We start from the raw sequence: 72,089 nt of genomic DNA, 5'->3' as shown, positions 1-72,089 counted from the left end.
GCTCTCTGTACCCAGATCCCAATGGGAGAAAGCCAGTCTTCAGGAGTGCTGACACACAGGCATACAAGAGGGTCAAGTCACTGTCAGAGACAGCAAGGCCAGCTAACACCAGAGAAAAGCAGATGGCAAGAGGCAAGGACAAGAACCTAAGAAACAGAAACCAAGGCCACTTGGCATCATCAGAATCCAGTTCCCCCACCACAGCAATTCCAGGATACACCAACACACTGGAAAAGCAAGATTTTGATTTAAAATCACAACTCATGATGATGTAAGAGTTTTTTCAGAAGGACATAAATAACTCCCAGAATGAAATTCAGGACAGCACAGGTAAATAGATAGAAGCCCTTAAAGAGGAAACACAAAAATCCCTTAAAGAATTACAGGAAAACACAACCAAACAGGTGAAGAAAGTGATCAAAACAAACTAGGATCTAAAAATGGAAATAGAAACAATAAAGAAAGGGAGACAACCCTGGAGAGAGAAAACCTAGGAAAGAGATCAGGAGTCATAGACACAAGCATCACCAACAGAATAAAAGAGATAGAAGAGAGAATCTCAGGGGCAGAAGATACCATAGAAAACATTGACACAACTGTCAAAAGAAAATGTAAAATGCAAAAAGCTCCTAGTCCAAAACATCCAGGAAATCCAGGACACAATGAGAAGAGCAAACCTAAGGATAATAGGTATAGTAGAGAATGAAGACTCACAACTTAAAGGACCAATAAATATCTTCACCAAAAAACTTCCCTAACCTAAAAATAGAAAAAAAAAGGAAGAAAGAAACTTCCCTAACCTAAAGAAAGAGATGGGCATAAACATACAAGAAGTCTACAGACTTCAAATAGATTGGACCAGAAAAGAAATTAGTCAAATAGTAGACAAATCACCAAATGCACAAAACCAAGAAAGAATATTAAAAGCAGTAAGAGATAAAGGTCAAGTAACATTTAATGAATTACAATTAATTGAATTACACCAGGCTGCTCACCAGAGATTACAAAAGCCAGAAGATCCTGGGCAGATATCATATAGACCATAAGAGAACACAGGTGTCAGCCCAGGCTACTATATCCAGCAAAACTCTCAATTAACATAGATAGAGAAACCAAGAAAGTCTATGACAAAACCAAATTTATACACTATCTTTCCACAAATTCAGCCCTACATAGGATTCTGGATGGAAAACTCCAACACAAGGAGGGAAACTGCACCATAGAAAAAAAGCAAGAAAGTAATCTAATTTCACCTATCCCAAAAGAAAATAGACACACAAACATAATTCCACCTCTAAGAACAAAAAAAAGGAAACAACAATCACTATTCTTTAATATCTCTTAACATCAATGTATTAAATTCCCCAATAAAAGACATAGACTAACAGACTGTATACATGAAGAGAACTCAGCACTTTGCTGCATACAGGAAACGCACCTCAATGACAAAGACAGATATTACCTCAGAGTAAAAGGCTGAAAAACAATTTTCCAAATAAATGGTCTCAAGAAACAAGCTGGAGTAGCCATACTAATATCGAATAAAATCGATATTAGATATTAGATTAACGACTTTCAAACAAAAGTTATCAAAAAAAGATAAAGAAGGACACTTCATACTTATCAAAGGAAAAATCCACCAAGATGAACTCTCAAACCTGAATATCTATGCTCCAAATGCAAGGGCACCTATATTCATAAAAGAAACCTGACTAAAGCTCAAAGCACACACTGCACCTCACACAATAGTAGTTGGAGATTTAAACACTCCACTCTCATCAATGGACAGATCATAGAAACAGAAACTAAACAGAGACACAGAGAAACTAACAGAAATTACGAACCAAATGGATTTAGCGTATATGTATAGAACCTTTTATCCTAAAGCAAAAGAATATACCTTCTTCTCAGCACCTCATGGCACCTTCTCCAAAACTGACCATATAATCAGTCAAAAAACAGGCCTCAAGACATACAAGAAAAGTGAAATAGTCCCATGCAACCCTTCAGATCACCACAGACCAAGGCTGGTCTTCAATAACAACAAAATAACAGGAAGCCCACTTACACATGGAAGCTAAACAACGCTCTACTTAATGATAACTTGGACAAGGAAGAAATAAAGAAAGAAATTAAAGTCTTTGTGGAACTTAATGAAAACAAAGGCACAACATACCCAAACTTATGGGACACAATGAAAGCAATGCTAAGAGGAAAACTCATAGCTCTGAGTGCCTCCGAAAAGAAACTGGCATACACTAGCAGCTTAACAGCACACCTAAAAGCTCTAGAACAAAAAGAAGCAAATACACCCAAGAGGAGTAGATGACAGGAAATAATCAAACTCAGGGCTGAAATCAACCAAGTAGAAACAAAACGAACTATTAAAAAAAAAATCAACAAAACCAGGAGCTGGTTCTTTGACAAAATCAACAAGATAGATAAACCCTTAGCCAGACTAACCAGAGGGCACAGAAAGTGTGTCCAAATTAACAAAATCAGAAATGAGAAAGGAGACATAATAGCAGAATCTGAGGAAATTCTAAAATTATCAGATCCTATTACAAAAGCTCATGTTCAACAAAACTGGAAAATCTGGATGAAATGGACAATTTTCTAGACAGATACCAGGTACCAAAGTTAAATCAGGATCAGATAAACCATTTAAACAGTCCCATAACTCCTAAAGAAATAAAAGTCTCCCAATCAAAATACGTCCCAGGACCAGATGGGTTTAGTGCAGAATTCTATCAGACCTGCATAGAAGACCTAATACCATATTCTCCAAATTATTCCACAAAATAGAATCAGAAGGAACACTACCCAATTCCTTCTATGAAGCCACAATTACAAACCACAAAAGACCCAACAAATAAAGACAACTTCAGATCAATTTGCCTTATGAATATCGATGCAAAAATACTCAATAAAATTCAAGAACACATCAAAAGATTATCCATCATGATCAAGTAGTCTTCATCCCAGGAATGCAGGGATGGTACAGTATACAGAAATCAACCAACTTAATCCATTATAAACAAACCCAAAGGGGGGAAAACACATGATCATTTCATTAGATGCTGAGAAATCATTTGACAAAATTCAACACCACTTCATGTTAAAAGCCTTGGAAAGATCAGAAATTCAAGGCCCATACCTAAACACAGTAAAGGCAATATAGAGCAAACCAGTAGCCAACATCAAGCTAAATCGAGAGAAACTTAAAGCAATCCCACTAAAATCAGGGACTAGACAAGGCTGCCCATTCTCTCTCTACCTATTCAATATAATACTCACATACCTAGCCAGAACAATCAGACAACAAAAGAAGGTCAAAGGGATAGAAATTGGAAAGAAAGAAGTCAAAATATCACTATTAGCAGATGATAAGATGGTATACTTAAGTGACCCCCAAAAATTCCACCAGAGAGTTCCTAAAGCTGATAAACAACATCAGCAAAATGGCTGGATATAAAATTAACTCAAACAAATCAGCAACCTTCCTCTACTCAAAGGATAAACGACTGAGAAGGAAATTATGGAAATGACACCCTTCACAATAGTCACAAATAATATAAAATACCTCAGTGTATTTCTAACCAAGCAAGTGAAAGATATGTATGACAAGAACTTCAAGTCTCTGAAAAAAGAAATTAAAAGTCTCAGAAGATTGAAAGATCTCTCATGCTCATGGATTGGCAGGTTTAATAATGTAAAAATGGCCACCTTGCCAAAAGCAATATACAGATTCAATGCAATCTCCACCAAAATTCCAACTCAATTCCTCATAGAGTTAGAAGGAACAATTTGAAAATTCATTTGGAATAACAAAAAACCTAGGATAGCAAAAACTATCCTCAATAATAAAAGATCTTCTGGGGGAATCATAATCCCTGACCTAAAGGTGTATTACAGAGCAATAGTGATATGGTATTTGCACAGAGACAGGCAGGTAGATCAGTGAAATAGAAGTGAAGACCCAGATATGAACCCACACACATATGGTCACTTGATCTTTGACAAAGGAGCTAAAACCATCTAGTGGAAAAAAAGATAGCATTTTCCACAAATAGTGATGGTTCAACTGTCAGTCAGCATGTAGAAGACTGCAAATCAACCCATTCTTATCACCCTGTATAAAGCTCAATTCCAAGTTGATGAAGGATATACACATAAAACTAGATACACTCAAACTAATAAAAAAAAAGTGGGGAAGAGCCTAGAACACATGGACACTGAGGAAAATTTCCTGAACAGAACACCAACGGCTTATGCTCTAAGATCAAATGGCACTTCATAAAATTACAAGGCTTCTATAAGTTAAAAGCCACTGTCATTAGCACAAAACAGCAATCAACAGATTAGGAAAAGATCTTTACCAACCCTATATCCAATAGAGGGTTAATATCCAATATATATAAAGAATATATTGTATATAAGAAATTAAGACTCCAGAGAATCAAATAACCCTATTAAAAATGGGGTACAGAGCTAAACAAAGAATTCTCAACTGAGGAATATCGAATGGCTGAAAAGCACCTAAAGAAATGTTCAACATCCCTAGTCATCAGGGAAATGCAAATCAAAACAACCCTTACACCAGTCAGAATGACAAAAATCAAAAACTCAGATGACAACAAATGCTGGTGAGGATGGGGAGAAATAGACACACTCCCCCATTGTTGGTGGGTTGGGGTACAATGACTCTGGAAATCAGTCTGGAGGTTCCTCAGAAAATTAGACATAGTACTACCTGAGGACCCAGCTATACCATTCCTGGGCATATACCCAAAAGATGCTCCAACATATAACAAAGACACATGCTCCACTATGTTCATAGCAGCTATTTATAATAGCCAGAAGCTGGAAAGAACCCAGATGTCCTTCAACAGAGGAATGGATACAGAAAATGTGGTGCATTTACACAATGGAGTACTACTCAGCTATTAAAAACAATGACTTCTTGAAATTCTTATGCAAATGGATGGAACTAGAAAATATCCTAAGTGAGGTAATCCAATCACAAAAAAACAAACAAAAACAAAACAAACAAACAAAAATAACCACACATGGTATGGTACTCACTGATAAGTGGATATTAGCACAAAAGCTTGGATTACTCAAGATTCAATTCATGGACCACATGGAGCTCAAGAAGAAGGATGACCAAAGTGTGGATTCTTCAGTCCTTCTTAGAAGGGGGAACAAAAATATTCGTAGGAGGAGTTTGAAGCAGAGACTGAAGGAAAGCCCATCCAGAGCCTGCCCCACCTGGGAATCCAGCCCGTATATATACAGCCACCAAACCCAGACAATATTGCAATGCCAAAAAGTACATGCTGACAGGAGCCTGATATGGCTGTCTCCTGAGACGCTATGCCAGAACATGACAAATACAGAGGTGGACTCTCATGGCCAATCTTTGAACTGATAATGGGATCCCAGTTGGAGGAATTAGAGAAAGAATTGAAGGAGCTGAAGGGGCTTGCAACCCCATAAGAACAATAATACCAACGAGCTAGAGTTCCCAGGGACTAAACCACCATCCAAAGAGTACACATGGACAGACCCATGGCTCCAGCTGCATATGTAGCAGAGGATGGCCTTGTTGGGCACCAATGGGAGAAGAAGCCCTTGGTTCTGCCAAGGCTCAACCCCACAGTGTAGGGGAATGTCAAGGTAAGGAGGCAGGAAAGGGTGAGTGGATGGGTGGGGGAACTCTGTCATAGAAGAAGGGGGATGGGGGATAGGATAGGGCATTTATAGATGGGAAACCTGGAAAGGGGATAACATTTGAAACATAAATTTAAAAATATCCAATTTAAAAAGAAGGAATGCCTGATTACTACATGATTCCAGCACCAGAACATTCTGTAAGAGGCAAAGGTGAAAACAGACCTGGTTTCCAGGAGAAAATGGGAAGGGATGAATAATGTCACAACGTAATTTTTTTCCCCAATTTTTATTTGAAAATTTCATAGAATATATTTCAGTGATATTCACCCTCCCTCACTCCTCCAATTCTTCCAATATCCACCCCATTTCCCTAATTACCCAACTTTCTATGCTGTGAATGACAATTTATGCTCCACAAATATTCTTTGATGTGTGACCCTCTGCTGGAGCCTATTCAATTCATAAAGAGATGCACTCTTAGAGAAAAGTGGCCCACCCTCTCTCAGTAGCTAACAATTGTCAATAGCTCTTGGCCGCAGTGGAACTCCACACCTGACTCCCATCTCCACCCTTGAATTTGGTCTGGGTTGGTTTTATGTAGGTGTTATACATGCTATCATCATATTTTTGGTCCTAGGTGCAGCTATCCTATGTACAGAAAGACACTGTTTCTCTGTAGTCATCCATTGTCTCTGACTCTTACGCTTTTCCTGCCCTCAATTCTGCAATGATAGTTGAGGCTTTAAGGACAGAGTACCCCAGATAGGTTTCATTCAGTGCTGAGAATCCTGTATTCCCTAATTCTCTTTAGCTTGGCCTCTTGTCAGTATCCATTTGTCACAGCCTACTGCAAATAGAAGTTTCTTTAATGAAGGATGAAAGATGCATTAACCTATGAATATAAAGTTAAGTCACGAGACATCAGCTGAATACTATAACCACGTAACAGAATAACAGTAGTAAGTCCTCTCCTAGGCCATGACCTGTCTAGCCCTAAGTTCTGGGCCTGTAAATGATTCCAGGCATAGATTTCTTCTCATGAAGTGGGGCTCAAATACAACAGAAAAGAAAACTGTATTTGTCTCTCCCAGAAGCTGTTAATTGCCCATAACTCCTGAGCTGGGGTGAGACTTTGTGTCCTCCTCTACTCGAAGTGTTGAAAGTTTGTCAGGCTTGTGTTTACACAGGGGTTGTGTCTGTTGTCACAACTGCTGTAAGCTCCTATGGGCTGTACAACTCCCAGATTTGTCCAGGAATTCTTTCCTAGTTGTTATTCACCACCCCTGGCTTTACAATTATTCAGAATGCATAGTTGTGAATGGCATCCATGTCATATACTGTCTTCATTAGGTTCAAAGGTCATCAAAGAGGATAGGGTAGAAAGTATGCCAAAGGAAAAAAAACTAAGCAAGGAAAAACATCCTATTATTAGTAGACATGGGAAAACATGTGAGGAAAGACAGTGCAGAGTCAACATTAACGAATGACTAGCTCCTTAGTGACAGCATAGTTACAGGTATGACTCACGTGGAAGATGTTACCATTGGGACACGAGAAAATGGGCATAGTCTACTTTCTTTATGATTTTTATGTAAACCTAAGGCTGAACTTAAAAGCAAGGCCATTTTTAAAGTAACGAATAATAGATATATGTGAATGACCGTAATCTGTGTCACTTTGGGGTGGGAGAACTAATAACTAGCCCCTTCCTTTTTCACTCTTCTTCAACAATCAGAGTATGGAGACATCTGCCTTGTTGTGTTTGTCAAGGTTCTTCAGACAGCTAGAGTCAGCAGGACTAGATATTAAGGGGAAATTGGCATATATGATCGCAGATGCTAGACAGGCCTGGGGAAGCCAGACAGAGTAACTGAAAAAATAAAGTGTCTTTTTCCTCTGGTCATCAACTTCGAGGTTCACATTGTCTTATTTCTTGTAAAGTAGTATACAAAATCATGAGTTTCAATAATTTGCACAAAAGAATGTGGAATGTGTTTTATTATATGTTTAAATATATTATATATACACATTTATGTGCATTTTAAAGTATTTACTATTTCTATATACCTGAAAATTGTATCTAAACACAATGGATAGAAGTTTATTCTTGGACTACATAAAGTTTCTAAATATGAAGAAAACATTGGCAAAATTTACATATTCTGATTTGGAACTACAAAATTGAAATGTTTTCCTTTATCTATTTTGTTTTATGTGCAACAATTATCTGTGGAGGAAAGACAAGACATGAAATACGCACTGAAAGAAAGGCAGCCCCTGAAGAACATATACTCACTCACAGAGAATAACATGAATGAAAAATACAAAGGAAAGAATCCCAATCTTGACTTAATTAATGTCACTATAAATAATGAAAGCAAGGAACGCTTTCAACTTTCATCCGTCGAATGGGCATAAGAGCGCTGTTCAAAGACACACAAACCAGGTAAAGACACTGCTGCTGCCAAGTGCTCTGCAATTGAGAAAATACCTATGCTTCTCAAGCGAAATAAAATACAGCTGTGTGAGTTGATGATGATGAAGATTAATGCTCTTGTTTGTGGGTCCTGTGTACACCTTAGTCATATAAGCAGTGTCATAGCAAAAAAAATAACAAAAACTCCACCTAAATCAGGAGCTTCCTATGCAAATACAGCGACTGATGGGAAGGACTCCCAATAAAATGCAAGCTAACAGTATGTTCTGAATCTATTACCTTTATTTCCTATAGTGGACTCACTATTCCTTCTTGCGGCTCAGAAGTGGGACGCTCTTCCCAAGCCATGGCATGAAGAGAATCTGCAGACTCACTAGTGAGACACGACCTAAGACTCATGCCGTGCCACTGGGAAGACACGATCCCAGCTACCTCTGCCAAAGGAAGGAGAAAGTACTTGGTCAAAGACTATAAAACAATTCTGAAAACATACATGAGAAATAAGTAAAAGCATATCTTTATGCTTCAATCTAAAATATTTTACCTGAGTTACTTTAACACATTCCTATTTTTCATTTTCTGAAAACTGACACTTTATTACTGTCCTAATGTTGACTAAGTGACTTGGTGGGACTGAGCATTCTGAAGGCACCAAGCCCTCTGCAGTGCTGCTGACGATGGGAAAACAACAGAGGTTGTCCTGGAGCTTGCCTGACGTTCGGTGGGGAAGGAATGTGAAATGTTATACTGTTCAATCAAGTAGGAATTTCTGGTTACTGCAACGCTACCATGCAGGTGTCTCATATTCGCCCATATCCAATAAGAGTAAGGTTTCCTGTTACTTCTTATAATGGGTGACCTTGGACCAGATCCTGCAGGGCATACGCATCTCCCTCATTAGAGCAAACACAGATGAACTCTTTGTTGCCAGCTAAGCTCCCCAAACCTTCAGAATAGCACACTGAAGTCAGCCATGATCAAGTAGGCAAAAGATGCTTTATTTGTTATGAAAACAGTGGCTAGAAAATCCCCCATCGCAACTAGTTCCTTTAGAATCCAAAACAAAGCCAAGTCATTTTCATTGTCTTCTCAAACAAGGTAAGAGTAACTCGGATCAGACTTAGATAACACATCAGTGGGCGGCTGAGTGCACAATTCACTTTAGGAAGAATTTCCATAAAATCACCAGCTTTAAAAACAACTTTGGGCTTGTGTCAGTGAAGAAACCAGAAATGGTGTGGCATTGTGGGTTGGAGGCACCAGGAAACACCCACAGCCAAAAAAAAAAAAAAAAACAAGAGAAGGATAGCCCTTAGCAGAAGACAGGAGGAAGATGGATTCCAAAGAGGTTTAACCAGAAGAAAAAAGGGAAGAAATTTCAATCCTGTGTTAGGTCAGCAAGTATCTCTTGATCTCCACTTAGAATAATGAAGTAATAATTCCTGATGTGGCATTGCAGTCTAGTGCACAGGTGGAGGAGAGACAGCAGCAATCTGGTTATGTATTTCTGCCACTGTTTGCTCCCCGAAGAACCATGTCTTTCTCTGGTATAGATTCTGAAGTGATGTAAAGGGAAACACTTTTTATTTCTACCTAAAGATAAAAACCAAGACAGCTTAACAAAATCCCATTGTGTATTTGTACCACATTTTCATTACCCACTGATGAGGTACCCTGAATCTAGAACTTGCCACAAGTTCTTGTTCATATGTATCCCAGCCTCAAATATTTAAATCTGTGTGTTTAAAAAGAAGCACCTGAAGCTAGGGAACCAGAAAGGGGTCTCAGGAGGAGGAGAAAGCACTTAAAGAAGTCAGGGGTGGTATGAATGAGGGGCAGGAAATAATGGGGGTGGGTAGAGCAAGTGAGATGAGAGGGAGGAGCAGAGGATGGGGTTGGGAGAGGGGTAGAATAAGAATGTGTCTGTCCAGCATGGCCTTGGTAGGGACAGGATAACACAGCTCTTGCCCCAAGACAGGGCCAGCAGGGGTGGGTCTCTAGGAGAGTTGAGGCTTGTTTGTATAATAATGTACCTATTTTACATTCCTCCTTCAAGGACTGCCCTCTCTGTTAATGTTAATGACTCCATGATATTCTCGGAGACAGCAGGAATCAGAAAGGCAAAAGTGTGGCTAAGGTCTCAGCGAAAATGGTAAAAGCTGAGACCTCAGGGCAGTCTTGAAGACTGTGGGAAAAAAAAACCTCTAAAAATATGGGTTCAAAAGATATAATTTCTCATAAAAACAAGGATGCAATATGGATTACATGAGGGGCTTTGAGAATCTAAAGAAACAAAAGCAGTTGTGCTGTGAGCCAACTTGTCAGAAAGATTCCTAGGAAGGAGGTGAAGAGGTTTAGAGAGTCGTGATTGCATGAGATCTCACTTAGCTAAATGTCTTTGTTTATGCTTACAAAGGCAGATAGATCCCTGAGTTCAGGGTTGGCCTGGGACAAAGCAAGGTTAGGCCCAGAAATGGTATAATTTCAGGATGGAGTTCCCACACAGCTAGTTTATCATCTATACTTACAAGAGGCAGGCAGATCTCTGAATTCTTTTGCAATGTTAAAGGAAAATATGTGCTTTCTGTCTCCTAAGAATCAGGGGGCTGGGGTTACAGGATACTGATTAATAAGCTAATCAAAAGGAAACGTGGAGTAAATGACTGGGCTTATGATGTGCAAGAGATGAGCTATCCAGAGAATTTTTTAGAATTGCAAGGGAGAACTGCTTGGAAAACTGGCATGAGCAGAAGAGAGGTGGGGATGGGGGTGGGTGGGAGAGGGAGGGGGAGGGGGAGGAGGAGAGGGAGGGGAGGGGGAGGGGGAGGGGGAGGGGGAGATCTCTAGAGAAAACAGAACTTAGAGAAAACTATCTTGAAAACTGTCTCCAGAGAAACATAAGTCATCAGCTTAGACCCATGATTTGACTTCAGGTGGTTTGTTTTGTAGCTCCCAGACACCCCTTTTCTCAGAATCCCTCTCTAAACTAAGGCTGGTCCTTGGCAAGAATGTTTGAAAAACTCATGCGGAATACAATTTTATAAGCATACATATTATATATGCATGTTTATAAATTGTGTGTGTGTGTGTCTGTGTGTGTGTGTGTGTGTGTGTGTGTGTGTGTGTGTAATGCTATAAAACAAAAAGCTCAGTGTCATGTGTAGAATATATTCCTCTTTGAGTTTTGGTTAGGGAGTCCCAGAAACCTTCAAAACAATAAAGGCTCTTGCCATTGTCTTTGGCTTCCCCACCAGAACTTGGTTGGTGGTCTATTGTTGAAAACACCACATACGTAGGTCACAGGAGATGGAGAAATCAAGCTCATACTGATCTGGAAGTTTCCTCCTTGCTAGATCACTTTCATTCATACTGCCAGAAGATGCTTTGCAGGCCTGGGTAAACAGATGAATGTTCCTAGAGCCTGGGCTAAGCTGGACTCCGGGCTGGGACCCACTTCCTCCTCAGAAAGTCCAAGGCGGTCTTCACCATTAATCGCATGAGCACTAAACAGCCATATGATGAAATGACTGCTGCAGACTCAGGAAGACATCTACACTGAGGATGGGACTTCAGGAGATAAGTCAGGAAAAACTGATGAGCTGGAATCGATTCCACTTTCATGACAGGCTGGTTGAGGGAGTTAAAGGAAAGCATTCTCTTTTCTTAACATGAATGACCTGAGTCTGTGTGTTTTTTCTTAAACCTTGCAGGCCTATGCCTCCTAGCTCTCAGTACCGTGTCAACGTGGGCACTGGACACTTCCCCCTGTCTCCTCTTCCACAGTCCATTAATTCCTGGACTTCTGAAGCAGTGTGAGCAGAACTATCCCTTTTCAGCAAGGCTGCATGAGGCTTGTCTTGGGCTTTCTATTGCTGCAATGAAACACCATGACCAAAACCAAGATGGGCAGGAAAGGGTTTATGTGGCTTCCACACCCATGTTTGGTTCAGCACTAAGGGAAGTCAGGACAGGAACTCAAACAGGGCAAGAACCTAGAGGCAGGAACTAACGCAGCGGCCGTGGGGGTATGCTTCTTACTGACTTGCTCCACATGGCCTACTCAGCCTGCTTTTGTTATTTTTTTAGAACCCAGGACTAATCAGCCCAGGACTGGCTCCACCTACAATGGACTGGGCTCTCCCTCATTAATCATAAATTGAGGAAATACCCTACAGGCTCACCTACAGCCTGATCCTATGGAAATATTTTCTCAATTAAGGCTCCCTTCTCCTCAGTGACTCTAACTTGTGTTAAGCTGACATAAAACTAACCAATACAAGATTGAATCCATAGGAATGGCTCACTTGGTCAAGGCCTTCTGATTTTCCAAAGCAAGGCTTTCCTACTTTGAAGCCACATAGAGCAGCCCTCTTCTATGACTTGCTCTCATTACAGAGTAAATTCTAGAGGAGGGAGGGGCCCACTGAAGGCTTGTTTCATGTTGACTTGCTGTCCTGGTTGGCTAACACAAGTATCCTAAAAGACCAATCCTTAACCTCATATGCTCATCACGATGAAAATATTCTACCCACGTGTGAATACTCTACTCAGGCCCTGAGATCACAGTGGTCTGGACCCTGGAGGGAAGGTACAGCATGTGCTTTCTGTTTTCAGAGTCAGAACACTCATGTATAGGCAGCTTTTTGGGAGTGTGTCAGCAAAGGCTCCAGCCCAGAGTTCTTGCCTCCATCTGTTCTAACGATTCTGTTGTGGGACAAATGTCAGTGGGAGTGTCCCTCAGACTCCTGCTGTGGGCCCTCTCTATGCAAGATGCCAACTGAGCCTTGCCAAGGTGTGTGCCCAGCACATGTGGCCACTGGCTTTGGATGGGAAAATATTCCCGATGTGTCAGAGTAATGACTTCAGTGTGTTCTCGGCAAGTTCACAGTGTGATCCCATGAAGGTACCTCTTCCCCCGGCATGATATGTTGTGCTTGGAGTTCTTCCCTGTCTCAATTTCAGTATCAGTCAGGGGGAAATAGCAAAACAGCATTCCTTCATGTAGATAACAGTAGGCAGCTGGCTACTCCTGGCTGGTAACATAATCCCACCAGTGTACTCTGGCAGCTGGGCTCACTTAAGGGCAAGGACAGACGTCCTGCTCAGAAACAAGCCTGATAGATACGATTCCAGTAGCATTCTTACTGTCAGCAGAAATAAGGCCCTGGAGAAGAAAGAGCAGCAGGGGTCTGTCTTTGGCGTGAGCCTGAGCATCATCGTCAGTCTGCTCTTGCCAGCTAGATGGCCTTATTTACTCAGTTACTCGGGTAGGAAGAGTGCAGAGCCTGCATGGGCCTGCTTCTTCCATAAATAAGCTGATCTCGCTGAGCCTTGATTTTGTCATCAGCAAAGCAGGGACAACACGTAGCTCCCAGGACCATGTAAGGACACTACACACAAAGATTGCAGCCCGGGACTGCTACAAAGTCTAGTTCAGCATCTGTATTAACTCTACTGTGTCCTAATTTAGCAGTGGCTGCTTGGGGTTGGTGTTTTTTACCCCCATCTCTGCTGATCTTCCTGCACAGTTAAGAGCTCTGGAGGTTGCTAGTTTCCATTACCCAGCCAGCATCAGGTGCTGCGCTCACTCTCCATTCTGCTTTCTGAAGTCCTTTATTTAACTCTTACCCAGTGCTGCCCATGGCAAGGGGGCTGCACAGGCAATGTTAGGCATCACATGGTTTATGCCCTGGCTCCAGAGCTGTGCTATGAACTCTGTAACTTAGGGTATTCTCCATATTAGCTCTCTGCAGGGCCAGAAGCAAACATTAATCTAATGTATGCAGCTGTGTATATAAAACCATGTACAAAGGTATGCTTTAGATAGGCCAACATATATAACATATTCTGATATCATATGTATAGCATATAGGATTATACACAATTCATTATGTAGCCAATATATAGTATTTTATTGAATTAACCTACCAAACTGTATAGTAGTCTATGTATTATGCTCTATAGAAAATATATACAAAATATATAAATATTTCATTGTTTTGCTTTCCTAAGTGATAAGGAGATAATGACTGCTTTGACACAGTAACATTGTCCTAGAAATGCTCTGCAGAAATTCTCCAGCTCACCCAGGTGGTTTTACAAACATTGAAGCAGAGAAGGAGATGCCATTAGAAACAGCTTCCAGAGTCCCAACCTCCATTCTCATTGTCCCATGTCCCTTGGCTGCTGAGATGTGGTTAGTAGGGAAGTAACAGTGATGCTGGTGAAACTGATCAGAAGTCCAAGTGTCATCCAGTAAAGACCAGCCATCCTTCAAACTTTGCCCATCTCTACATAGGAAGCATCTGGCTTCTTCAGAGCACAGTCCCCAGAGCCTAGGGGAAACTCTGGTTCTTGGCAGATGACATCAGGATGGTCCTGGTGTAAGACCATTTCAGTTGTGCTAAAGATCTTACTATTATTTTTCCCTCTCACTCAGTCAGTATTTATTGCTTCTGTGCAATGGACTTGCAAGGTACTTGCTGTGCATTTAATGTAGTTGCCTAGTACAAGTCCTGTGTCTTACTTTGTTCAGACACGATTTGCCTTAATATGCTAGCCAGATTCCAGCTACCTAAATCATTGTTTTTATCTTCCCACTCTGAGCAGCGGTCACTAGTTGGACCTCAATGGACTCCTGTAGACCTCTTCTAGTAACACCAGATGACGAACTTCCAGCTTTTTGGGGGGAGGGGGTGTACATGATGTGGTTTCCTTCAGGGGCATATTAAAGAGCTCCGAATCAGTAACTTCTTGTTCCAGTTCAGCATTTCCACACAGGAGGATGAAATTGCATTTTTACCTCCTATGCATGTCCATGACTCTGTTCTAAGCCTTCTCTCATCTATAGGCACACCCCAAAGTTACCTGCATTTCCCTGTCCTACATAGCAGAGAACATGCATACAGTAACCCTCAATAAATATTTCTTCTTCCTCATGCACCTTCCACCAATGATCACCAGGAGAACAAGACCTTGCCTTCCTTGTACATTGCTGTGTCCCTATCATCTCGTTGGTAAGGGTATATGATGAATGTGAAAGATTTGTTATTTATTTCAAGATGTGGAAATGCAATTTCATCCTCCTCTGTGGAAATGCTGAACTGGAACCAGAAGTTACTGATTCAGAGCTCTTTAATATGCCCGTGAAGGAAACTACATCATGTAACCCTTCCCCAAAGGCTGGAGGTTCATATCATTCCACATGGACTACAGAGATGAGTACTGCCCAGCTTACCCAAAGGCGAACCGCCCTGGAAATAAGTTTTCCTGTCCCACTAACCAGAGACAGAAAGGGTGCACATAGACTGTGGACTATTTCAAGTAGAGTGTTATTCTTCTAAGCTTTGTCTCCATGCCAAATGTGTACCAAAACGACAGGTAGTAATTTCCCTTGCCCAGAAAATACAGTGTTGAGATGTATCCCATAGCATACCATTCCTTCCAACTCCTGCCTCCCCACCAATAGTCTAAAGTTCTTTGACGAAAAGAGAACATGCCCAAGAAGATCCTAGTTGAAATCTTGGCTTTAATTTAAAAATAAAACAGCATTCATTTATTCCTTAATAAATTGGTTAGTGTGAAATGGTTAATAATAAGATTGAAAGTATGTGTGTGTGTGTGTGTGTGTGTGTGTGTGTGTGTGTGTGTGTGTGTGTGTGTGTGTGTATGAAATCAACAGACTAGAAGACTTTAAGAGAGAAGAGAAGAGCTGGGAAATTTCACTATATCACAAGATAATAGAGTGAGGATGTTTGAACTGATGCCTTAGCTTGGGGTATTATTGCTACAAAGAGACACCATGACTAAGGCAACTCTTATAAAGGACAACATTTAATTGGGCTGGCTTACAGGTTCTGAGGTTCAGTTCATTATCATCATGGTGGGAAGCATGGTAGCATCAAGGCAGGCATGGTGCAGGAGGAGCTGAGAGGTCTACATCTTGATCTGAAGGCCAGTAGGAGAAGACTATCTCCCAGGCAGCTAGGAGTAGGGTCTCAAAGCCCACTCCCACAGTAACACACTTCCTCTAACAAAGCTACACCTACTCCAAGGCCACACCTCCTAATAGTACTGCCCGGTAAGTCAAGCATATTCAAACCACCAATTTCTCCCCAAGGGTGTTTAATTCCCATCTTTTCATGCCCCTCAGCCTGCTAGTCAGTGAGTAAGCTTAATTATCTGTGTGTTTGGGGCTGCGCTGGATGCAGGTGCACAGTGAAGAGAAAATGCTGGGTTGCAGGTCTCAGTAAGCAGATATCAACAACAGAAGAGAGGGACTCACACTTACTTAGAATATGTCAGAAACACCTTAGATGCTTTATATCTGATAGCCTTATTTCTATAATAATCATATGACACTGATATGGGTTATTTGCTAGATTAGGAAATAGAAAAGGCACAAGGGAAAAAGTAATCTAACTAAGCCCTACAGAAATTCAACCAAATGCCTTCTTTATTCAAAGTAAATTTTTTAGCCAGTTAAAAAGATATCATATCCATTGTGTTTCTCTTTTTGTTTATCAATAAAAATTTGATAGGGATGAAGAGTTGGTTCAGTGGTGAAGAGCATGTACTGCTCTTTCAATGAACCTGAGTTCAGTTTTTAGCACCCACATTGAGTGGCTCACAATGTCTATAATGCCAGCTACAGAGATCTATCTTCTGTCTTTTATACATACCTGTACTCAGGTGGTCAGGTTTATACACACACACACACATTTTTAAAAACTGAAATAAATAAGCATGATAACAAGTGTGATAGTTTAGTTTGAGTAAGAATGCCCCCCATAGACTCATATATTTGAATGCTTTGTCATCTAGGTGTGGCACTACTTGAGAGGGATTAGGAGGTGTGGTCCTGTTGGAGTAAGTGTGTCACTGGAGGTGGGCTTTGAAGTTTCAAAAGCTGAAGGCAAGCCCAATCTCTCTCTCTCTCTCTCTCTCTCTCTCTCTCTCTCTCTCTCTCTCTCTCTCTCTCTCTCTCTCTCTCTCTGTTGCCTGAAGATCTGGTTGAAGAACTCTCAGCTACTTTTCCAGCACCATGCCACCATGTTTCCTGCCATGAAAAAAATGAACTAAACCTCTGTAACTGCAAGCCAGCCCCAAATAAATGTTTTCATTTATTAAAATAGTTGTGGTCTTGGTGTTTCTCCATAGTACAAAAAAACTGACTAAGACTGCTAAGACTGTGGTATGTATTCATTGATACTCAATATTAATTTCACAACTAGTTTTAAATCTCTTCTTGTACTGTTTTTCTGCATAGCACATCAGGCAGAATTCAACCAGAACATAAAAAACAGTGATGATCACAGTAAAGTTTGTTGCAAGGAATTGTTGGTTTAGGAATTGTAGGGCTGTCTCAGGTGCAATGTCCGTAGTCCAGGTCCCCACAGAGAGCACACTCAGCCCACTGAGAATGGGCAGAAGCTGCAGGCCACAAATGAATGTTCCTCTCCAACAAGCCTCAGTATCCCCCTTTCCATTCCTGTTTCTAAGAATTTTTATACCAGAGCATACTGCCTTTATTGTTCCCTCCCTGAAAGTCCTCCCAGTTCCTTATCTTCAAGATACCCCTTTCAAATTCATGTCCTTTAAATTTACATGTATATAATCTCTCTATATATAATTCTTATATATATTATACACACATGTGTATATACATATGTGTATATAATAAATTCTAGTGCTATATTTTATTATGTGTATTGATGATATATAATATTTTATATATTAGGTGATATATATCAATTAATCCAATTAGTGTTGCGTCTATTCACAGGAACTCAGACCTGAGGAAAACTGGCTTTCCCTACTGCATCTTACTGGGGAATGGGACTGTTTGAACCTTTCCTTCACTGAGCAGGTAAATGGATGGAACTAAAAAACATTATGCTGATTGAAGTAACCCATGCTCAGAAAGACAAATGCCACATGTTCACTCTCATGAGTAGAACTTATCTCTGAATCTTTAGGTTTATGTGTGTGTGTGTTTTGTAGTAAATAGAAGCCAGAAAGAGAAAGGGATCCTAATATTCCCATCCCACTTTAAGTCCCTTCAGCGGATTGAATCCATCAGCCTATCCAGGATATTTTTTTAAATCCAAGTAGCTAATGATTCTGATTATATATACAAACTACCTATACAGCATCCCAATTAGTGTGCATTTGGACAAATAGGAAGCATAGTCTATTAAAATTGGCACATAAGAAGGGTAATAACTAAACACCATGAGGACTTTATTATTATTATTACTATCACTATTATTATTACTATTATTACTATTATCACTATTAGTTTTGTTTTACTTATTGTTGTAGAGTTGTTTCTCACTTCATTTTTCTATTTAGTGTCTTTGTTTTCAGTTTTATTTTGGTCAAATGCACTACGGAAATTGAAACAAAATATTGCAAGAATTAGGGGCATGGTTCAGTGGGTAAAATACATGATTTTCCAGCATAAAGACGTGAATTCAAATCCTCAGAACTCATGAAAGCCACGCATGGTTACACTACAGTCAGTAACACAGGGCTGTGTTAGGGAGACAGGAGGATCTCAAAAGCTTACTGGTCACCAACCTAGCACCAGGTTCAGTGAAAGACTCTCTCTCAAGGGAATAAGTGCAGAGTGATAGAAAAGGACACTTAATAGTCTCTTCTACCTTTCAAGTATGCACAAGCACATGTGTGCAAATACCACACAAACAAGCATGCACAAGCACATATACACCCCTATTTTACATTGTACATCATTCAGAGCAGTATCACGAAATCCTATGTGATCCACTCTATTCCACCCTGGACACAAATGATTCCTTGGTACACAGTTTGCACACTATGTATTCTACCCACCCATTTGTCACTTAGCAGCCACATTAGTGATCAGACTGACTATTCAAGTCATTATTCACACAGGCACTGTGTAGTGATACAGTGTTTTGTCACAGTGCCCATCTTGGGCACCCTTCCTCAGCTCATCTTTGACTAATGATTCCACACTATCACAAGAAGGATAAACATGTTTCAACAGTTATTTTGAAGGAAAAAGACTATACATGTATAACATTTATTATACCATGTTGTTATGATTTCTTTTAATACTGTTGCTTTTTATGTCTTATGGTATGTGAGATATAAACTTTATGAGATACATATATGTAGAAAAACACTGGCACATGCAGGTCTTGGTATTGCCTACAACTTTGGGCATCAACTGGGGGCATCTTAGAGTGTATTCCCCAAAGATGAGGGACTATTACATTTTTCAATAATTTTAACATACCTAGTGAATGAGAAGCAGTTGGTAAGTCTGGAATTATAAAACTATTGAGTGAACGACTGGCTTTCTGGATACAAGGCCCCTCTCCACTCCACGTTGGTCTCCGGTATCCAATACTATTCCCAGAATGGAACCATTGTAATTGCTCTGAATTAATGTGCTGATAGCAAAGCAGCTGGCTGTGCACATTCTTTCCTTGCCTATAGAATTCCACAGCTCAAGGGTATTTGGTCTTATGGAAAGGATGGTCATGGAGAACGAGAGACAGTTTTCAACACTTCATATTACTTAGGTGAGGAGGAAGGGCTGTGGGCACCACCACACCCCTGCCTGGACTGATGGAGACTGAAGATAGGAGGAGATATAAACAGTGGCTCTCCTGCTTGGAACGGTTTCAGGAGCAGCTCAGTAAAGCATTATAAAAAGTGGGAAGGTCTCAGAGTACATCCTTCAGTGTGCTCTGCGTCTGTGTGACAGCACAACGGGAAGGTCTTGGATCACCAATGTGAATAAATCATTCAAACAGAGAAACAGGACTCGTGTCCTTAAGTCAGTCTTCATCCGCTGCAGCCCTTCGACAGAACAGGCATCCAGTACCACTGGGCTGTGTCTTTTGGAGGTCAAGGCCATGCTACTCTTCTTGACCACAGAGGGATATTTCTATTTACAGCTGGGATGATAATTACATGTATCATCCTTTCAACATGAAACATGTTTCCTCTTTTTAATCCTTAAAGAAGAAAACTTTTCCTACCAAATCTGTCATTACTGAGTGGTATTTTCTTTTAGATTTTTTTTCAGGACTTGCCAGTATGCCAACTCAGCAAACACCAAAGACAGACAGACAGATAGACACACACACACACACACACACACACACACACACACACACACGAACACACAAAAGAATCAAAGATGTGAATATTGAAATAGCCAAGAAATAGAATATTTATCTAATGCATTTTGTGGTGTGATCTGGACTGTAAGGAAATTATACTCAGTGGATTGAAGCATTTGTAGAAATGAGATTAAGAATTTGGTGCTAAAGGAAGTAAGCCTCATAAAATAGCTCAGGAGAGCTGGGAGGTTGTAAACTGGATTATATGAGCCCAGTGTCAGCCTATGAATTTACTTCCTTACAAAATATTGAGGAAACAGCGCCCCAGGAGGAGCCATGGATAGCACCTAGCACAGAAGCCAAGTGCTAGGCACTTCCGGAAGACAGTCGCAAGACTTTCTTTCATTAGAAAAGATGGAGATGGTCCTTAAAAGGGTATCAACACCAATTAGTGGTTTCCAGAGTTGACAGTACCTTTGGAAAAAAATGTTTCCCAGTTCTCTGTGATATGAGCCTCTGCAAACCATAATTCCATCTAGGACCCCTCTATTGGGCTGCATTTGCAGAGTTGCATGCCCTAAAATCTGCCTCTCCAACCTTCCTCAAAAAATAAGTGATCGTTCAGCATTGTTCAAAGTCCATGGAAACTCCAAGGAGGCACTGAACTGATTTGTAAAACTTGCTTAGGTTTTCTCAGAGATGTTTAACAATAGAACAGTATGTAGGCTGAGCCTCAAGGCTCCAAAGACTTAAAAAACTGTCTTTGAGCATGTTTCAGAGTCACTCTCAAAGGTTCTTGAATCAATTTAAATATGACTTAAAAATACTGACATTAGCTAAAGATGGCAGAGATAGTAGTGATCGCCAAAATAATCGTGTATGTTGGGCTCTGTCATGCTTCAATGGGCTGCATGAATGGTTTTAAACTATCCAGATCTATATGTTAATATAGACTACTGTCAAGCAGATTAAAAGGGACTTAAATATTTGGAGAAGGTTTTATTTATTTCTGTAATCTCGACCATGTTATTGAGATGATTTAAGAACCATATAAAGGTGCATACAGTTAAGAAGTAAAAAGTAAAAAAAAAAAATAAAAAACAACTTAGAAAATAATAGAAATGGAAATTAAAGTTACACAAATAAGTATAGAGCCAGGTCTTAACGTAATATTGAAACACTGAATCCCTGGATATTAGATGGAATCTGAGAATTGTACAGAAAACCCTTCATCCGTCTGTTCCAGCCTTTAATGTCTTCTAATCCATGTACAATGAGTAATTTCGGCTTCTTAGCATGCCGCACAGAGCTGCATTGTGTAGTCCAGCTCCTATCATTTCTAGCTCTCTCCCTCAAAATCCCTCCTCATTTGCTTCTTTCCTCAACACCAATGGGTCACATGGCACTGTCTTTTTCCTAGGCCATTCTGTTCTTCCTCTGCTGCTGGTCAACTCTAACCCCTTTTTCAAGTCGTCATTTTATCCAGGAAGCATCGTCTCATACTTGATTGAAAAAGACCCGTGGTTGGAAGATAAAATGCCCCCCAACCAAAGACTCATGCACTTGTATGCATGCTATGTGGGAAAGCTATAGAACCTTCAGCAAGTGAGTTTGCTGGAGGAAACCACTGGATTATGGTCTCGAAGTTTTACTTCCTGGCCCAATATCTTGTTCACTCTTTGCTTCCTGCCTGCAGAGTCAATGCGACCAGCACCATCTTGCTCTAGCCAGGATTTCCTCTTCATCCAAACAGAACATATCTCCTAGAACTATGACAGAAGAAACTTCACCTTCCTTATGTTCATTCTCGTCATGTATTTTGTGGCACCAATGATAAAGGTAATTACTGCACTTCCTACCTTGAGATTCCAATGAACTTCTCCTCCACACACTACTGTTTTGTGTGTCACTGTTTCTCTGGAATTAATATTTCACAAACTCAGAGCCTATATCAACCATTCAGTAATCATCTGCTACCAACATAAAACTTGGTTTTTGTCAAGGATGCAGAATAAATTTTACTGATTACAAAGTGAATGAGGGAGGCCAATGAAGGACTCCAATCATCACTCATGTTCCTTTTCCTTCTACTAAGGAACACAGATCCAAAACAACAAGAAAGACAAATTCTAAGATCCTGCTTCCTAAATGATTTTGTTATCTGTGCTGTCTCCAAGGTAAAGTCTCCAAGGACTGGAGAACTTAGAAATCAACTTATACCTCCTTCTTTTCTGCCAAGTCAAGAAAACATTCATCCCTCTTCTCCCCAAAGCCCACCCTCCCAAGTGAATTATTAACTCACATAGGAATCAGGAATCAACAAGGCACTCTCTGTTCAGTTGCATATCCACTGCTCTATTTTTGCCCTCACTAGCCTTGCTCTCCCTAGGCTGCCTGTAGCTTTCCTCCTCAGAGAGTGACTGTTACTAACATGTTGGTAGAATTTTCCATCAAAGCTCAAACAGTTAAAATATTTAAAATCCCCAAATTGCTATGCCCCTTGGAAATGACGCTTGCATTAACTCTTTCCATTTACCTTCCCACAAATGCCAAGACAACTCTCTTGATGTTTTCTTGGGCATTAACTGCCATATCAAATAAAGTACTTGTTTTTGTAATAAGGTTCGTAATATGAATCGGTGAGTTGAGTTCCAGAGGAATCTGAACTCACAACCACAACACATGTGCAAAATCTTGTAGAAACATACATTGTTTTCTTAGGAGACAGTGGCTTTGACAGGATGTTTGGAATCTCAGGATTCTAATGGCCTCATGGCTGCATAGGTTCAACTGAAAGGTGCCTTCAAACATCTTTTCATTTTTCTCAACCAATGGCTTTCTCTTTTCTAAACATTTCTTCACTGAAGCCGTCCCCAGGCTTGGGGAATCATCTCATTTTGTGAAGTCATCTGTCTTTCCCTCCATCTTGGCATCTCTCCTAAGGGAGAAAGGCATGATCAGTGATAATGAAGAAAGAGAAAATTAATTTTTGTACCTTTTAATTAATCACAAATTAGAAATTTCCGCATCTGTATATAAACATAATAAAAAGTCTAGAATTCTGGTCTAAATATTCATGTATGTCTATGTCTACACTCTTTTATATCCTATGAATTGACAATGAAAAAGACAGAAAATGTGAATTAATAAACTCTAAGCCTTTTAAAATTCCAGAACAAGTACAATCACTTGAAATCCAGTCACTCAGGGGTGAGGCTAAGGCTCTTAACTGTACGGGTACAGGCTATGGGAATACAGCCTGCTGTGCTGTGCTTTAGAACTGTGTGTGTGTGTGTGTGTGTGTGTGTGTGTGTGAGAGAGAGAGAGAGAGAGAGAGAGAGAGAGAGAGAGAGAGAATTTACAGGCAGCTTTAGACTGTTGTCCTTTGTGTTTTCATTTCACTGCATAATTTCCACTCACATTTTACTTGTCAGCTATGGCAGAAAAGTCTCAACAATAGCAGAGCAGGTCTCAAAGTAGACTCTGACATTCTTAACATTAAAGCACATTTTGAATAGATTTCTTTCTTTAAAATCATACGTAACAATATTGAACTCACTTTCTTGCTCTGTACTTGATCTATATTGACAAGATGAAAAATCACCAGTCTGAGGTATCAGTGTCTCCCTGGGTTAGAGGTTAACACTGCCACTCACCCCTGGAAACAGTGGTTTAAAACTCTACATCTAGAGAAAGCCTGCATCTTGGGTCAATCCTGAGAGAGTGAACAAGATCCCAGAATTCCTCTGTCCTTGCCAGAGCATCAGTAGGAGAAAGGGGAGTCAAAAAAAAGTTACCAAAACATGCACTGCCCAAGAACTACACTAAGCTCTTTCTAGATCCTCTGTGATTTCTGTGCTGACAGAGGAGTGGGGCAGACGTCTACCTTCAAAGACTATTGCTCCTCATCAGCTAATGAAAGAAGAACTCTGGTGTCGAATTACCTAAGCTCCTCATGATGTCTCCAGAGTTTACAATTCAATTCATCTAATTCTACGCACCTTCTCATACAAGGCTAGGATTCTACTACTGAGCTACATCCTTGGCAATAAATCTATCTTCTTAATGTTAAAAATTATATTCAACTAATAGCACATGTGATATTTATTCTGAGGTTTGTTAATTTTCCTGCATTGAAATAACTAGTGGACGCCTATTTCAATGCAACCTTACCTGTGTCAAGAGGCAAGTAACATGCAAAGACTTTTGCAATACACTCGCAATTAATGGCACAGCTCCATCACCATGGAAACATGTCTGAGGTCAATAGAAAGGTACCAGCTGTGACAGCAAACATGCCTTTGAGCTCTCTACACTGACAGGGAAAATCCTAAGCATGAATTTATCTGCACAAGGGGACAATATACCACTGTGTACACATCTACCCATGGCCACAGACCACAGGCAGCTCTCACGACGCCTTCCCTTCAGGGCATCACAAGAAAAACAAGCAGCTGTGCTTAGACCACACTGACTTTCATTATCCCAACACCAGGAGAAGAAATATTAATGCAATAAAGCTTTGGAAAGAACCAAAATACAAAACCTGAACTTTTATATCTGCAGTCTCATTTCACACACCCTGAAGGGACGAGGTCAGAATTGGGCAGATCATGGTGGTCCTGGATATAGAGGTTATTTGATTGCAGAGAAAAAGCACACATAGATACTGTCACTCACCACAAGGTGCCATTTCTGTGTTAGAATCACCATTGACCTGGGAGTAGAATGCACATTTTCCACCTCTCTAGTTACGGAGTCTATGTACAGACTCCAGGATATTTCCCCTCCCCCCTTCCTTCATTTTTCTTTGAGAAATTCAGCTGACTTTCCTATTAATCATCATGCAATAACTTCAGCTTTGTGGGATTTTACAGAAGCAAATAAATTGCCTTCCAATACTTATTTCCATCTACATCTCTTCAAGTGACCACAGTATCCTATTATGTCAAAATAATTCACCATCGAACGTAAAATAGAAAGATAATTAGAGAGTCAACTACCACTTAAGTATTGATTAAAATATCATTAGAAAATGCAATTTAAAAATTTTAAATGTTGTTTAGGGACATGCTCTTTAAAATATTCATCATGGCTCAGAGAAATTCATGTGTTTCCCACTGAGTGATGCCTCGTTTGAGGAAAAATGCAACACATCCACAAAACCAAAGGTGGGCTTCCCTCAAAAATCGAAAGAGAGGACTTTGAGAATTGACACATGTGACCTTGGCATGCTGAGGTGTCATTTGTGCTAACAGATACTGGCATCTCAACAATGCCTTAATGGACCCCAAAGTACCCAGGATAGAGCAGCAACTTTGGGGTGAGAATGTCTCAAGTTTAACTCTGGCATTTTTATAATGCTGAAAAACCAGCTCTCACCTATGCTGGCGAGTGTATAGGAAAAGTGTTTTTCCAGGCCTCAGGACTCTATCAGACAGTTTCTTTCCTGAAGTCATCTTGCTACTTGCATAGCAAAGCTTTTATTATGTAATGTGATCCTTAAGCTTCTGTCAATAGCTTGAAAGATGTTTTATTTGTAAGTCAGTTGTCTTAGTTTTTTATCTTGCATGTATTCCATCATCTCTCCTGTTTTCTATTCTAAATTATTTATCATGTTGCATCATGGAGACATGCGTAGACACTTTTGTTATAGCTCCTACCTCCCATTATACAATAGGAAATCTGCAGTGTCGAACAGCTGCAGAAGTTTCTTAAGGTAAACCTAGGAGTCACTCCTTCAAACCATATCTGAACTACGAGGACACTCTCTTCTTGCGTTCCCCCGCCCATTTTGTTTGTGATTTCTTCTCTTTGCTAAGCTATTGAAACAATAAAAAAGGAACTAGGATTATTTCTTCTGCCACCCGCGATCACCCATGCCCAGCCAGTGGGTCTCACTTAGAGAAAGGCTGAGCGTTCAAGGACGAGCTGCCTGGGCATCCAACCAGAGGAGCTCCTCAGGGTCCTGGACTCATAGTATACCTAAGCTTGGACTTAATGCTATGCATTTGAGCTCTTGAGATTCTTAATAACTCAGGAACAGTTCTCCACAATGCCTCTTTGAATTTGAGTTTGGGGAATGAAGTACAGAAGGACAAGGAAGTGTGTGTTCAGGGCTTGGAACCTCAGCTCATGGGCAGTTCTTCATAGCAGTTCCTGCCTTCCAGGATGAGTTTGGCTGCCTGCTCCCCACTCCTTTATGTCTCAGCAACTACCCAACCTCATCCTCTTTGCCGCTGACAACTGACAGCTAAAGTCTTGCACCTGAGGAGGATCTGGACCTGATTGGTAACCACAGGGCTTTGAAAAGTGATTGGATTAAGGGAAGAAAGCCCACTCATGCTCCTATAACCATAGTACTGAGCACATTTCAACAAAGTACTTGAAATCCCATGCGTACCATCCCTCTTCCATTACAAGGCAGAAGGCCCGAAAGAAGGCTTTCCTGAACTCTGAGGACAGGGTCGAGCCCATCAGTCTACAGGCATTGGCAAAAGGAAGAATCCTGGCGTCAATGAGCTTCCCATATATTCCAGAACAGAGTCTCCTGATCTCTTGTGGTCTATGCTCATTTCTGAGTGTGATCAGCCCTGGGGAGAGGCCATCAATAGAAATATAATCAGCATAAGAGACTGAAAAGAATAGATTTTTTAACTCTGTACCTCTAAACTATTTACTATTTCTAGCTTTTAAACAAGGGGTCCCACATTTGTTTTGTACAGAGACTCCTTCTATGTTCCGTCTTCCCTGTGTATCATGGATGGCCTCTCCCTGCATCACATTAGCTCCTGCTCTGACTCCCTCCAATACTCCTTTCAGCCAGCTCAGAGCTGAAGGTCAGAACATGCCAACCCCAGTTCCAGTGTTCATGCTCTTCTTTGAGAGCTCCCCTGTTAGAAACTCCAAGTCCTCAGTCACGTTTTCATTCAATGTCTTTTTGCCACAAAAGTCACCTTTAGAACCTGATCCTTAAAATTCACCATCTTCCCTGTATGGCATAGAGATGCCCTCTACTACCCCAGCCCCAGCCCCCAATAATCAAGCTTTACCTCCTTACTCAGCTTTATTTCCCTTTAGACCAAACTCAGACAACTCACAGTGAGCATGTGCTCTTCTGTACACTACACCGAATGCATGTTGATTATGACAGAGAATCCTTTCGGTATCTTTTCAAGAAATCTATGTGATCCAGGTGCAATTCAATGCAGAAGCAAGATGAGAAATGAGACACCAGCAACCTCTGGGTCCGTTCCTCTAGGCTTCGAGGATTCTTTTAAAGGTGATCTGACCTTTTTCTGTGCCCCACTGGTGTCCCAGTGACCTACAGCCCAAGTTGGGAGATGGCTTTCAATGGATGCTTCCACTGGCTACAGATTCCCAGTCAATTTCTCAAGCCCTGTAAACTGAATTAAAACTTTCCTTCAAGTTCACTGGATCCAATTTAGCAAGAAACATATCATGACACAAAGGAGATCTCTGGGTCTGTGTGGTTCTCTGCCAGGATTGGGCTAATCCTTTATAAGTTATATCTCTTAAGGATTCTTGGAGTTATTCAAAGTCACTATAAGAAAGCAATGGTAGATCGCTAGCTCCACAGTGACATCGGTGTCTCTGTGCTTGTAAGTTACACAGATGTTTCTGTGAAACAGACTTTAGATCTGAGGCCACCAAGGAGGCAGGGAAGATTCTAATAAATAAATCAACAAAAAAACAAAGTAAGTTGGTAGCAGGACAAAGCAGACAAAACACCAGAGAACCTAGAACCAGAGTCCAGTGTGTACTTTGTGTACATCCCAGCTTGCTAAAGGACTGAAACTTAATATTCAAAGAAGACGGTGTAATCGAATTTGGTTGCTTTGAGCTGTCTTTGAGCAATTGTGCCTGCCTAATTTGAGGACTGAGAAAGACACTTCTAGATGTAGCTACTGAGGTAGTTTTCCATTACAGGTAAGACTCTGTGCCTCACTATCCAGCCATGCCTGGAAGAAAAATTCTTTGTCAGGGGCCCTGTAAAATCACACCACTGGCCACAAGAGTGACAAGCTAGGCATGGAAATGAATAGCTAAGACAAAGTGGAGGCATGAAAGACTTCCTGAAGAGGTGTGTTCTTCTTGGAAAAATTTCTTCCAGAAAGAGGTAGGCTGTTTTATGTTTCTCATGAAAAACGGGGTCAAATGTTAGTCCTAATGTCTCTGCCAATGTTTATGAATTTTGTTTTTGTCACAGTAGATATGTGCTGTTGGCACAATTCCAAACAGGAAGTAAACTCCATAAATAACAGACAACTGGCCTAAAAACCAGCACAATTGAATTTGGTTTCGTTATTGAGATTATCAAAATCCTATTTGGTAAGACAAAGAACACATAGTCATTGACATTGACATTGATCTCTGGACCCCCAAGTTTGAGCTGGCCTTTTTAGAAGCAAATTGCTAACAACACACAACTATACACAATAGCTAAAATTTCAGAAATTGGCTTGGATAGCCATAAACCTGATTAACCATAAGCTTGATTAACCATAAGAATTTTTTTCCCAGGCACATGGCTGGATAGTGAGGCATAGAGGCTTGCCTATAAGAGAAAACATGGCCTCGATAGCTTCATCTGGAAGGGTCTTCCTTTGCCCTCAAACAAGGCAGGCACAACTGCTCAAAGATAGCTCAAAGCAACTGAATTCTATTACACTATCTTCTTTGAGTATTAAGTTCCAATCCTTTGGCAAGCAGGGGGTGTATAAAAAGAGCAACATGCGTTACTGCTGGTTCTACTATTTTGTTCTGAAGTTCCTGTCTCCTCCCCTTTTATGGTACTCCATCTGTAAAGTTATAAAGTTTATCAGGACAATTGTCTTTTGCACAAAAATACTGCACTTAACAGACCCGAGCCTTCTTTGCAAGCTTCACCCTGTGTGTATGCATATATGTACACATATATCAATGTATGTGTGAACACACATACTCTACCTTAGGGACTGTGCAATTGAGTTGAGGCTGAGGCAAGAGATGGATGGAGAGCAATGGTCAGGGTCAGCAGCAGCAGACCACACATGTGAGCGAGCAGGGATGTGCTTATGACAGAATTCCCTCTGGTCATTAGTCAGATACAAATTAATTACTTGAAACTTGTTTTTTCTTAGATGTTTATTAAATCAGATGTTTCCTATTCCAATGTGCATAATTAAATTTTGAGCTGTCCATATAGTTCCATCTCATGGCAAAGAACACAGAATGTGAAACGCCCTAAGTGCATTGATAAATGTCACACCCTTAGTTGGATCACTAAAGGCTCTAATTGGACAACTTGCATCCATTGCCAGATTCGTGGAAATGCAAAGGAAGAATAATCATCACTATATGTAAGATTCAAATCCATAAAGTGCTAGTGCAACTTAGACTCCCATGTAGACAAAAGGTTTATAGGATGTTCCAAGTAGACTTGACTACAACAGCATAGTCCATTTTATTCATCAGATTCACAAAACAATGCCTCCTCTGCCACCCTGTCTCCAAACAGAAGACTGAACCCCATTTTTATTGTTATTATTGGCCATATTTCTTTCATACTGACATGAGTTGAAAAGATCTTAGATTCGTTCTGTCTCCATAATTTCAACACTTTTGTATTTCTACTTTGGCAGTGATGAAGCTTTTTATTGCCATCTGTTTGTTCCTAGACTTTTTATTCCCCAAGTGTTGAAATAGCCAGGTTTAATGGTTTGTGTCTGCAATTCTAGGATGCTGGGAAGTCTAGGGCAGGAGTTCTAAGGGAGCCTGGGCTACATGATAGGCCTGAGGACACCTGTTCTTGGCCCTTTCCAGCCTCTCTCTAGCTATTTAGAAAGCAAAGCACCTCTCCATTGTCACTGTCTATACTTCACTTTTATGTCACTGCTTCCTCTAGGTCCCTGAGAAGCAGGCACCTCTTTTCTATTCCTAACAATATTTGTCGGATGAACAAATGAAAGGGCACTGTGAGTGGGAATGATGGACAGGTTGGCATGGCAACAATGGAAACAGGACCGTGAAGAGCAGAGGGCAAAGGGACAGGTTTTATTGTTGAACAAGTGGTATCTGTATAGACAAATAAAATGTAGTAGGAACTGAAAAAATGACAAGTATTGAAGTAGACTCACTGCATGATGGGTAAGCAAAAGCTGGCATTGGGGCTCTAGGGCACACAAGTGGGTTCTATAGTGGCATTGCTTCCAAAGTGTTTCTGCTTCCAAAATGTCATTAGTGTCCTACTCTGAGGTCAGAAGTAAACTTTACAACCTTTAGAGCAGGCCTTTGCAAATAGAAAGTATTTCAAATGTATTAGCTACTGTTGTTCTGCTATCACTGTTGATACATAAACCAAGAATTGACCTGCATCCTAAGCTTCATGGTACAGACTTAGTGGCACCTCGGTCAGGACCAGAGAGGATAGACAACCCTATCAATATGTGAGAAGTAACTGTTATAACGGCTTTAAATCTCTTACTAAGTAATAGAACAAAATGACACTTACTACCATTCTGTCTAGGCTCACGCTAACTTCTCAGACACGGACCAGTTCAGGAGATTCTGTAGATTTTCAGAGGTGATATCTAGCTGGAGAAAGTAGATTAGGGGGCTCATGGGTCTGAGGTTTATATTTTTTCCCATTCTCTTCTGCTCTCTGCTTCTCATCCACCACGAAATAAGGAACCTCCTCTAACACACACACACACACACACACACACACACACACACACACAAACACACACACACACACTCACGCACGCACGCATGCACGCACACACACACGCAGCATATCATTTTCTGTTCTTCCCAAGTACATGGGATCAAGTGACTATGGATTGAAATCTCTTCACACTGATATAAAACAAATATTTACTCCTTTAAACTATTTTGTCACAGCAATGAGAAAACTAGCAAATACAAAATAAACACTGCTCCAAAATGCAGCCCTGTGTTATTTAAAGAAGATGAGGTTTTTATAAATTTCCTTAGACATTTCACACACTCTTCCTTCTTTCTAAAAATGCTGGAAGCTTCATCTTGTCAGTAGACAATCAGGGGAGAAACACGACCATTGAGATTTATGATATATACAAATAACTATAACATGCTATATTCAGTAATAGTCATTGCTAGTGTTTATATTTTACATACCATGGGCAATGTTTTATTGGAGATATTTTATTGTAATCATTACCTCATCCTGACTCTCCCAAAGCCCCAGGAGATAGCGTTCCCATTTTACAGAAAGAAAATCCACCCAAGTTTTCTCATAACAGGAAATCAGGGTGGGGGTGCACTTCTCTGAAAGAGTCAAGCCAAGGAAAACATGTGATCAGCAGACAGTGGGGAAACCTGGCAGGAAATGACATCACCTGCCCTCTTTGTCATTCAGTATCAAGAATGTTTGCACTTGCTGCATGAGTGTCTGGTAATGAGGCAGTTATCTCAGTCCTCAGAATTGTCTAAAAAGCAACTTGTTCTAGGAAGTGATCCTGAAAGCTGATTGACTTTCTCATGCTTCCAACTCAAAATCTGTTCATGAAGACCACCTCTTGTGGAAATGTTTTAATGGAAATTACAGCCATCAGCTGTTTATACACATATAGTCTAGTGCTCTGTAACACCCAGGCATGGAGTTACAATTTCAGTGCAATTACTTTATCTGGATTATCTTACCTCAATCCCGAAACAAGGGAAGTAAATGTTTTTATTCCACATTTTATGAAGACAATTGCAGCTCAAGGATATCTTAGTCCCCATTGTTGATTAGCACAACTGGGTACCAAAGCCCCAAACCCTGTCTCTCCACTCTCACAAAGTTAACTACCTTAATAAGGTGGAAAATTTAAATCTCTATAGAAAGTAAAATTCAGTTTCATAGCCACTGACTAGATAATCAAGGAATCTATAAAAACATATCACAAAAAGCAGAGATTGATGGGGAGCTGGGGTTTGCCCTGTGCCAAATATTCTCAGACCCCATTACAGTCAACAACAGCCCTGAGGCACATCCATGACTTTCATATGCGGAAAAAATACACCTTGGAATAAATTCAATGGGAACCTTTTAGAAACTGTTCTTTTCTTCATGCTGCTTTAATTCAGATTGGCTGGTGATCAGAAGAACTATATCTTTAACATTTCACCTGAAAGGAGAATTGCATGTGTTCTTTTATAAAATAACATCCAGTAGTTAAGGCCTGGAGTCACTTTTTGAACCTGGCAAAGAAAAGGAATGAAGTCTTATGCACTTGTCAAGCTACAGTTAACTCATGCTGATAGTTTCCCAGAAGAGGAATTCACATTGGAGTGGTGCGGTCCCTGTGGAATGTCCCCGAGTTTGGGGAAATCCATGTCATCACTCTTCTTCCATTCAGGAGTCCTGGATATCTGTAGCTTCCATATTCAGCCAGAGGTCACATGAGAACAAACAATAGAATTCCTGCTCCCATGGACAGGGGAAGACTCTGGTTTCATTTCCCAATCAGAATTGACAGTTTCCACCTCAGACATTTGTTTTCCAAAGCACTGCCTAGATTTGAATGCTATGGTGTAGACACCCATTGCTGCTGTTCCCTGGTTTCTAAGGGACTGGAATGTGACAAACAAAGACTGTGCCCTGTGGACTAAAATCTGCAAACTCCCAGCTTGATGGTAAACCCCTAGAAGAGCCCTGGACCCTTCCTGCATACAATACTGTGCTTGTCTAGGACAAATGCTTCATCAATGCGATGTGGCCTAGGACCCTGAGCCCTTTGCAGCTAGGACCTTTAAGTCTTTAGACCAGGAACAGTTGTAGGATGTACAGAGAAGTAGAAAAGACAGGTATAGTTCTTAGAAATGATAGGCAAGATCTCATAATAGAGATGTTTTCTTAATACCTTAAAAGGAAAGAGCATCAATCACCACTTCACAGAAAACTCCATGGTTAGATATGACATGAAAATACCACCTTTCCTCACCCTCTGTCCTTTCCCTTGGTTACTGTGACATGTTGGAAATATACAGTTTCACTGTACAACAAATCACTTCCCGCAGGACACTCTTGCTTATTTGGACACTTGGAATCCTCCTATGACAAAGTGATGCCATCTCTGTGAGTCAGCCCAGTTATCTATATATCCATATTGTCTACGTTGGCCAACAAATCCCAGTAGGATTTAAAATGCTCATCCAGCTGGTTTAGCATTATCAGTTGGCACAGATATTTCCACCAGCCCTTCCCTGGCTGTCTGTGTGAAATTAAGTCAGAAATTATCAGAGGCTACTCTTTACTTTTTGAACCTCATCAAATTATCACTGATACAAGAACAGAGTATCCTCGTTTCAGCCACACTTCTGGGAGAGGAACCTCCTTTTGCGTGATTAGCTCGCTTTTATTTCAAATAGGAAGACTTTGTGGAGGAAGAATGGAAAATGACCAAGGAAGCACTTGTCTGCTGATAGAAACAACTGCCTCCATAGACTACCCAGAATGTACCACATGTTGTTTTCATCTGCGAGAGTGGGCAGGGAACCATGAAATTGTCACCCTCTCCATTTCTAATCTATGGCCATCTCCCTAAAGAGCACTTGCCAGTGAAACTAGATACATCCTAACCAGTGACTGGTTCTCCGATCAGTATATTGAGAACTGTTTAGTCCACCACAGATGTAAACCTATGACTTCAGTGTACCATGTCAGTTTCTCTCCCTTTTGACGCTCCAGAAAGCACACATGCCCATTTGTCACAAGCCACTGTTACAATAGCACAATGAAGACTGCTGTATGTGATCTTCTAGACTAGATCAAGACCTAACAGGGAGCAGCAAGTTCAACTAGAACGGGAGGGCAGACGAGGAGCATTCACTGAGACTCCATCATACTGCAGTAATTGGAGCTGTGTCATCCCACCCCAAAGGGTCCTAACAGCCCCAGGGGATAGCAAGTAATGTTTTCATTTTATATGTTATAAAATGAATGATGAAGAAGTTTAATAAACTGACCAACATCATTCTCTAGGCCTTGAATCTCTCCAAGCCTAGGTTCAAAATCAAATCTTTCACTCTTTCTACTACGTGCATGCCTCTGCCCAAAATATGCAGTGCAAACAGAAAGTTCTGGAAAATGCTTAGTGCAAACAGAAAGTTCTGGAAAATGCTTAGAGGTTAATATTTTATCGTAAGAGCAAGAACAAGTCATAAGTTTACGTTAAACTTTCTTCTTATACACAGCACCTTGGAAAGAATGTAGGGTAAAAGTGGAGATAAGAAGTGGAGGAAGAATGTTCCAGGGGCAGATTGATAAGATCTGATCTGGAAATAGGCATGTCTCAGCTAGGATTTCTTAAAACCTAGCTGTGGAAACTATCTTGGAATTTTGGAAGATCTTTCACTGACAGGGTTTTTCTAGGCTCACCTGAAAAGTGCATGTTGAAAATATATCATAGAAAAATCCCTAAAGCTAGAGGTTAAAGAGAATCTATAGAAATGCAAGAAGTGGCCTCTGTCCTTTAACTTCTGGAACTACTCAGTTCCAGAGACCTAAAACATGGAAGCTACTCATCAAATTTAGTTCACACACCAGAGATTTAGCCTGATGGTGGGAGAGAAAGGACACAGGCACCCAGAAATGTTTTCCAAGAGGACACTGAGTGAATTAGAACTACGTAGGTAGAAATCAGAGGGCTATCCAGAAGGTGGGAAGGAGATGAAGCAGACCAAAAACTTTCAATGTCTGTAGTGAGTACTGCCATGAAATTAAATTCTGAGTGCTATGACCATCAAATACTTAGTGAGAGTTTGTGATGGACCAGGAAGCAAGTCAGTGCTAATAGAGACAGAAAGCAGTATAAAGCAGTGATATGGATTTTAGGAGGGTTACAGAACACAAGACTCAATGATTAGAAAGATAGATGGCATAACACTAACTTCAGTATGTCAAATATGAGGTATATGGGACATATGACAAGGCTTTGAGGTTCAGAGAATGGAAAGAATGACAAAACTAAAAGGATTAGGAAAGGCACCTCAAGGGCAATTAAAGCTAAATATTGTGTAGAATTTGGGCATGAGACTGGCATAAGAAAATCTTGCTAGGCAGGTAAAATGGTCTGAGTAGAAGCAAGAAGATAAACTATACAAGGTCCCTTTAGGAACCAGTATATCAGTGGTCTAGGAAAAGGAATTCATATAAAGTACTATTCTTGAATGGAAGCTATAATGCAAATGTGCCAAAATGGAGTTCTGTTCTTTGTTACCTCACTCACTTACTCAGCAGTACTTAAAACTTTAGAGAGGGACGAAAAGAAAGTGCATCCTCTGCAGGACTGTGGCAATGTTTTCAAATGTGACAATGATGATGTAAGAGAAAGAAAGCAGATGTGAGATAGGCTGGCATCAAACTCCAAGGTCTCAACTCTTCCTAGACCAGGACCACTTGGTTTGGCCAAAGCTCATTATCAGGCTCCTAAATTCCCCAGCCTCCCCAACTCTGTCTCCCTCAAGGCCCATGCTCAGTCCTAACTCTTCTGAAATCATAAGCCCAACACCACCACAACCTTCGAAGTTGATTCTTTCTGATACTCCACATCCGTAAAACATTGTGCATAGTTACCTCTACATTAAAATAAACAGCATTGAGTAATCTATTTAAAATCTTCTATCCACCCAGTGTAGACTTCACATTGGACCCCTGTTCTGTCTAGCCCAAAACATGCGCTCTTAGCAAAAGAAAGTCTCCTTGGTTTGACTAAGAATTTTGCTTTTAAAATCTCTGGAACAGCCTTTGTCCTACTGAAATTTTCCACCCATTAGTCCTTTTCTCCAAGATTTAGACAACAAGTCTTATCTTGTCTATGAGCATTCCACAGAGCCTTCCTAGCCAGGTTAGAAGAATAATGGCTCCATCCCAAAGATGCCCGTGTTTTTGTCCAAGATCCGGCGTGAATAGTATCTATGCTGAATGATAGTAGAAGAAGAGAATTCAAGATGGTAGATGGAATTAAGATGGCTTATCAGATGATTCGGGTATGAAGAAATTAAAGGGACCAATACAATCACAGAGATTTTCAAAATTGAGAAAATGAAACAAGAGAACCAGACCATAAAAACCAGAGAACAGATGAGAAGGGCTCCCAAGCTACAGGACATAGGACACTTCTACAAACTAAAAAAGTAAAAGAAATATACTCCCACCAGAACACCCAGAAAGAATGCTTGGTTTTTCTCCAGGGCAACCCACTTCATACCTCTGACCTCCAGAACTTTTCAAAAAGAAAGGAGCTGATACCTTTCGTCTCTCCTGGCCTCAAACATCCTGTGTTGCCATGTTCCACTAAAGCTCTGATTAGCCGAGATTTCCTATGGAACTAATATGTCCTTGATAGTTCCCCAATAATGCCGCCCTCTGGTAAAATTAAGAGCTGCCAGTGAGGTGCAGGCCTGCCGCTGGGCTCATGCAAAACACAGGCACAAATAGGAAGAGGGCTTTCAAGGCTATCATTTTCTAGCCAGTAAGTGTCTAGGGTTTCACCACAGTGGTTAAGGATGTGTCACCCAGGCGCCTTAGCAAGGAGCACTTCCAACCTTCAATTAAAGAACTATCATTTGCTCTATATATTAACATCCAGAACAATAAACAGACTGCAACATGGTCATTAGAGACAGCCATAATCCATGGCCTGCTGTGTATTGATGTCAAGCCTGCTGCGTTCGACAACTGAAATCATCCCAAAGAAAGCATGTGCTTTCAAAGCCAGTACTCCAGTGAGGATATCCACCCCTGGCTGCCTTCCAGTGTCCCACCTCTGTCTTGATTTAACCACAGAGTTGTAAACCCTTTGTCTCTTACAGAAAGACAACTACTTCTCATGCTGGGAACTGGACTACAGAATTTCATTGGTGGGAGCTAGTGGGAAATCTTTATTGCAGGCTCATAATAAAATTTCAAGTTGTTATCATTCCTAATCTAAAGGATGTCATGATAGAATAGGCCTGAAGACAGACTTGCAAATGCAGCCAATTAAACAAGCAAAACTACCTTGAGGTCATGAAACACAGGAAATGGAGAAAATATAGACAGACAAAAGGCCAATGGAAAGTCTCTCAGCCTCTATGTGGAAAGTGAGCAGTTTTCTTTTCAACAAAGAACGCACGTTTGTCATCTCCTGTCCACATGGCACAGCCGCAAGTCCCACCGATGCAGCCACCTGAGTTGGGGTGCAGGGGGGAGGTGCATATTATAAACGCTAATGGATTACTTAGGAGGCTGCTCATGCACCGTCAAAGAGATATAAAGATCTAAATGATGGATAGGGAAGCCAGGAAAAGAAGTAAACCTCAGCAATCCGACCTACTCTGGGACCCAAAACACAAAAGCAAAGCAAGCAAAAATCATGAATGGGTTAAAAGGCAGAGCTTAGCTCTTAGTGGTGCTGCAGCAACTGTCCACCGGGACACGGCGAGGACCTCAATGGGAACTGTCACTGGGAGGGAATCTGATGTTGGTTATTGCATACAACATACAGCGTCCTTCCTAATTATCGCTTTTGATAGGCATGGGCTACCCTCACGTATCCTCATCTAGAGGCTGTCTCGGGGCTGAGTCACCAGGCCCCGGCCTGTTGGCCTGTTAGGTGTCAGCAGAGTCAGCTGTCTTGCATGACTCAACAGGGATACTTGACGTCCCGAGCATCTTACAGCAGCAGCCTTCCTCAAAAGGAAGCTAGAGAACACACAGGCATGCCAACCTGTAAATATGTGTACATCTTTAGAGGAGTCACTGTTCTTTTGGATTGTGCTGCCTCTGTTTTTGCTAATAAGGTGTTATTTTTATGCATGTGAGAATATATGTGTTTGTTTATGTGGGGGGGTGCACATGTGTAGGTGGGTGTGTGTGTGTGAACCCACACATGAATGTGTGTACAGTACTTACCGAAGTTAGGAGATAGTCTTTAAGAAACAATATCCTTAGGACATCCTTACCAATGTCTATCTCTCCCCCCTTTTTTGACAGCTCCTCTCATTGGCAAGAAGCTCACGAATTAGTCTAGACTGTCAAGTCAGTGAGCCTCAGGGATCCTTCTGTCTCTGCCTTCATGAAAGTCTATGTCACTGTATCCAGCAATTTTATGTGGGTCCTGGATATTAAACTCAGTTCCTTGGGCTTGAATGGCAAGTACTTTTACCAACTGAGCCATCTGTTCTGACCTATGGTATATACATGTATATACCATGTATGCATTTATACCATATATGCATAGACAGAGGGGGGAATCTAATAAGGTCTTCAAAAAAATGTATTCCAATTCTTTTCTGTGAACACAGACTCAGAAGATGTTCTTCAAATGACTGTTCTGCAAATGTGAATGCCCTGTTTGGAATTTGTATTTACAAACAACCAGACACACTCTTTTGTCTTAATTCCAATGAGCACCAATAAGCAGGGGAGGTGAACACATGAGGCAAATTGATGGAGACTTTCAGGTTTTATGGAGAACCTAAAGGACTTTTACAGACCTAGCATGGGTCTCTAGCAATCACAGCCCTTCTCAAAAACTTTTGCCTTGTCCCGATCAGAATTTTCTATGCATTGTCGCCACCTGCTGGGAGATCCTAGGATTGGCTTCTGGTGGCATGTAAGGTGGACACCTGGCCAGCACAGGGAGGTGTGAGAGATGAGATTGTCAAATCCATGCCATGGCTTTCATTCCAGAAGGAGTCACTAACCTGTCCTTGGCACTCAGACTGAATTTTAATAGTCTTCTGGAGACAGAACTCAAGTCTACATTCCCTCTGGTAAATCATCTCAGTGTTGAATCACCTTCTTTCCAAAATATTTTCCCTCTTTGTGATCTCAGTGATACTTCTGTTTAGGTTAATTTTCTACTGATGTGTTTTGATCAGGAATGAAACTAACTGCTTCCAGTTCTCTGGGGGAAAGCCCTCTGCACGCCTACAGAGAGGTCTACAAGTGTGCCTGGTTTCTCTGCAAGTATCTTCAGTTTGTTCTTTTCTTTAAATTGACTTTGTTTGGCCCATTTAAAACTGCACTGTCCATTTCTTTAGTCCATTCCTAAATATTTCCAACACCCCTGTCTCTTTCCATACTGGGAGAACGTGACACCCCAGCGAAGAATCTCGCTGAAGACAAGTACAACAGAATCCTTACCACATGGACCCCTCTCAGATTATCATTCCCTTGCAAACTATTTTCTCAGCACCGGTGTGAGACACACAAGCAAGGTCTGCATAGAAGACAGGATGGCCGTGTCAGAGAGGAGGTAATGCAACTATGTCTGTGCACTGTGTGCAAAAGGGTGTTGACACATAAGAGAGAGGAATAGCCATGGCGCTATGAAAGGCTAGGGAAGGGAAAGAATGCTTCCAGCAAGGGCACATGGAAGGCTTTGTGGAAGCAGTGAGACTGAAGAGCTCTTTGAAGAACATGTAGAATTCAGTTGAACTAAAAAGAGGAGGACTAGGAAGGGACACAGCCTTCTGAAGAGAGTCAAAAAGTCTGATGAACACCCTGGAGCACGGGTATGGATAAAAAGTGCTGGGTGTGGTTGCATTGAGTGAGTCGTGGGCAGACAGGGAAAGGTGGACGGGATTGATTGTGAAGACATTTCCTACAATGGAGTCCATTCAAGAATCCAGGTGTTCTGCTCACTTCACAAAACTCCTTTTGATTTTACCACTTTGGATGCCAGCTGCCTTCACTGTCACTTGCTGTCCATCCAGTGTTGGGATCCAGCCTTAATTTTGAATCGCTGCTATAAGCTGCAGCTTGGCTGTCACTCAGTTCTTCTCTACCTCTGGGCAACCTGTGTGACACTAACCCCACCCCACTCCTTCCTTGTTCAACCCCTCAGAAGACCAGTGTCAGCTGACTAGTTACTCCTGGCTTCTTTTCCTGACACTTTGTCAATAAAGGTAGGGCATCAGACAGTGAGATCCTGGACAAGTTATCCTCCACTGTGACTTCAATCTTCTCATCTTTAAGGAGAGGTGAGTCACTTATTAGAGGTTATATCCCTGTCCACAAGTCATCGCAGCCATTTTTTTGTGGACTCGATTTAGATTCGCTGAAAGAATTTGCTTCTGAAAATGGAGTTTAAAACCAACTGGATCTGTTGTGTAGTCAACCTGCTTTGAGTTATGTGTTTCCAAAAAGGAGAAGGCGAAGGGAGAAGATGAGAAGCAGGCCTGGCTTCCTTCTTGCCAAAGTGCCTCTCTTCCAGAAGATGCTTTTAAAGATAGAAAAAAAAAATGATGGATCAGAAATCGCAGAGAAAAACATGCACCACAGGTGGGCACCCAGCACATGCTTCTGCCAACACTCGTCCTCTTCCACTCTTTTGATCACACTGTCCTTGCTGGATTGAATTATCAATATGGGCAAGTCTTTCCCTCTGTGGTCCTCACTAGAGTCAGTGCCCTGATTTTTAATTAATTCTTATGACAATCCTGTAAAGTTAGATGCTATAAACCCTAGTATATAGACAGGGAAAATTAAGGCTTTGAATTTCTTCTGCCTTATGGTGAGTGAACTTGACAACCATTCTACTGGTGGTTCCCCCCCCCCTTTTTTTAAGGAAAGTAACTTATGCTGACTAGATACATAGAGCCTTATAATAAATTACCTTTGAGGTCCTTCAATCATGGCACCATAAAACACAAGAGAAAAACAATGTCTGCATTTGTAGTCCTGAACCCTCTGAACTTTGGAAGCCTGCAGCTAATGAGCAGTCACAGAAACAAGCTTCTCAGGGAGATCATTTCCACTCCCAGGCCTGAAGTCTAGCCATCATGTGACTTTAGAAGATGTAAACTGGGAAGGGACAGTAACCACAGGGTGGGGGTGATGGCAGCTGGGGAGTCAAGAAGAGACTCTACAGGGGGTGACAGATTTCATCTAAATTGGCCACTTCTGCATGCTTCCGAAGACAGGGAACCAAAAACATATTGATAATTCCAACAGCAGAAAAGCCTTTAAAATGCCCCTGAAAGAAAGAAAGGGCCTTGGGATTGAGAGAGGGCCCGCAGGAATGTGGAACACGCTCCTCTTTTTTTTTTAAAAATACTGCACATTCTTTTTTCACATTCTGTGATTTAAATGAGTTTTACAACCAGCTGGAGCAGATTCTAAGATCTTTTCAAGTTCTGACTTCCTCTGCACTCAGCCCATAGGAGGCCAGTGAGTATGTGTTAATGGATTGACCAACACAGATGCTTTAGGTCCCCACATCCTTAATGCCTAGAAAGCAATAATCAGTGTTACAGTGTTACGTTCACCCTGGAGGCCTCGCCCAGCCCAGCCCACCACTCTTGGTTATGGCTACCATTTATTGTGTCTTGGATTTTCAAAGAACTCTAAGTCTATCATCTTACCTGCCCCACAGAAGGATGCTTCAAAACAAACAGATTTTTTTCAGTTGCAAATAATGGAAACCCAGTGCAATGGAGCTTAACTGGAAATGAGATCTCAGACAGCCAAGGGAAGAATGGAGGCCGATTTGGAGGGCTCAGAGACAGGGCTGGATCAGTGATTCACTCTCGCTATTGCTCTTGCTCTGCCTTCATTCTTCTTTCCTTCCCTTTCCCCTCTTTTCTCTGCCTCTCATCTTACTTTCTATCTCTTATCTCTTCCTACATTTGTCTCCCAGTCTCTCTCATGCTTTATTTGACTGCCTTGTGAAGTGAAGGGCTGAAATATTACTTTCTTCTATCAATATCTATTGATTTCCTAAATAATTCTCCCAAGGAAAAGCAGGTTCTGTGTCCAAACTAAAAGAAGGGGGCTGGGAGCATACAAAAGCCAACTCCCCACCCCTGTGGGGTGTAATCAGTTACTGTGCTCTGAAAGCCACGTGGACACTGATGTTCACACAGCTGCTCAGCTCTCTTTTATCTGTCACACCATGGAGCTGCTCTTTAGTAGACCCAAGATGAGTAACCAAGTGTCCCAGGGTTCTTACCCCAACAGCATGGTGTTTCAGTGCTAACCTGCGTCCTGATTCAACAAAAATCAGTCTACAGAAGATTGATTAAAGCCTCCTCTGATCCATTGCTTCTTTTCCATTTTGGAATAATTAGGTTAGAAAAGAAATACCCTTTTAAAAAGTTATGCTACCGCTAAGTTATTATGTTGTAATGTATCTTAGAAATTTACCAAAATAACAATTACAATAACGACAATATTAGTCCATTGAGAAGTGCTCGCCATGTGTTAAGAATCATTTTTAGAGATTTGCATATGTTAACTCCCAGTTCCATGGTGCTACTAATCACCATTGAATGCTGGAAGAAACCAAAGCTTAGAGAGGTCAAATCACATGGAAAGTAACAGATAGGTAGCAAGAGAAAGATTCAAACTCCTAACTGACCATGGGTAGATCTGGCCTCCTGTCCACTTGCTACACACTTCTCTAGCTGGACTCCCTGAAGGTGATTAAAATACTCTTGTGGCCATTGCATGATCTGGGCATTTCCAAAGCATGGGCCTCCTTTTCTTCTTTTCCTGACTTCAATTTGCATTCCAACCCTCTGATTATCTTTGAAAGTGAAGGAATTTGAAAAAAAATGAAAGAAACTTGATCTTTATGTCAGAGATGTGCCCTGTAGCCAAGAAAAGAGGTCCATAGTTTCATCAAGTCGTTTTTGTCCCTTTTCTCAAGCAGGTCATTTTGCCATGATATTGAGTCCTTTCTTGACTCCTATGCCTAGCAAACCCAGTTTATTGTACAATCTCACTCAATCATCAGTTTCTAGTTTTCTTTGTTCCACCAGAAACTAAATCACTGACTCCTCTACATTGTAGCACTTAATGCTATTCCAAATTTGTCTTCTTTGGGACTACCCTGGCAAGACTATGAAGCCCTCCAGAAGAAATACTTGATTGCTCTCACTGGTGTTTGGGTGTCCATTGCCCAACTCAGAGGTGGGACTAGGAGATGCTCACTAAGTGTTCGCTGAATGAGTGAATAAGTCAATGAAAGTTAAAACATGCATACATGCAATGCAATTCACTTCCTTGGTAGATAGACCCCCAAAGTAATTCCAAGATAATATCCAGTTCTTTCCTATGCTGCTTAGAGGTACACTGACACAAAAGTTTTGAGACGGAAACCAGTGACCTTGGAGTGGAATCAAAAGAAACAGTCCATGTTCGGTTCCTATCATTGTTATGTCTAGAATGCAAAAGGGAGAAGAAAGAGGAATAAACATAAGCCAAACCATGTAACTGCCAAGAGCCTGTAATCAAATTATTTTGGTCATCTCCTCTCAGTCTAACCACAGGAGTCTACTTTTAAGTAGTGGACAGAAGGTAATGTGACCTATGTTTAAGTAGTGGACAGAAGGTAATGTGACCTATGTTTAAGTAGTGGACAGAAGGTAATGTGACCTATGTCAATCATAGAATTCTTCTGGGTGTGCTTCCCCAGCTATATGCACAAGTAACTGATCACTCTCTCGTGGGAATAGACCAAACAACTAGTGTTGTTTTCCAACTGCCCTACTAAAGTGGCTAAAACCAGATCTTCCTCTAGCTGTACAGTACACTCCTGCATTGTCTCTGTTAGAACAGGCTCCACAAAGAGTTTCTACTTTGTGCATCTAGATATCACAAGGGTCATCTGAGACCATCTGTATATCAGATATTTAAATTTTAATTCACAACAGCAGCAAAATTATAGTTATGGAGTAGCAATACAAATAATGTTATGGTTGGGGGGTCATCACAACATGAGGAGCTCTATCAAAGAGTCACAGCGTTAGGAAGGTTGAGAACCACTCTTCAAGATGATATATCTTCTAATATCAACATATCAATTAATACAGTTGGTTGCTGTCCCATGAGGTGTTGTGATTTCAGCTCCCATCCTGTGACCCAGACTACTATCTGACCTCAAGTGCCAAGTGAAGGAAGAATCTAAAGGCATAACTTGAATGTTATATCAGCCTATACTGTCCTCCAAATAGTAAAACTTATGATACAAATTAAGCTGCACCAGAATTTCCTACATTGAATGCCTATAAGATGGGTGGTAATGAATTTGCTGGTCGATTGATATCTAAAACCACAGGTGAAACTGACTTCCTTATAAACCTACCATGTCCTCTTTAATTCATCATATTATAGATTTTATGAAGGTTCTAGCCACCCTGGAGGATCCTAGAGAATTAGTGTTGAGAGGCTCACTGGTCTAATCCTGATGAAGTGATAAGGTCACTCCATCAGGATACTGCACCAGGAGTCCCACCAGCAGCACTGGCTGCTATTTATGACACCAGCCTTTGAAGAAGAATTTGACTAGGGTGAACTTTCTCCGTTCTCTCCATCCTTCTCATCATCACAGACACCAAGGACCTCTCATTATGTCTCTGTTTACTTAGAACTTTGCTAAATGGCCTCTGTAGGACATGTGCAGGTTATTTTCGTAGCCACATGCACAAAGAAAGTGTTTTGTTTAGGCTCCACCTTTGGTTCATGTGTCCTGGAGCCTGCTGAAATTACTTGAAGAGAGAAAGAATTCGGATGAAGCCTAAAGAGGTAGTTATAGCTTTAAACCTACAACTCCTTCCCTGAATCTATCCATCTCTTTGTCTCTCCCTCCATTCCACCTCTCATATTATAATTCTATAGTGCCCAAATCATTCTAGAAGCAGAAGAAGAATCTTGTGAGCCTTGCAAATCAAGCCCAAACTTCAAAGCAGCTATGATATCGGAGCCACCCATTATTACAGCTTTAAATTGGAATGCCAGGAGGAGAGAGCTTTGTGTACCACTAATTATAATATAACTATAAAAGCTTTTCTGTAATAAGCAATTTTCCACATAAATAACATTTCTCAGTCTTCTGGGACATAGATGAAATATAATGTGTATTTCATGTCCACTTTTTAAATAGGCAACTTCAAAATCCCTAAGCATCACACAGTTTCAATCTTGAATTGTTTGACTTTTCAGTAGAAACTCCATTTTGAGGAAGGGAGTTCATTGCTGTGTGGACTTTTGTTTAAGTCTTCATGAGTCTCATAATGGCTGTGAATAGTTCGCATGTCTAGAAAAGGTCTTTGAAGAGAGAAAAGTAGTCAACCATTTTCTGCTTTCCTTGAAAATAAGACATGCTGTTTTTAGTCTATACTGGAACTGAAAAATTGAGAAAAAAATATTAAGAAATCTATTCTGGAACTGAGGAGATAGGTCAGTGGGTGTAAATACTTGTTCCACAAGCCTGACCACTTGGCTTTGATCACCAGAACCCCAATTTTTAAAAAAAAAGCCAGATGTGGGACTGCTAAGATGGTTCTTCATGTAAAGACCCTTGTCACCAAGTTTGACCACTTGAATTCAGTCCCTAGACCCTACCAGGTAGAAGCAGAGAACTGACGGTTAGAAGGCAAGTTGTTCTCTGACTTCCACAGACCATGGCACATATACAGGCATGTACGTACACACACACACACACACACACACACACACACACACACACACACACACCACAAATTAAATAAAAATGAAATATTAAGGCAGAAAAGTCAGATAGAGTTGAATTTATCAGTAATTACCATAGCCCTAAGGCAAGATGGGAGGTAGAGACTATAGGATCAGGTAGAAGTTCTTGGGCAGTATGAAGTTCAGGGGCAGACAGGGAAGAAACCCTGCTTCAAACAAGAAGTCAGGAGAGAATTTATTCCTGAGTAGTATCCTAACCCCCAATCCCCTTGCATATCCATATCCACACTTACCCATGAACATATTAAATAAAAATGTAATTATTAAAATCTATTCTCACAATAATATACACTTAAATTCATCTCCTATGATGGGGCCAGTCCAAAAGATCTTCAATGTTACATAAAATTCAAAGAACTTTCATCTGAAATAGTTCTGAGGGAGTCCTGCCCAAAAGAAATAGTATTGCATATCCCCTGTTAGTCTGAGCACTGATTCCATATAAAATATTTTAAGACTACAAGGCGATATAGAAGATATCACTAAACTATGAGCAGGATGGCCAGTTTTATGTCATCAACAAGAAACACTATGTATAAGCTTTTCAAACTGGACAGCAAATAACGGATTCAACACTTCACACTTTGATTCTTTTCAGAGATTTATTTTCTGAGACAGAGAACTAGAAGATATGGCCAAGAAGCCACTGCTGAGAAAATATCAGCACTGGCCAGATTTTTTTGGTCAATATGATGTAACTAGAGTCATCTGGAATGACAGAAACTCAATTGGAATATGGACTGGATCGCATAAGCCCGTGGTGATGCTGAGAGAGTTGTCTTAATTGATGATTGATATAGGAGGGCCCTGCCCACTATCCTTGGGCAAGTAAGCTTAGGTTATGTAAAGAAGGTAACTGAGTAGAAGCTGGAGAGAAAGCCAGGAAGCTGCATCCCTCCATGTTTTCTGTTCTGATTCCTACTTGAATGCCTGTCCTTAACTTCCTTCAATGGTATTCTGTGACGTGGATTAAAAGTCTTTTAATCTCCTAAATTGCTTTTGGTCATGGTGTTTATCACAGCAACAAAGAGCAAACTAAGATAGCATCCCAATATCTAAGTCTACAGAAGCAAAAACAACAGATTTTAGAATTTAAAGGACTAGAATGGATTAAATGTGGAGAGCTGGTGAGGTTCTAAGTAAGAGAGTCAGAAACAAATCCAGATTAGCTATGTAGGCATATTAATACTTTAACTGAAAAATATAGGGACATGTCATTAATAGGTTTTTAACTGAGGAAGCCATACAAAGATATTTCATATTTAAAAACGAGTCTTCATTGTAGTGTAGAGAATAATTCTCAGGGAGTGGCAGTGGTGTGAGTAGTCAAGCTGTGGGACTGTGAAGGAGGCCAGCTAGGATTGTTGGTACAGAGTCTAAGGTGGTGCCCATGGACATAGAACTGGGTGGGTTCAGGGACTATGTTTAAGAAGGATGATGAAGAAGATGACGCAATGAGTAGGGTTTGAGAGGAGAAGTAGAAGTTAATATAACCGTGAAATCCTTATTTCAGTAATAAACTGGACAACAGCGCTGGCCTATGCTGAGCCAGGGTATAAGTACTACAACTTTCATGAGACACAGTCAAGGTCTCAACCTCAGCCGCAAATAAGAAAATAAATGAGAGTTGAAGCCACACATTCTATTTTATCTAGGATGTCTCTAATGTATACATGTTGCCCCTAATAGCATGGCCAATTTGACATCTGTCTCATATGAATGAATAATCAATTATTTTAATTGATACATTGAAGCATTCTAGACCATAGTCTCATTAGCAATTGAAAAGACAGAATTCTCACTTAAACGCATGATAACTGTACTAATTCATCTCTCCCCCGGCCCCCGACAATTTCTATTCACAGCATAATTAGTGCATCCCTTTCTAAGACAGCATGGAGACATTTCTGGTGATAAAACGAAGTGAATTAAGACACAGACACTCAGATCAGCTGATTGCTTTTGATCACAGACAAGAGACATAGGGCCATTTACTCAATGCTACCCCTGGTGCCCACTTGGTACCCCTCAGCACTAACCTGGAAAAGGACAAACAAGGCTTTTGAAACATGCAAAAGCACAAGGCCACTGGCCAATAAGGTCAGTGTAAAATATAGAAAATTATAAAGTAGGAAGATATGAGGAAATATATGAGCAATAAACGTGGTAAATAGAGGTTGAGCCGACCCGACAGACTGTTTAGTCTGAACACTGTTGCTAAAGTGATTTTGGCTACACAGTGCAAAGCCACTGAATATCTTACTGTCTGAAACACTCTTTCATCTTTTAATAAATGCTTTCAAGGGAAATGGTTAAAAGGTGAAGGCACACACATAAGAAAATGTAAGTGCTGAAGACCCATGTCTCATGGAAGCTGATGATAAATGTATAATTAATACCAACCATCATCATTTTTATCCTGTGCTGTCAAGGTTATTAGTGACTATGTAAAACGGGAAAGTCATATCTACTAAAGATGAGGCTTTCATCTTTTAATTTCTGAGTCCACAAATGATAATTTAACATTTCAGTAACAGGGGATCCTTTGATAGCACTCATTAAAACAGTTTTCATTTATATCGTTAACTAGTTTTTGAATAATGTCACATTTTCAGTTTCAGATTCCCTTGTACATATAGGAAAACATGAATAAAATGCTAAATATTGATTGCATGGTAATAGAGCAACTCTTAACACTATTAAATAATGATATTTTTATACCAATTACAATATAGAAAAATGATTAACTTCAGTTGACTTCTGTTTTATCTAATTCCTTGAAGTTCATTTAGACAGAGATATTATATCTGACATAATTATGATGTTGAACACAAATTCAATTTAAGATGTGACAATAAAAAATCACTGATTTGTAAGGTAATAATATGAATTCAAATGCAATGGAATATGGTATAATGGAAAAGGACTTTTCTTCAATTAAATTATATATATACATATACATATATATATATTTACATTCTGTTCACTGTCAGTTATCTCCCTCTCAACCCTATTATCCCCTGCCTTCTCATAGGTTCCTTTCCCATATTCATGACTCTTTTGATCAGTTTGGAGACCCTCTCCCTTTAACCAGGGCTATCTACGTGACTATGGATTTAGAAACAGCCACTGCAGCCTGGGAGGCTCACAAATATGTACACAACTGATGATAATGCCTACCCTTGTCCCAGAATCCACCACCTGCTGAGTATTCCTCAGGGAGAATCAGAGCCTCATAAGCTACTACCCCCCATCCTTAATTCAGGATTGGCTATCGACAGGCACAATTTTGTGCAGCCCCAATGCAGATCAATGTAGCTGCTGTAATGTCATGTTTGGGATGGCTGAGTCCTACACTAAATTTAGCATTCCATCTCTCTTCCTCCTATATTCTGACTCTATGTTCTTTCTTTTCTTTTGTCTGCAAGTTTCTTGAGCATTGGAAAGGGAAACATGAATGTACCATTTAGGAATGAGCACTAAATTGTCATTTATTTTAAGAATCTCAAACAGCTGTGAGTTTCCACATTCACCACCACTCACTACAAAGAAAACTCCCATGACTAAGGCTGAGAGTGGTGTTTGCCAGTAAATGTAAAGATAAATATTTGGGCTGCAGATTGGGGCCATGTCAATTTAGTAAAACAACAGTAGTGAGTCCTCCCTAGGGCCTAAGCCTTCCCCAGCCCTAACTTTTTGATGAGGTGTATAGTTGCAGGCACACATTCTCTCCTGTGCAGCAGGCCTCAAATACAATCCAGAAGTGGTTACTAACCCCATAACAACCATTCCACTACTGTACCAGTGGGCACATCTTGCTAACAAGTGGGCCTTGAAGTCTGCTATGCACACACATGCTACCACCACTAGCAGCCATAGCATCCATTGTACCATCTATCTCTATGTAAGTTAGCCAGCATGGTTCTGCCTTGCCTTTCTCTGCAAGAAGAGTATATGATGTGTTCATCAATAGTGTCTTATCACCCCGTCTGATGGATTTCCTCTGGAACCTCCTTGGCCAACAATGCCTAAAAAGGTACATAAAACACTAGGACCTTTGTTTGAAAGAAAAATAATTTTGTTTATTAAAATAAAAAGATTTAAGTACAGAAATGCACAAATATACTTCCAAGGTATGCCACAGGAAGCTGCACAATTAAACGGGAATGATTGCACACTCTAAATTATTTTCTTGACAAAGGACAAATATAAAAACAATCTTAGGAAAATTGTATGCAATTTGGAGTGCCTAAGAATAACCCTGCTTTAGAAATGTTTGAGGCTTTGAAGAACTACTTTATAAGTTAACCTCAGTGCCCTGAAATGATATTAACGTTTTTGTAGCTGATAGTTCTAAATTTATATTTGCCTTTGGTCAAACTTGCCTTGGAAAATCTTTAGCAAAAATATCCAGCAAGGAGAGCCAAGATGTTCTTTTTAAAGGTTTATTGAAAGCAAAGTTTGCCAGGACGTAGTCATCATTCTTCCAAAGGAATAAAGTTAACACATTCAGTATTGTGACCTCAAACAATGAGCAAATTCTGCCTTTAAAAATCTTCTAATGGCTTCCTGAACTATCTCAACCCATTAAAATTATTTGGATGGAGCCCCTTCTAAGTGAATAAATTTATATTCAGTACTAGCGTGAAATTAAATTAAAAAGCCTATATCAAATTTAATTTACTGCTCACCAACATCTTAATTAGGAACTATACAAATGTTGACTTTTTTTCATGAAAAATATTCTGAATGTATTTTGAATGGAGCTTTTGGTTTGAAATACTAACTTTCAGTGTAAAAATGGTAAGTTAAATTTCAGCTTAAATGTATCTCAGCATAAATATAAAGTGTGTGTGTGTGTGTGTGTGTGTGTGTGTGTGTGTGTGTGTGTTTGTGGGCAAGCATGCCAGGGTGAATACAGTAGTGCATATGTCTGAGTAAGTATGTAGAGGCTAGAATACAACCTTAGGCATTGTTCTTTGGGCGATATCTCTCTCTTTCTCTTTCTCTCTCTCTCTTTCTCTTTCTCTCTCTCTCTCTCTCTCTCTCTCTCTCTCTCTGTGTGTGTGTGTGTGTGTTTGTTCTATATACTTCATTAGATATAATGCACATGTTAGTCTTTATAGCTTAAATGAGTTATATTTAATTATACTTTAGTGTATCTAAAAGAGTAAATGAAGATACTAATGGCAAAATATCATCATCCTGAAATGTGTTTGGTTAGTGTGTACTTGTTTTACATTTCTCTGTGCTTTACTATGTTTTAAGTATGACTTAGATTAAAAGTTTACAATTAAAATTTACTATTAGTCTGTTTTCAGTCTCCTGAGAAGGTCTGCCTTCTGCTCATTTCCCAAGGCTAAATTGTGTTTATGAGTGCTCTGACATTACCTGAATTCAAAGTAGCTAACTTTCAATAAATTCTCATATTTCTATGCTAATGCCTTAATGTTCAACTAATAATAATGATTCTCGATTTACTTTTTACCTTTGAGATTTCTGCCTAAATGTACATATGTATACCATGTGTATTCAGTGGCCATGGAGGCCAGAAAAGGGTGCTTGATCCCCTGGAACTGGAGTTCAGGACAGACGGGAGCTACCATGTGAATGCTGGGAACCAACCTTGACCTGTCTTCAAGAGCAGCCAGTGCTCTTAACTGTTGAGCCATCTCCTCAGTCCCCAACAAAGATGATTTCATAGCCATATTTTTTATTCATATCTAATTATTTTAGCCATCAGAGATTTAACTTTTGTATCAGTCATTTATAAATGAAACATTTAAGCAGAATAATGAGATTTGCTTCTCAAGTCATTTGATAAGTAGGGGTTTGGCTTGACATTGGGTATGGCATCAAGAACTGCAGACAAATGAGAAAAAGCCATGAGATGGATGGGAGTCGCAAGTGATGGACTTCAACCAACCACACAGCCAGCTGACTTTATAGCACAAGACAAGTTTGTTGGCAGGTAAAGTGAGTAGAGAAGTGGAGAAACTGTGTCATCACCCAGCCCAAGTGCAGGCATGTGGTTTGCTGATTTGGAATGTAAGTTGATGTTCAAATCAATGGTGTACATATGACTTATACATGTGAAGAGTCCATCCTGGTTTTACATCTGCACATAGATATTTAAAGAAACATTACCCTTACAACCATTTATGTCAATACTAGGGATTCAGGGGGAATTCTTTGTCATTTCACACAGCATCACCACTGACCTAAAGCCATCTATTCCTCAGCAGAATCATTTTGATAAACAGAACATCTTTTTGCTTTGAAAATCTGAGTTCAAAAGGCTAAGAGGAGAAACTTCGGTTCAGCACAGGGAGGGCAGGCTGACCACTGTGGGTGTGTTTTGGTGGATGAGTCATTTGTAAGAAGTTCTTTGAGGGTTACAGATCTGCAGAACATGCAGCCACTGGGCGGTGTCTTCCTCTTCACCCTGCAGAATACTTCTTGTTTTTAATTTTCAAAATTTGTATATATTTTAATTAGCTTTTGTTATGTTTCGTTATGGGATCTATAACATAATTTATTTTAGTTTGCACCCTTCCCTACTTTGTTCCTTGCCCCACTGCCCCCTTAGGCCCTCTAACCCCAGCCTCTGGCTCCTCTTAGGCCCCCTAACCCAGCAGCCACCTGTCTGCTTCTATGTCACATGTGTTTATCATCTCCTTGCACACTTCTCTCATGGTGTCCCTTCTAGTTCCATGGCCTGTACCCACATCCATATCTGCATTTATGCAGGCATACATATAGACAACAAAACCTAGGCCCCATACACAGGTGAGAGAGCACATAAAATATGTTTTTCTCATCATGATCAGCTCATTTACTATAATAGTCTCCAGGACCTTCCATTTTCCTGCAAATTTAGTAATTTCATTTTTATTGCAGCTTAATAAAATTCTCTTGTGTATATAGAACACATTTTTTTCAATATCCATTCATCTGTTGATGGGCATCTAGGCTAATTATATGTCCTTGATATTGTGAATAGAGCAGCAATTATCATGGATGTGTAAATATTTCTGTGGCAGAACAGAGTGTACTCTGGGTGGTTGCCCATGAATGGTATGTCTGTCTCATATGATAGGTATATTCCTAAGTTTTGGAGAGACCCTATGCTGATTTCCATAGTGGCAGTACTGGTATACATTCTCACCATCAACTGTGGAACAGTAAATCATTCCAGGAAACTTGGTAAGGTATCCCAGAAACTCGGTAAGTACATACCTAAGACAGTAGGTGCCTCCCTGCTCCCTGACAGATTCCTAGCCTGGAACATGTGCCACACTTCCACATAAGGAAATGTGACTGCAGTCATGTAGGCCCAAAATGGAGTTCTCCATGCTAGTGCGGTACCTAGAGGCCCTGAGGGTTTGGCCAGTAAGCTTCCCTTCCCAGACATTCTACCCTGCAAAAGGTATTTGATCTTGGATGCAGCCTGAGAAGTTAGTATGCATCCATGTTCCATGATAAACAGAGTCAATAACCAGTTTAGAACCATGGCCTGCATCCTTCATCAAGAACCTCTGTGGGGAGCGTAGGGAAGGCCTTTGACTACCAAGTGCAAGCTTAAGTCTCCCACAGAAGGCCTCTCTGCACTCCAAGGCAACCATTGCCAAACTGAAGACAATCATCGCTGAGCTAAGACAGAGCTCCCATGCCTGCTCCCCAGTTAGATGCCAGCACAGCTAGATGTCCAGGAGTTTGGGAGCCCCCAGTCCTGGCCTTGTTGCAGGCCCGTGGACCTCTGGCACTGCTTTCCTGACTTCTCTGCGTGGTTCTACACCTGCAACTGGAGGCCCAGAAGTTAGGAAATACCAGATTCAACCTTCTCACATCTCAGACTGCATTTTCACCTCCTGGAGCGGTGCTGGGCTGTAGGGTTGTGTTGGCCCATGTCTGTCGGCATTGTTACTTCGGGAGGTGGCAGAATGTGGGGAGTTTGACTGAGTTTATCTCACAGGGGCAGGTGCTGGGACATAGGGAAGCACCGCTCCCCTCTGGGAGTAAGAGAGCACAGTCTGAAATGTGGGAAAGACAAAACTGGCTCTGGGGAGGTCTCCAGGCCTGCGATGAGGCTGGCTCCATGGGGTTCTTAGGCTCTTGAACTTCCATGTGCTCCGGGAATAGCAGAAGAGCAGAGAACAAAGTTGGGGTCCTGTGGACTGCATCTAGCTTGATGCTGGGGCAGAAGCGGGGAAGGGGAGGGTTGAGCTCTGGCTAGTCCCAGCAGCAGTAGTCCTTGGCTTGATGTTGGTAGACTTGGTGGTAGTTGTGGCTGGGAGTGCAGAGCGGCCTTCAATGTGGGACTAGACTGCTGCTCTGTAGGTGAAGGCCTTCCTCGTGACTCCCCACAGCAGATGTGGATGTCGATGAAAGAGGCAGTCCATTCTAAACAGTTCATTGTCATGGCAGAAAATGGATGTGTAAAGCCATACCTCCCTTCTCAGAGTGGGCCTGAGATTAAATATCTTTTGCACAGAGGAATTTCTGGGAAGGGAAGATTATTGACAACACCCTCTGGACCTCTAGGTACCTCATTAGCAAAGGACAGCTATTGACTGAGCAAACGGACAATTTATAGAAGGGGAGGCAATCCTGGCAGCTATACTGCAGATGGGGGTTAATCTATAGAATAAAGGGTTGGATCTCAGCCCAGAAAATGCAACTCACTTTACTGTTTCCTAAAGTCTGTTTTCCAGAGAGCTCCACACAGACCACGGAGCATTTACTTGCCATTGCCCTTCCCAATGCCATTAGCAAGTACTTGACTCTACACAACCATCTCACATTCATTCCTTCAATAACTTTACTATGGGCTGACTATGCCACTATTGGAACATTAGTGAGATATCTGGAATGCTCAGTTCTTCCCTTCTGAAGCATCCTTTTTACTCATTAAAACAGAAGAAATAAAGATAAGTTCTTTGAGAGCTGTCATAGCGAATGTATCTCACACTGTCTCTGGCAATGGAATCCACAAGGAAACAGACTAGAGATGCAGGAACTTTGACAGCAATTCACAGGATAGGTGCTACAAATGTATGGAGAGCTAAGTGAGAAAACAGTGTTTTTCCAACTGTACAAGGAAGTCACTTTCTCCATTAGCACCTCTCCCACCCCAAAGGGAGAAGCCCACCCCCGTAGTATAGAGACTAGAGACAAGAAATCTATTACTTTAGTAGCTGTGCTCATATGTCTTTCACTGATTTTTCTGACTTGTCAAGGCATATCGTCGGTTTGGCCACAGTTCTAGTATATTCTGGCCCACTCTACGGGCTTCAGCTCAGCTCCTGCTGACACATATGGCTGAACTCAACATCAGAGTAGACAATTTATGAGCACTTATAATCACACACCACCCACATGCACTTAAACCTGAGAAGAAAGTATGGATCCTCCATTGCAATGTGCAAATCCCCATCCTTCCCACACCTCACTTTTTCCAGATTACCTTTTCTAGGGCCTGAGTGCTCGCAGTCTCACACTAAGGAATAAGAAACCCTTTTCCACAGCATGAAGTATTCCTTTGATTTTTACCCTGCTGTGAGCAAGGTTTTCCCACCTTGAGCCTTTCCATCCCATGTTAGAGTTTTCAAATCCAAACTACCAAGAGCCAAACGACCCTGACCACACACTAGCCACCCTACAATGAGAAGACACCACTGAGAGAGAGTGTCAATATGCACGTTTTTAAATTTTGACCTTGGACTGAAAGTGTTTTCAGAAGAGGAAATGCCATTCAGGAGACCTACCAGGCCTGGGCTGCGTCTGGCAAAAGCAGCTTGGGTTTCCATCGTCTGTTCTGTTGATTTAGGCGTCTTCCAATTTCCATTTCACAAAATGAATGAGTCTGTTGACACACTACCTGTCTGTCAACAAGATTCCCTCAGGCTGGTGGGCCCGGGGTTGATCTATGGTCATGGTAACAGTAATCTAACAAGTAGAGAAAGAAAGTTCAGATTAGGAAAGAAAAAGGCATGGGCCAGAAGAAAAGAAGTGAATCCTTTGAAGAAAGCTTTGGAGGAAAGGAACCCAGTTGAATCAGAGCTGAAACTAGCTAGAAAGTCTCAGAGATGGTCCAGGCACATCAATAGGTTCTGTCCAACAGAATAAGGAAGGGAGGGATATCATTTCCAAATAGTCCTGAGGTCAATTCTGGAGTGTGCCATCACACTGGTTTTCTGGTGAGTTTAGATAGTTGGCACACAAGGGCAATAAAATTTGACTGAGTGTTCACAATTTTGTGCTGGATGGTTTGGGAAGGGATGGCCAGAGGTTCATACATTTAGAGGTTAAGCCACATTGAGACAGCTACATGCTGTCTAACTGTAATTTGCCTATTTTATATAGCTCTTATAATATATATTCCTCTTATTTGTGTAATAATTGTTCTTTGAGCTACTATAATGTACTAATAATATTGTAGTAAAGAGACATGGCTTCTTTTTGCCAGAACTTGTTCTATAAGACTCTGACCCATGTTGGCACAGACTTTGTCTTTTTCAGCTTCACATTTTCAGATCATGGAAGAGTGACCAATTATGTGGTAAGGTTTTCCTGGGTGAGCACATGAACAAGGAACAATCCAGCAGTAGACCATTGTCTTTAGGACCATTAGAAGACTGTCTAAGTAGACTTTGTTTGCTACAGTGCCAATAGAAAGATCAGTGAGCCTGAATGGCTCATGACAAGGTGGTGCCAATACACCCAAACTAAGAGAAAAAGAAATGTCAATTGGCTCTTATAATAATTGTTATAGAACTGTCGGGAGCCCCAAGAAAAGAAGCTGACTTGATGTCTGTCCTTTCAGGATATGCGAACAGAATGATAGGTAATTATCCTTCCTTTTCTCTTCTTAGATTCTGTTTTTATTTCTGTATGGGAGACTTTTCCCTCTGTGTATGTCTTGCACCACATGCATGGCTATAACCAAAGAGGTAAGACAGGGTCAGATCCCCTGGGGATAGTGTAACATATGCTCTTAAGCCAGAAAGAGGTTGTTGGGAATCAAATCCAGGTTTAATTATCTAAAATGACAGGAGAGGGCTTTTAACCAATGAGATATCCCTCTATGCCAAGAATATGCTAGTTGACTCAATGGTGAGGTGGAGTATATTTTCTTTTGTTTCTGACTGGAGACAGGGTTTCACTATACAGCCCTAGATGGTCTGGAACTCACTATGTGGATCAAGTGGGTCTCCAAACTCATTGAGATCTACCTGCCTCTGCCTACTGAGTGCTGGGATTAATGATATATACCACACATGCACACACGCAAACACACACACACACACACACACACACACACACACACACTGAAAGAAAGCATGACAATTATTTGAGTCTGATTTGTTTCATTTAATATGATACCTACTTTATCCGTTTTACTACAGATGACATCATTTTATCTTCTTTACAAGTGAATGAAACCCATATATATATAATGTTTTTATATTTTATATTATTTTATGTAATATATGTGTATATATAATACAATATATTACAATAATATTACTATATATAATAATATATTTAATATACACACATATGTTTTCCCTATTCATCTGTTGATGGAAACCTAGGCTGGTTGTATAACTTGACTACTGTGAATATTGCTTCAAAATACACAGACATGCAAGGACTGACTCAAATCATGCTATTCCCAGGACTGATATAGCTGGATCATATGGTAGTTCTGTATTTTTGTTGATTTCGTGCTTTGATTTGGTTCCCTTCCGACTGTACTAGTTTTATGTTGCCTTTCTCCCATACCCTCACCAACATTTGCTGTCGTTTGTTGTTCTTCCTGCTTTTGGAGTTTGTGTGTCTCTGAGTGCTTGCACATGTTCACGTGTGTCTTCATATGTGTGTATGAGTGCACATGGGAGTGTCACTCTTTACCTTATTTTCTGAGACAAGGTCTCTTACTCAACCATAGGTTCAATAATTTGGCTTACTGGCTGGCCAGAAAACCCAAGAGCTATTCCTGTGGCTACCACCTAGTGCTGGGATCATAAGCGTGCATCATAACCCCGGATGCATCTTGGTACAGCTGCTGGGATCTGAACTCTGGTCCTCATGTTTACAGAGCAAGCACTTTATCCACTGGGCTATCTACCTGGTTCAGTTTTTCTTTCAGCATTAATACTTTTAATTAGCATACAAGGTATTTGACATCACTGCATAAATTTCCAAAGACTCTTTTAGTAGCTCAGCCCCCCACATCTCCCCCATTGCTCTCATCTCCATCCCGTGCACCCACTGCCCAAGTCTCTTTTTCTATTTCATGTCTCATGGCCTTTGCCCACCCTTTGTCCTTTCTCAACACCTTTTTATACCCTCTGTTGGCTTTCCTCCTAGTTCTTTAAGCTTTACTCACATTAGCGCTCACTTATTAATGCACATGTATGCATTACAAGCTCAGGTTCCCATACAAGTGACAACATGTGACTTTATTCTTTCTGTGCCCGAGTCACTTCACTTGATATTATACTTTCCAGACACGCCCATTGTCTTAAAAATTACATGATTTCATTTTTCTTTATAGCTGAATAAAATTCCAGCATGTCTATAGATACTGCATTTTCCATTACCCATTCAACTACTGATGGAGAGAAAGACCGATTTTATTTCTCGGCTGCCATGAACACGACAGCAGTGAGCATGGACGTGCGAGTACCTCTGTGGTAGAATACGGACTTCTGTGAGTGTATTCTCGGGTGTGATTTAGCTTGGTCATAGGATAGTTATGTCTTCAGCATTTTGTGAAATCCCCACACTAATCGCCATGGTGACTGTACTAGTTTACACTCCCAGCAGCAATGAATAAGGATTTTGCTTTCCCCACACCCTCACTAGAATTTGTTGTCAGGCTTCTTAATGATGCCATTTTGATTGGGAGGAGGTGACAGTTATCTCAAAGTAGCCTAATTTGCATTACTCTGCAGACGAGAAAGTCAAACACTTTTTAAAATACGCGGCCTTCCTGTTTCTTGAGAGCTGTATGCTCACTTCACCTAAAGGTTGCTTGGCAGTTGTGTTTCGTGGTGCTCAATTTGTACAACTCTTTGCATATTTTGGATATTAACCCCCTCCCTGGTACAACTGGTACCTAGTAAAGATTTTCTCCTGTCTTGGGGGGCTGTTTTCTCTGCTGACTGTTTACTTTGCTGTACAGAGACTGTAGTGCCATGCAGTCCTATTTGTTGATTCATGGAGTTGTCTCCTGTGCAGTTAGACATCTTTTTAGAAAGTCTTGACCTAATCTCTAGTTTGAAACGCATTCCTCATGCTCCCTCCATCCAGTTTCAGGTTTTTGGGTTTTAAATTAAGGCCTTTGATCACTTTTCTTCCAGGTGGAAATATGGGCCTTTATTGCAGGGCTTATGCAGATCCCTCTTGAGGTTTATTTAAGATGCAGACACTTTTATATTAGCTGTGTAAAAGCCATTGGCCTTTTGTGGGGCAGTCTCCCAACTAGCTACTAGCTTATGCTGACTTCTCCACCATCCCATCTCTCTATGTGGTTCTCACTGCCTGCTTCTAGCTCCATTGCTTTTTCTTCTGGCCTCTTTTGCTTTCTGTCTGGGTCTCTGCCTTCCCAGAGTCCTGCTCCCATACTCCCTGCCCCAGTTCTGACTGTCAGCTCTTTATTATACAAAAAGCCATATTCCTGTCTGAACCAATCAGCAAGAAGACAACACTGATCTATCTCTTAAAGGTTGCCCTTCGGCATTGGGAGTTCTTTGTCCTTTGCAATGACAGCTTGCTTTTTAAGATGATAATCTCAAAGATGCATCTTTTGGGAAGAGAAGGAAAGACAGTAGTTACGTATAGAAAACTGGTGATGGGCCATAGAAACGACAATACCAAAATCCAATTCAGAACTTAGCCCTCTGTCCACACAGCAATTGACAATTGGAAATAATACAGGGACACACTTTCATACAATGTGAGCAAAGGTCATCTAATTTCTGTTAGTGTTGCCGCTCTGAAGAGAAAGGCTTCTCCCACAGAAGAAGTGTTACAGCCCTGTTCTGACTGCTGCAGAATGGTTTTCCCAACAAAAGTGTTACAGTTCTGCTCCAAGAGATATCCTGGCAATCAGGAACTAAGGAATACCACAATGTCACACTGCCCAACAACCTTACTCCAGAGATTTATTGAGAGAGAAAACCCGGGAGAATGACTGTCTCTACTTGAATGAGAAGCAGCAGGGAAGTGAGCAGAAGGCAGAGCTTGTACAGGATTTTCTTGGGGTGTGGAGCTTTCCAGGGTGGATTTTTCTACAATGAGAATTGGTAGGACTTCAATTTCTGAGCTTGGGTGAGGTCAAGGATTGGTGGGTTTTCAGGTGTAGGGATTGGTGGGTTGTTTTCAGGTGCAGGGATTGGTGGGTTTTCAGGTGCAGGGATTGGTGGGTTTTCAGGTGCAGGGATTGGTGGGTTTTCATGATCAGGGATTAATAGGTTTTCTTGAGCTTTTACCTTACACTTTTACCCTTCTCTTAATGGATATCACTGGTTTTGGTTTTGGTCAACATTTCTTGTTAAATGGCTGATCTCTTTTCTTTTAAAAATCTCACCTTTGTTTAAAAAAAGTGGGGGAGCTATAGTTTTATAAGTTTATTTCCATGTCGTATACTCTGCTTCCTTGATCTAGCTGTCTGTTCTAAAGCCAGTGCCATACTATCTGTAGTATGTCTGCCACTATAGCTCTGTAGTACAATTTGAAGTCAAGTATCCTGACACCTGCAGCTGTGACTTTTTCTTGTTAGTATTGCTTTTGCAATCATATGAATTCTTGGATTGTTTATTCTAGTTCTATAAAGAATAGTATTAGGATTTTGACAAGAATTATACTAAATCTGTACTTCAATTTTGGTAATAGTCATTGTCATAATATTAATGCTGAAGTCCAGAGTAAAGAGATTCTTTAATAGTGTGGGTTCTTATTTGACATTGTTTTTCAGTATCTTGACAGTTTCATTGTAGAGGTCTTTACTGCCTTGGTTCAGTCTGTTCCTACATTATGAGCTACTATGAATGGGATATTTTCCCTAATTTCTTTCTCTATAATTATGTATATATATATATATATATATATATATATATATGCTACTACTTTTTTGTGACTTTCTATCCTGCATTTTTACCAAAGTGTAGACCATGTTTGTTTGTTTATTTAACAAAAGTTACTCTGACAGGAGTGAGATGAAATATTTTGACCTGCAGTTCTTGATGCAAGCCCATGTGGCCGGGTGAGACAAGAAAAGAGAGTCCCCTATCTTAAATGGAAGGCAATGGTTGTGAGCACCGCACTAATCAGAGGACTTGTAAGAAAGGACTGGCTCATGCAAGTGGGTTACTGAAGAGAGTTTTGTGAAACAGATGTCTTAAAAGACAGTGCCAAATTAATGGAGAGCTCCAGAAACCAGCTGTAGGAGAGACTTCATAACACTCGAAGGCACGAGGAGAGAGATGGGCTGTTTAGACCTGAGAGCTACAGCTGTGGGGCAGGATTGTCCAGCAAGAACCCTGGAGAGAGAAAAGCACCTGGTACCACACTGCGGCCAGCCAGGAGAGAACAAGGGATGCAAGCCTGCACTTCTGTCCTTGTCATTCCAACTGCCAACAGAGCTCATGGGTGGCTATTAGAATAGCCCATGGAGATCAGCTTCTCCTGCAGAGCTGCTTAAGGGCAGAAAGCAGAGCAAAAGGTAGAAAGTAGATACCTAGCACCATAACTTTTGGCCCCCTTCCATGCATTATTTTCTCCATGGTTGAGTAGCAGTTGACTTCAGCCGTCCTCTGTTCCCTTCATCCTCTGCAAGCACTTTGGCCAGACGACATCTCTACCAAAAACCCTGAGTGATGTGACTCAAATTCTACTAGATAAAACCCAGGCACATGGTTATCATCTATTTACTGGATGCTACAGTTTCTCATAAATTAGTCTGTTACGGTCACTAAGAAAAGTGCCAGTAAATTCAGAACAGTCCTTGCTGCCTCAACAGTGACAGAAACCCAGTCATCTTTTGAAGCAAGTTCAGTCACCCCAGCCATTATAGCACCCTGATCTTTGCCTGTAGAATTGATCTGCCCAGAGTTCTGATTCAATGGATCCTCAATATGCTGGGTAGGTTTTTGTTACTTTTGATACAAGTTAAAGTCATCCAGGAAGAGAGACACTCAATTGAGAAAACGCCTCCATCAGACTCTCCATGGGCAAGTCTATGAAGGATTTTCATGATCAATGATTGACATAGGCAGACCCAGCCCTCTGTGGGTGGTATCACCCCTGAGCAGATGGTTCTGAGCGGTGTACAAAAGCAAACCAAGTAAGCAAAAGAAGGCTAGCTAGTGTGCAGCATGATTCCAGCAATAGTAAGGCTAGCCAGTAAGCAGCATAACTGCAAAGACTCTGCTTCAGTAACTATGACCAGACTCCTGCCCTGCCCTTGTTCCAGCCCTGACTTCCCTTAGTGATGAACTGAAATCGGGATGTATAAGCCGAGTAAAGCCTCTCTTCCCACGCGCCTTTTGGTGCTCATCACTCCAATAGAAAACAAGCCAGGACACACAGCTTTCACTCCTTAGGAGAATCCTTCCACTGCGCCTAGAACATCTCAAAGTGCCAGGTCCAAGTTGTAGATAGAGATGGAAATCTAAAATCCTTGAAGTGAGTTCTGAGACATACTAGTGAGAGCGATTTACTCTCCCCACATATCTCAATTCTGAGCCACACCCTGGCAGCCCATGAGACGGCACCTTCATTTTACCTCTGACCTGAAACACAGCTCTCAGCCTTCCTGGTGATTATAGCCCTGTAATTGAAACCGAACCAGTAGTAGTTGTTCATTCTGCAATCACATGAATGCTTAGACCATGAAATTGATGAGCATGAACCAATCCGTAACCACACTTTATTTGCCATGTAGTAAGTTAAAGGTGATGGCACAGGGAAAATAATACATTTGAAGGTAAGGACCTGTTTGGAATACATAGGCAATAATATAAGGGGGGGGGAATGGTGGCTGACTCTAGATTGGAATGGATCCAATTACACAACAACGGTCCCCTCTAGAATGGAACTAATCTGTAGTTATGTTTGACCCATAACTACAGAGGAGAAATTAATTTAAAGCTACCTTTGGGATAGATTTGTCCTGAAGCTATCAAAGGTAAGAGATTAAGTAGGTCTCCTTTTAACTTCCCACCTGTGTCCTTGGTTGATCATTCAAGAATAATTTGTCCTTTTCCTTCCATTTGTGCTCTCTAGGACTTCATAAGCTGTAGCCCACAGCACGAGCCCTGTAACCTAAGTCACCTGAAAATACAACTAAAAAAATGTGGTCTCCCAATGCCTTCCTGCCTGCTGCACTCCGTCCCTTGCAGCAGCTGCTGATAATTTGAGTAATGTTATTTCACTGCATACCCCATTATCCACTCCACCCTGGCAAGCTGAGTATCTGTGCCCTCATCAAATACGTGAGCAATGTAATCCCAGAATCTCATTCTGAGGATCTGCTTTCGGGAACAAAACCTGGTTTTACTTACTAGATCAATCATGTCCCCAGGAGCAAACAGATGCCACAGTCAGAAGGGATAATTAGAGGCAGCTATGAAAGGGCATTTATGAGAGCAGAGGCAAGGTTGTGTTAAACCAACAAGAGCTGATAGTGCACCTGGGATGGTAAGAATAGAACACTGTTACTTCCCCGAGGCCTGAGTGTGCCGGAAAATGGGGGGAGGGCTGAGGATGTGGAAGAAAGTCAGCTAGCAGGAGCTGGGGTCTGGATGTAGGACTCTAACCACTGGAAAGTACCTGCAACTGGAGGAAAACTGGAGGATGAAGTGCTCCGACCTTTTCTCAAGGCAGTGGACAAACCCACCTGGAAGCCAAAGGAAAGAGAACCCTCTGGTTAGCAGAACCCAAGAGGCCAGCTCCTCAAGGAGCACTGCACCAGGAGAGGGTAGATGGAGTGGGGAGATGAGAACTTACAGCGAGGCATTTATACTGACCAATAATGGGAACAAAATGAACCCTGTACGCCTACAGAGCTATTGTGGTATAAGTCTTAACTGTCCCTTAAACGTTGTTGTTTGAAATTCTAATCTGCTGCTGGTGCTATTTCAGCCTGGGTGGTGGAAGCAAATCATTAGGGGCAGCCCTGTGAAGGTCACACCCGGTGTACCCGCTCCTGTTCCTTCTGCACTGCTCTCCACTTTCTGTCTGCTACAGCAATAGAAGGAGCCCTGGTCACAAACTCCGTTGCCATGAGCTTCACTATCCCTTCCTGTAAAAATAACTTGTATTCTCCTGTAGTAATTGTTGTCTTGGAGGCTTACTGCCTCAGTCTGCTAACCTAGGCCTAGTCTTGGAAGCTTCCAGCCTCTGTACAATCTTATCTAGGCCTAGAATGTTCTCAGCCTCTGACACTTGCTGATGACTAAGCTCACCCTTTCTTGTTCTTTCTGAACTCTGGCTGGCTGGTTCAACTCAGCTGCTCTGGCTCAAACTCCTCTCCAGGCTGACTGATTTGATCTGGCTTCTCTCAGTTTCTCCTGAATTGCTCTACTTGGCCTCATACTAACTCTGGAAATCTGCCTTCTATCTCCTCATTCTCTGGCTCGTTCTCTTTTCAACTGTTACTGTAAAACTATCCCAGGAAAACCACCTCCTTCCTCTCTCTGCAGTGTCCCTCCTAAGTAACTCTCCTACCCTCTCTCTTCTCATGAGCGTTGGGTATGTCCTATTCTGTCAAACCTTTCACTGAGCTGTCACTTTTTCTGCCACACAATTAGACATCACTTTTCAACTCCAGTGCTTACTAAGGGCATGTCTGTATTCCAGTCAGAGGGAATAAAGATGTGTACTAAGGGCTGACCCACACCACAACCATTAACAGCTTTTTCAGTAAATAACACAATCTTGAGGTTCACAGTGTGATCAAGTCTGCAACACCTTCCCACTGTAGTGAGTTGAAACCACGAGCCAACCTAAACCTTTACCCCTTTAAGTTGTTTGTGTGTTTGTCACAGCAGCAAAACTAAGAAAAGACAGAGCAATAGTCTGCAAGTTTACTACGGTCTGAAGAAGGGAGAGCGGAAGCAGCGTGTCAGTCCAGCCATTTAGATTCTGGTTTTCTCAGTAATTGCCCAACAGGGTGTGAGGGTAAGTGTCTCCAGGCCACCAAGCTGACTAATTGTCTCAATGGATTCTTTTCCCTTATTAAACAAACATCCAAGGATTTGGACACTGCAGATTGGAGGACTCATCATACCTGGGCCTGACTCTCAGCTCTGACATTTACAACCTGTAGGACACCGGGCAAGTGACTCAGTCACTCTGAACATGAATTACTCACTTGGTAGCTTTGACTAGTAACCACCCTAACTAGATATTGCCAAGAGTAGATGAATTAGCAGCAAATTCTTAACAGGATTTTTTTTAATTTTTTGCCACACATGATAAATGCCCTTTAGATATACCCTTCCTGTTATTGACCTTTCTCCTATGAGGCTGACTACCACCTCAAGCACATTTCTAACTGACTTTATTATGAGACTCGATTTGAAGAGTTTAGGAAAAACTGTCTAAGGCTAACTCTTAAAGGCAGGTTGGTTCCCAGTCATGAGACATGATCCTATAAACTCAGCACTTAGGAGGTGAAAGGAGAGAGATCAGGAGGGCTATGATCATCCTGGCTACACAGAAAGTTCAAGGGTAGCCTACACGACATTCTGACTCAAACAAAAACAATGAAATTAATAATTAGTGATGGCATTTTCAGCAATGGGTTGTTCTGATGTGGATAAAATGAGTTCTTCCTACAAGAAATAAATATGTAGTTTTATGAGATACTCCATCACAGAAAGACATGAAGGACACACACCTATGGCTATAATATAAAGAAAATAAACAGGAAGCATTTAAGCATGGCCACCTCTAAAGACAAGAGTGAGACTAAAAAGCTAAGAACCAGGAAACCAGACTCTGACTTATTTCTCACATATTGCCCAAATGTTTAAAAACAAATTCATATTTATTCTAATTAACTTTTCAATTTTTATTTCATTCATTTGTTACTGTTATGGAGGGGAAGTGAACAGAGTCTTTCTATGTAGCCCTAGTTACACAGGTACTCACTTTGTGGCCCAAACCATCCTCCTGCCTATCACCTTTTGGGATGGTAAACATGAGCCATTGTTTTAGAGTCTCTGCCTGTGAGAAATATTTACATTTCTTTCACAGTTCTAGTGAAAGCAAATTGTCAATGTTACGGATGATGCAAAAAGTGTTTGTTATAAGTACAAATAATGAACTACAGCTACATATTGTTATAAAATGTAGCCTTAAGACTCACTTGCTTACCAAAGAGGACAAGCATAGTAAAGTTTTAGCATATATTATGTAAAGAAAGCCTTGGCCATTATATTACGCCACAAGCTCCATCTCTTTTTCCTTAGTTCTCATCATTTAATCAAAGTTGGTAAATTATTGCACAACTCAATCAGCTTGAGATTTCATTAAAGACTCAGATCATTCCTGTACCTTTTTAGTATTAGTCATGATATTCAGACCTTAGAAGTAAGAAAGGAGAAAGGAACCAGTCACGCGATGTGCACTAGGGAAAGAGAATGAACATGCCTGCAAATAGTAGCCTACTCGAGTGCCTAATGGCAAGTTTGCTGCTCACTTTATAATGTGTCTTATGTGTGGTCATCCTCATTAAAAGTTAGACCTTTACCTGTTGAGCCAGTATACAACTTGAGTGCCCTCAGTCCAGCACTCTAGGCAGCCATTGTATCCTGTGTGGAATCCACTCACCATATCTAGACTTTTTGATCTCTAACATCCCTCCTAGATTCAGTCTCTAGTGTCCTTGATGAACTGACCCCCAAAAGAAACAATATCCTAGAAGTAAGCATGTCTGTATTAATGCTGGATCACATTGGATCTGTTGAGCCAAACGTTGCCCTTCCCGGTGGTTTCCCTGTGTCTGTCCTACCTGCCTTCCTTGCTATGATGAACCACACAACTTCTCCCTCATCTTCTGCCGCATTACCTAGTAAACTCTTCATACCTTTCTTGAATTCTTTGTACTCCCCAAAATCCACTCACAGTCAGACAAGTTCATAGATTTTGTGGTGGTCAAGGAACCATAGAATAGGTGATATGGACATCATTCGCCTCAGCATCCCTGGGAGAATTTGGGTAGATACTATCACATTCTTCACAGGAACTACTCCAGGCTTCTGGAAAGTGAGTAATGTTTTCCCCACGTGGGTTCCTTGAAACTGAACCTTGTACTATCGATCCTTGGACAGCCTGGGTCCAGGCAATTATTTGGCAAACTGTATTAAACCTTATGCTGAGTAGTTTGCCAGCTGACTTGTGAAACTTTTTAACAGTAATATATGAGTCATTATGAGAGGGGCTGGGCCATGCCTTGGCTCTAAATTTCTTTAATCCCAGAACCTCCCCTTTAAGGTCCACTCTGGACACTGGTGTTCCACAGAACACTCTGGGGAGCGGCCTTAGTTTTCCCTACCAACTTCCCTAACAAATGTGATCATCAGCCATTTCTAGACCATTTTTGTGTAGGATAGGGCAACAGTGTGGGTAGTTCAAAAATAAGTTTTGATCTTATTTTAAGCTCTTAGCATAGACCCTATAACCTAGGAAAGAGGTTAAATGTAAAATGTAGATAGAAAATCCATTCTTCCGTGTGTCTTGCTGCAGATGATGTCCGGCAGGACTTTTAGTGCAAAGGATTTCATGATAACCTTACAGATGATTCAAGGGCATCACCCTGACATTCTCACTTTGTAGGGTAAAGAATCTGTGTTTTTGAGGAGGCTGTAAGCTTTGACCAATGGGCCAGCAAAAGAATTAGCTAACGGGCCATCAAGATGGCTCGGTGGGTGAAGACATTTGCTGTCAAGATTGAGAACCTGAGTTTGATCTGTGGAAACTAAATCATAAAAGGGGAGAAGTGACTCATACAAGTTGTCCCCTGACATCTACATGTGTGCCATGGAAAGTATGTGGCCCCTACACAATAAGAAATACAGATAATAATAATAATAATAATAATAATAATAATAATAATAATATGTGTTAAATAAATAAATAGATAAAATCACATGATAAAATCATGACTAGAAAGACGATAGCTGCACCCTGGATTTAAATATGGAGCTCAATATTGTACATACTAGCACTGCTTGACTACATAGGGAGAAAAGATGCTTATTAACATCAGGGTAGACTCTTGCTATTATAAATTTATTTCAAAATATGTGATCTGCCCCAATCACAGAAAGACATACATGGTATGCACTCATTGATAAGTGGCTATTAGCCCAAATGCTTGAATTACCCTAGATCCCTAGAACAAACGAAACTCAAGACGGATGATCAAAATGTGAATGCTTCACTCCTTCTTTAAATGAGGAAAAAGAATACCCTTGGCAGGGAAGGGAGAGGCAAAGATTAAAACAGAGACTGAAGGAACACCCATTCAGAGCCTGCCCCACATGTGGCCCATACATATACAGCCACCCAATTAGACAAGATGGATGAAGCAAAGAAGTGCAGACCGACAGGAGCCGGATGTAGATCGCTCCTGAGAGACACAGCCAGAATACAGCAAATACAGAGGCGAATGCCAGCAGCAAACCACTGAACTGAGAATAAGTCCCCCGTTGAAGGAATCAGAGAAAGAACTGGAAGAGCTTGAAGGGGCTCGAGACCCCAAAAGTACAACAATGTCAAGCAACCAGAGCTTCCAGGGACTAAGCCACTACCTAAAGACTGTACATGGACTGACCCTGGACTCTGTCCCCATAGGTAGCAATGCATATCCTAGTAAGAGCACCAGTGGAAGGGGAAGCCCTGGGTCCTGCTAAGTCTGAACCTCCAGTGAACTAGACTATGGGGGGAGGGCGGCAATGGGGGGAGGGTTGGGAGGGGAACACCCATAAGGAAGGGGAGGGGGGAGGGGGATGTTTGCCCGGAAACCGGGAAAGGGAATAACACTTGAAATGTATATAAGAAATACTCAAGTTAATAAAAAAAAGAAAGAAAGAAAAAAAATATGTGATCTGCTTATATATTAAACTTTACACATATATAGATATATATACTATACACAGACATGAATGTACATATATATTTTTTTCATCTAACTCCTTTCACTACTGTAAAGAAAAGAAGTTAGGTGGGGAAAGAGTGTAATTACAAACAGAAACACACACACACACACACACACACACACACACACACACACACACACACCAACCAAAAACAAAAACCCAAAACAAAAACAAAAGGTATTTATGGAAGGTAAAAAAAAGAATCTCATACTCAGAAGAAACCTGAACTACTCGCCGGTTGCAATCACTGGTCACCCATTGTGACTATATGTATGAATCTCCTGGCCAGAAAGAAATATAATCAAAACGACACTGAAAGTCCCTAAGGAGCTTCTCAAAACTGCCCACCTATGGAATTCACGCGAAGAGCTCGCTCTGACAGCCCTAGGTGGGGTCAGACTCCGGCCGCTTTTACCAGGCTCACAAGTCATTTCCTGTGTTCTCAGCAGTAGGCTCTACTCACAGAAGCAAGGAATCCAAGGTAAATGCTCTTTAGCCCTACATGGTCCAGCCTCCTAGGCCAAGGGCAAAATGTCCAGCGGAGAGCTTTTCCAGACGTTTGTTCACGGCTCACACTTTCACAACCTCGCCCTGAGCAAGGAGCCAGTGCCAACAATCCTCTGCTTCCTCCAGGGCTTCCAGTTGCCCCAGGCTGCCCTGTTGGCTTCTGTTCCCCTTAGCATTTTCTGTCAATCCAAAAAACACCAGGAAGCTAAAGCGAACCTCTTCTGTTTGTTCATGTGGCAACAAGCTTAGAGCCTCTGCCGAAAAAATGTCCTTGGCTTTTGACAAAGCCGCCTTGGAGATGCCTCCGTGTGTTTTAAATAGCCCACAGAGTCGCCCAGAAACTAGTGCCCTCCACTAGCAGCCAGTCTGCTGAATAAGCCCGAATTACAAAACAGAGCTGGGTGGTTCAGAAACAGGGGTGTTTTTCAAGTGTTTTGGTATCATTTGGCTTTGGAGGAATGTAAAATATAAGGCAGGGGCTTGCACCGGACTATAGAAAACAGGTCAGATGGACCTTGGCTCATGGGATTGTTTTTAATTTGGAAGAATTCTTGACTTACAGTGATACATGAAATGTGAAAAAGATCAGGAGTTTCGGACATCCGTTTGGAAAATAGAGGCATGGTTATTGGGAAGTCCATGCATCAACCACCTTTAGAAGCCTTGGGAGAGAGACAGCGTGGGTGACTCCTTGAAACTTTATAAAGTAATCCAAAAGACGATGGCAGTGAAAGCATGCCATTTTTATAGGCTAAAAGGAAGAGAAAAATACATCGCTCTAAGGGCCGAAGTTCAAAGGTTAAGGGTTCATTACCAACCCTATGATGAGAAGAGGCGAGGTGCCCCTGATAAAATTAGACTTTAGTCTGGTGGTGCATGCTGCCCTCTGAGAAGAAACAGGTGTTGCCATGGCAACCAATGGCAAGTGCACAAGCATCTCAATGCTGGGCTCTGTTGGCAATGGGGATGCTTGCTGAATTCAGGAAGGTGTTGAAAACAAAGCTCCCAGCCATCATCAACTCTGTCACCGGATGAAGAGACAAAAGAAGAGCACACTGTTAAACTGCAGGACAGATACATGAAACTCAAAGCAGAATGGAAATTTGGAAGACATTTCACGAGCAAGGGGAAGAGAGATTTGAGAGCACCCCAGACATAGAAAGAAGTGAACAAGTGAGAGAAAAGGGCATAGCATGCAGTAGTCTGGATCCTCCCATCTTTCTTTCTGTCACCCTCAGCTTTAGAGATGTGAAGAAAAGTCCCCACTTCACTATTTCCTGTTCTAAGTAGAATAGCAGTGATATTGTGAAAGCTGCTTTTGACTTTGACTTTCTAGCCCCGGATCAGAACACCTGGGCTAGCTCAGGTTCTAGGAAAGACCCAGTTTCATGATGGTTTTGGGAAGACAAAAATAAAAGAAGACAATATTCGTGTTTATTGGCGTTGGAGCCTACCTGATGCCAGAAGTTTGAAAGTACACAGATTTAATTCTTAAAATGAAATCACTCTATAGATGTTGTTGCCCGTGCCAATAAATGGTAAGGAAATGGAGACCTAGAGAGGTCTGCTTGCCCAAGATCACATAGCAAATAAGTGGGAGTGCTAGGTAGGCACAGAGGTGTGGGTGGGATCAAGGGCAAAAGGGAAGAGATCTTAGAGATCCATACTTCTGCCTTCTTTCATCTGCAAGCTCCCCCTTTCTCTCATCTCACTGCTTTTGTCCCATCAAAGAGCTTGAGAACTGAGAGTGTCCTCAGGAAAGACACGCTAACACTCCCTTTGACTTGAGAAGCCCCTGGCCATGTCAGGGTTCTCACAGCAGTGAGATGCTGAGCTCAAAGTCACACTCCTGCCTGGGCTCCTGGCAGGTACCAGCTCTGTACACAGGTAAATAAGAACAGCAGAGCCTGGTGTCTCGGTGTGTGCCTGGAGTCTTGAGCACTATCCATGCACTCAGAGGCAGAGCATAGAAAGTTCAGGACTACCCCAGCCTACACAAGACCCTGTGCCAAAACAAGTGAGAACATAACATAGGCCATAAGGTGAATCTGCAATGAAGCTGGTTCTGGGCGATTGTTGGGGCGATTGTTAGAGCTCAGCCTCCTGCCAGGGGTCTACATCATGGATGGACAAGAGGTAAGAATGTCTGCCGACCCCAGAGACTAGCAAATTCCAACTATATCTGACTTTGGAGAAGACATGTTACAGACAGGCAAAGCATGCCATTTCCCATGTGGGTCCTCTGCTTTACCCTAACCACTTAGGAAAGTAACTCACTGAAGAAGAAGTTGGTTGTACAGATGCTCTCCGAAGAACACCTCAGACCTCGGAGAGAAGACCCGGAAAGAGGCCCAGCCCTGGCTGTTGGAGACATATGCCTAAGACAAAACCCAAAACTCCAAGAAGCAGGACATAACTGTGTTAACAACTGATAATGGGCATTTGATTTCTTTAGTTTCTAGTGTCAGAATACAGATACAAAGAAGCAGGCCACAGACCACTTGTAATGACACAGCCCAGATCTTGTACTTTCTCACTGATATCTCTAGTCACTGGAAGGAAAGTTAACACATTAAATTCTACTATGGCTCAAGGAGGACCCTGCTTTTGCTGCTTTGGAGGGAAGCTAAACACACTGGGTAATATTACATGGGCTACTATTA

At 41.2% G+C, this 72,089-nt stretch overlaps 1 long non-coding RNA gene across 2 annotated transcripts; it reads right to left on the bottom strand.

Moving 5' to 3' along the window:
* Window positions 1–21,216: 21,216 nt before the first annotated feature.
* LOC134486427 (uncharacterized) lies at window positions 21,217–69,828 on the bottom strand. 2 transcript variants are annotated; one of them, XR_010065342.1, is made up of 2 exons: window positions 69,268–69,828; window positions 21,217–23,170 (listed from the first exon to the last, which is right to left on the bottom strand). It is a non-coding gene; the product is annotated as an uncharacterized LOC134486427 (long non-coding RNA). The 2 variants fall into 2 exon arrangements; XR_010065343.1 differs by having other exon boundaries at window positions 69,383–69,825.
* Between the last annotated feature and the right edge of the window lie 2,261 nt (window positions 69,829–72,089).

Source organism: Rattus norvegicus, chromosome 3 (assembly GCF_036323735.1).
Source record: "Rattus norvegicus strain BN/NHsdMcwi chromosome 3, GRCr8, whole genome shotgun sequence".
In the NCBI taxonomy this organism is placed as follows: Eukaryota; Metazoa; Chordata; class Mammalia; order Rodentia; family Muridae; genus Rattus; species Rattus norvegicus.
The sequence above is the reverse complement of the archived record's forward strand: the minus strand, read 5'-3'. Positions and strand labels throughout refer to the sequence as shown.